Source organism: Carex rostrata, chromosome 8 (genome assembly GCF_964058835.1).
Source record: "Carex rostrata chromosome 8, lpCarRost1.2, whole genome shotgun sequence".
Lineage (NCBI taxonomy): Eukaryota > Viridiplantae > Streptophyta > Magnoliopsida > Poales > Cyperaceae > Carex > Carex rostrata.
This window is the reverse complement of record NC_135925.1, coordinates 13,286,398-13,358,059: the sequence shown is the minus strand read 5'-3', so window position 1 is coordinate 13,358,059 and position 71,662 is coordinate 13,286,398. Positions and strand designations below refer to the sequence as shown.

At 32.8% G+C, this 71,662-nt stretch overlaps 5 protein-coding genes across 7 annotated transcripts; 4 read left to right on the top strand and 1 right to left on the bottom strand.

The window, feature by feature from the left end:
* The first annotated feature begins 11,448 nt into the window (after positions 1-11,448).
* On the top strand, positions 11,449-12,994 carry LOC144557866 (zinc finger protein CONSTANS-LIKE 3-like). Its single transcript, XM_078306490.1, has 2 exons — positions 11,449-12,290; positions 12,559-12,994. The coding sequence occupies exons 1-2, from the start codon at positions 11,574-11,576 to the stop codon at positions 12,856-12,858; spliced, it is 1,017 nt and encodes a 338-aa protein (XP_078162616.1). The 5' UTR covers positions 11,449-11,573; the 3' UTR covers positions 12,859-12,994.
* Positions 12,995-16,691: 3,697 nt separating this feature from the next.
* On the top strand, positions 16,692-22,126 carry LOC144558022 (D-3-phosphoglycerate dehydrogenase 3, chloroplastic-like). Of its 2 annotated transcripts, XM_078306718.1 has the most exons (8): positions 16,692-17,158; positions 17,878-18,097; positions 18,600-18,976; positions 19,195-19,305; positions 19,631-19,726; positions 20,242-20,573; positions 21,483-21,824; positions 21,926-22,126. In XM_078306718.1, the coding sequence occupies exons 1-7, from the start codon at positions 16,787-16,789 to the stop codon at positions 21,820-21,822; spliced, it is 1,848 nt and encodes a 615-aa protein (XP_078162844.1). In that variant the 5' UTR covers positions 16,692-16,786; the 3' UTR covers positions 21,823-21,824; positions 21,926-22,126. The 2 variants fall into 2 exon arrangements, with proteins under 2 accessions (XP_078162844.1, XP_078162843.1); XM_078306717.1 differs by having other exon boundaries at positions 21,483-22,126.
* A 5,684-nt stretch (positions 22,127-27,810) lies between these two features.
* CIPK21 (CBL-interacting protein kinase 21) lies at positions 27,811-32,110 on the top strand. The gene is made up of 14 exons (XM_078306928.1): positions 27,811-28,098; positions 28,216-28,278; positions 28,367-28,438; positions 28,671-28,778; positions 29,060-29,131; positions 29,220-29,273; positions 29,373-29,498; positions 29,659-29,748; positions 30,493-30,603; positions 30,942-31,049; positions 31,350-31,457; positions 31,541-31,603; positions 31,698-31,772; positions 31,876-32,110. The coding sequence occupies exons 1-14, from the start codon at positions 27,949-27,951 to the stop codon at positions 31,933-31,935; spliced, it is 1,260 nt and encodes a 419-aa protein (XP_078163054.1). The 5' UTR covers positions 27,811-27,948; the 3' UTR covers positions 31,936-32,110.
* Positions 32,111-36,824: 4,714 nt separating this feature from the next.
* On the top strand, positions 36,825-41,852 carry LOC144558475 (26S proteasome regulatory subunit 4 homolog). Of its 2 annotated transcripts, XM_078307315.1 has the most exons (7): positions 36,825-37,471; positions 37,945-38,190; positions 39,361-39,530; positions 40,575-40,791; positions 41,213-41,353; positions 41,463-41,542; positions 41,654-41,852. In XM_078307315.1, exons 1-7 carry the CDS (start codon positions 36,986-36,988, stop codon positions 41,655-41,657), a joined length of 1,344 nt encoding a protein of 447 aa, XP_078163441.1. In that variant the 5' UTR covers positions 36,825-36,985; the 3' UTR covers positions 41,658-41,852. The 2 variants fall into 2 exon arrangements, with proteins under 2 accessions (XP_078163441.1, XP_078163442.1); XM_078307316.1 differs by lacking the exon at positions 41,654-41,852 and having other exon boundaries at positions 41,463-41,546.
* A 25,683-nt stretch (positions 41,853-67,535) lies between these two features.
* Positions 67,536-69,823, bottom strand: AFR (Galactose oxidase/kelch repeat superfamily protein). Its single transcript, XM_078307031.1, has 2 exons — positions 69,126-69,823; positions 67,536-68,442 (listed from the first exon to the last, which is right to left on the bottom strand). The coding sequence occupies exons 1-2, from the start codon at positions 69,737-69,739 to the stop codon at positions 67,977-67,979; spliced, it is 1,080 nt and encodes a 359-aa protein (XP_078163157.1). The 5' UTR covers positions 69,740-69,823; the 3' UTR covers positions 67,536-67,976.
* Positions 69,824-71,662: the final 1,839 nt, after the last annotated feature.

The window sequence follows — 71,662 nt, the reverse complement described above, 5'->3', positions numbered from 1 at the left end:
TCCCTTTCACGTTCCTTTTGGTGATCACTAGATGGTTCCTTTGGAATGAGGAGTCTTCCTAGTCCTGTTACAGGATGACAGCTGGCATTTGTCTCCATTGTAATTTTTGGACCCTCCTCAGCACGCTTAGCGAAAAATCCAGAAAAATCTGTCAGCTGATTCTGAAATGCCTGCGAAGTTTGTCGCTTGGACCCTTGCGTACCAGCGTCGTTTTTTTGAATCTCATGCACTACTTTGCTTAGACTCGGTGCATTTGCTTTGCTCGTGAACCCAACCAGAAAGCCTGTTTCCTGGGCCGCCGGAGCACCTCTTCTCGGCAGTTCCTCTGACATTACCTGGGATATAAGTGCCCTTCTTCTGGCAGGGGGAATGTAAGGTTTGACTGTGTGATTATGGATTCTACCAACTGGAGGAAACAAGGGAACATCGCCACCTTCAGGATCGGGGGGTGGTGGTTGCTCTGAGGGATGTTGCTCTGAGGGATGTTGCTCAACTAGGCGTTCAACAAGGCAGTCAGACCATCTATTGCCATGACCCACCCGAAGGATTCTAGGTATGAGCCCCAAATCGAAGCACTCAATCTTCAAACAGAGACTAGTCTTATCAGAGCCCCTAAGGCCATCCTGAGACACCCCTATTAGATTTCCCATCCCGGAGACGGCCTGTCGAAAGTAGATCGGATGCCAATAATCTAGAGGAAAATCATGGATTAAAATAAGGTGGTGGGAGCCTGGTGGAAGAGGATCCGACCTATTCTGAGTTTGCCATGGTAGAATGATTAGTCCAAATAGATCCTCCCAGTAAGGTGAATCCCCTTCTAGATTGTCCTGAGAAACCCAATCTGGCGGCTTTAATAGGTATCCATTCTTAACAGGAACAGGGGACCAATCAGCCATGGAGCCCCCATACCTAGATTGCAAGTGCTGAGAGAGTAGGGTTGGAGAAGGAGGAGTACGGCCCCTCATTGCAGTGAAGAGAATAGAATGGTTAAGGTCTACCATTATTCTTTCATGAGCCTCAGGTGGAGAGAGAAAACAATGGAGCACTTCCAGCTGCTCGGAAAAAGGATAAGGGCGTGCCATAGCATGTGGAAATTGGGATGATTTGGTGGGAGAAGAGGTGGCTATAGAGGTTTATAGTGGACGTAATGAGGGATTAAGAGAGCTAGAGAGAGTTAGAGCAAGGATTGTAAGGGGCTGTTGGGGGAGAGATCACCGGAGAAGGGGGGTTTTCACAAGAGCAAGAAAAGAGCAAGAAAACAACACCTTTTGGTAATTGATATTTACAAAAGGGAAGGAATTAAAAGGATGGAGAGCACACTGCACCCATGATTTGTACAGTCAGATGCCAACATCAACGCGAATTTGAAGCAGAGAAGCTTGAACTGCCACGTGGTGTGGCGAGGCTCTTCTCTCCCGAGTCACCATTCTCTGCGCTAAGGTATCGTTTGAGTTTGACAGTCCGATCAAAATATGGACCAATCGGCTCACATACAACAGGATCCCTTTTAAATTTATGTTAGCATCAAAAGCAAACGGATTAGATCTAAAATCAAACGGTGTACTAATGCAGAGGACTGAGGATATAACTCCCGTCTTCTCGGACGACCAATAGAAAAGGCGGCACCGCTTTTCAGCCGAAGAAGTCAGAGGCGAATTCTTTCGCCATTGTGATTTGTGAGCCCCACCACCACCACCACCACCCCAAACCACACTCGCTCCTTATCTCATTTTCGTGCCTTGCGCTTTCTACCTGGATGAGAAATAGAAAATCTTTTAAGTGCGATATTCAGTTTCAATCGAGTTATTCTTAGATCCAACCAACTAAATTAAGATAACACTGAGCACAAGAATTTCTTTCTATCTATTTGAGTCAGTACTTCTGTTTGATGGATTTGATTACCGAAGCACTGACTCAAAAGAATAGAATAAATGTTTAGTCAATGCTTCTATCTGGTGGATCTAGAATGAGTGGCACATATAGTTACTTACTTTTTATATAATAGAATAAATATTAAGTTAGGAAATAAATTTTTAGTTTTTGTGATGATGTTATTATGTATTATTTTGTGCTACTTCCTTTCTCATCTTCTTCTCTTTTTGTTTTGAGGTGACTGTCATGGACTGGTTGATTTAGTTTTCAGTATGATTTCATTCAGTGCCTTCTCGGCTGATGAGTGACTGTCTTGGTCCGGTCAATTCAGTTTCTAGTCTGGTTTGGATTCAGTACCTTCTCGACTGTGATATGCGTACAAATGAAACCATCGCTAGGCTCCTATCACTCTAATCAAGTAAGAATGATCAATTTGCATACATAGGATGGACATATCCATGTGTATTTTTATTTTGTTTAGCTGTTTTCTTTTTACAGACACTAATTGTCTGATCTTTCATAACAGCTACTTTGTAACTTCTTCCATGAATAAAATGGCCTACGGTTTTTCAACCAAAAAAAGAACCCCTCTTTCATACGTAGCCACGTGCTCCGAGATGATATTTGTCGCTTTATATTTAAAAAAGTTTCTAAAATATTTTTGTTGTCGCATATGGCTTTATTTATTGGCTCTCTTCTAAAACTATGCAATAACTTAAAATTTAAAATGCAAATGTTACAATAAATTTTTAAATATAATTTATATTATTTTGACTATAAGTATGTAAAAAATTATGATTTTTATTTTATTTTGATTAATATTAACAAATTATATAAATATATTAATGTGGATAAATTCTGAATGATGATTTTAATTTAAATTATTAATTCTTATAAAATCAAAATCAAAAGATCATAACCTTTTCTCAATGCAGAAAAAATAATATAGACCACATGACTTTTTTTATATTATGTTTATTATTACAAAATTAAAAAGTGAAGGCACAATAAAGACACAAAAAATAAAAAAACATCTAAACAATATTTTTTGACAAAATATATATAAAAGAAGAGGAGGGTTCCAATGCCTCATTCTTTTTATACCTCGTATTTATGGCAACATGACTGCTGGTTAATAAATTTCAAATGAGAAGAAGGGAAGAAGAAGGGGAATGGCATAACTGATATTTATAAATTTCAAATGAGTTTTAATAGAAAATGTAACAAAATAGTTAAATTTGTGAGTTTTTGAAATTTAGAAGGGTAAATATGATATTATAAAATTTAGAAGGAGGAATATGTAATTTTAAAGTTTTTGAGTATACATGAAATTCTCCCAAAAAAAAAAATGTTTGCGGTTGTGCCTCTCCACCCTCTGTCTCTCATGTTAGACTTTATCATAAGGCAATACAAAACATGTGTATTGTACTTGGAATATAATTTTATTTTGTTTTCAAATAAGAAAAACAACACTCTTTGTTTGTCTAAATTAGGACTCGTCAATTAAATAATTTAGTATTTTTATAGTTTAGAAAAAAGCGTAAGGCAGTATAAAACATGCGTATTGTATTTGAATATAATTTTGTTTTATTTTCAAATAAGAAAAACAACATTGTCTAAAGTAAGACTCGCCAATTAAAAAATTTAGTATTTTTACAGTTTAGGAAAAAGCGCAAGGCAATATAAAACATGTGTATTGTACTTAGAATATAATTTTGATTTGTTTTCAAATAAGAAAAATAATACTCTTTGTTTGTCTAAAGTATGACTCACCAATTAAAAAATTTAGTATTTTTACCGTTTAGAAAAAAGCGTAACGCAATATAAAGGATCATGATAACAATCCCCGCAGGTCTATCTCTGCAAAAAACCCCGCACAAACTGCCAAAAAAGTCATGGGGGGACCGCTCAAATCATTAATACTCTGCAGAAACTGTTAGTATTCAACTTGAAGCATCAAAGTATTTATCGTGGATTTGCAAAGTATTAATCCATATGCAATGATCTCTATTTATGACTGAATAAATCAATCCATTAATTGTCTCCGCACAACTGGGGACCATTAAATAAACAATCCCCTCATAAATACTTGTCAGTTTTCCCCGCACAAAATTTCATTTTTTTTGGATTGTCCCCGCACAACTGAGGACCATTAAAAAAACAATCCCCTCACCCAATGATAATTACTTCTCACACATAATGATAAATATTTTATGTTACATAGATAAAAACTTCTCAGATATAATTGCAATTTTTCAGTAAAACATCAATGATAAATACTCTATGTTACATGGATAAATACTCTATGTTACAAAGATAAATAGTTTATGTTACATAGATAAATACTTCTCAAACATAATTGCACTTACAGTAAAATATCAATGATAAATACTCTTAGACATAATGATAAATACTTTATGTTACATGGATAAATACTTTATGTTACATAGATAAATACTTTTCAAACATAATTGCAACTTACAGTAAACATCAATGATAAATACTCTCAGGCATAATGATAAATACTTTATGTTATATGGATAAATATTTTATGTTACATGGATAAATACTTCTCAGAAATAACAAATAAACATTTATTAACGGGGATTGTTATTAGATAACAGTATAATTAATGCGGGATTTGTTTTTAAAGGAATAATTAATGCGAAAATTGTTATTAGAGGAAAGCATAATTAATGCGGGGATTGGTATTAAATGACAGTCTAATTTAATGCGGGGATAAATGGAGATTTTTAGTGAAATAAGTGAGGGGATATATGGCAGTTAAGGAAGAGAGAGAGAGTGCGGGGATAAATGGGGGAACATGGGTGGAGGGATTAGTATAATTATTCTAAAACATGTATTTTGTACTTGGAATATAATTTTGTTTTGTTTTCAAATAAGAAAAACAACACTTTTTGTTTGTCTAAAGTAGGACTCGCCGATTAAAAAATTTAGTAATTCTACAGTTAAGGAAAAAGTATTATAAATCTTGTTCATATTAATTTGAGTTTAAGAAAAGGTTCGTTTAGCAGGTAATTGGCAGCCTAATTTTAGCATAAATATTCATGTTCATTTTGAATTAACCGGTGTATAACAATTTTCATTGTGACTAAACTATTTTTGTGAAAACTTTATCAATAAATGTAACATATCATTTGATATACTAAACTTTATCATGCCATTGTCACTTCCATCGTATTAAAAATAGCACCGTTGAAAAAGATAAAATTGTTAGTTATCATGGTTGTGAATTAAAGTGAGTTGGAGATTTAATTACGAACTACCATTAGGGTAAGGCTAAGGTGCTATGGGTTGCATAGAGATCTACGGTGTTAAGGTTTAATATTTGAGTTTTCAAAATCCAAATTATCGATCCGAACTATTCATCTTATTCTCCATATTAATATGTGCTTGGATACCAAATTTTACATTTTTTGAAAAAAATTTACTATTTTTTTAGATAGGGGTAAATTCTCCATATTAATATGTGTTTGGATACCAAATTTTTTACTATTTTTTTAGTGTTTCAAACCAAAAAAATAAAACACAAATTATAAATTATTCGCGAATAAAACATGAAAAAGAAAAAAAAAATTGGGTTTTTTTCTTGTGAGACCGAACTATTTTCAAATTATATCCGAATCACGAATTTTTTATCCCACCAAACCGAACTCGAATAATTCATTTGTCATTATGTTGATGATCATCGTCCTAAGTTCTGAGAAAAAACATGTACTTCTATTAAATGTTGTGAACTGCTTACTATAGAAAGACCTAATTTAATGACTTAAATAGAGTAGAACTATGGTGTTTTAAGTTCACCAAGCTTCTTGGTAAACTCAAGTCTAAAATCCGTCAAATCGGTTTCAAATGACGAATTTGAACTGTTAAAACCCTCTTATCATACGAGTGATGCGTCTACATGTAAAAATTTTAAACATTTGAATTAATTTAGGATAAAATCAAGCAGTAAAAAAAGGTTCAAAAAATCAATGTATTAAAATTAATTTATTAACCTTCTAATTTTGACCGATTAACTTTATACTAAATTAATTCAAATGTTTAAAATTTTTACATGTAGACGTATCGCTCGTAAGGTAGGCGAGTTTCAATAATTCAAATTTATCATTTGAAACTAATTTGACAGATTTTATAGACTTAAATTCACCAAAAAAAAAAAAAAAAAAAATCCGTGAACTTGAGAATACCCGAGTTGTACTCGACTTATGTATCCTTTCATCATATCCAAAAACCAGAGCCAGAGCCAGAGCCAGAGCCAGAGCCCATCTTACGCCTTGATCAATCAAACCGGCATGGGCCATGGGGGAATCTAAATTTGTCACCAACCGGCAGCCTATTAAAAAGTGACACGAAATGATGAAAGCCGTAGACCGTGGTACAACTAAAGAAAGGATAATAGCTTTTGGTGTCTTTCGTACTATGCTCTTGGTGTTTCATGGTAAATTGGTAATATAACAAAGTAGATCCAAATAGTTTAACAGAGCATTTTTACTGCATTCAGCGCACAGATTAGAGAACTGAAACAGCTACATATGGTTCGGGCGCTGCATGAAGCCATAACTACTCTGTTAAAAACATTTACCCCTAGGGTATCCGGACTCAAAATTGTAAGGGGTGCAACAGTCCAAAGTACAGCACTACAGTACCACAGTACTTGGTAAGGACAAAATTACAGCACGAAAAGAACGAATGCTTTCACATCAAGATTCGTGTTGCGCATCGGCATTAAAAAATCGCAAGGTTTTTCGGCATGTGGAGAATAAGCAGAGAGCAGTAACCATCAAAAGGAAAAATCCGTTCCGCATTTATTGCAGGATCCGTAAAAGCTGATCTGGCTAACATGGGTTGTTTTAACGTGGGTCCCACTCCCACCACACGGTTCTGTCGAAGTTTATCGCTACTTCCGTTGCTGCATGGAATCAGATGCTGGTGCCTTGGAATGATGGCGTCAGCCTACTCGTCATTTGATATCTCAATTACTGTAATGCCCTTGTGATGTGTCGCAATCGTACATGGATTGGGTTAAGATTCTTGGATCCGGACTCGCTCATGATATTAGGCACCAACTTGGAAATGGCGGTCGGCAAGTCGCTTTTTGGGCAACTGAATTTACAAAATTGCCCTTCATAGCCGCTCGTGATAGGCAGTGAGATGTCACATGTGCATTGGTGGAACTTACAAATGCATCGTGAAGATATTTACTTTACTTTACACCCTTTTCTAAATAAATTCGCTAGTTTAATTATTGTTTGTTGTTTTGATAAAAAGTTATTGTTTGTTCTCAAGTAACAGAAGTATTAAGATGCTTTAATGATCTTAGTTGGGGCAGTATCATTAATTTGAGAGTTGAACTTAATTTTGATTTGACTCTTTGAATCAACTTTGCTCCTATAACATCAAACGTTTACAAATTAAACCTATTAGTATTCAATTTACATTTTTATTTTTTATTTTGACTGCTTGATTTTATACTAAATTAATTTAGAAAACTAAAATAATTGTTTGTAAATGCATCACTCATGAAGTTAATCCGATGAATTTGGAGTTGAGCTCACCAATTTTTTTGTGAGCTTAAAAACACCCTATATCTACTCCTATTATCAATATTATTCAATTAAAATATTTATAATTATTATTAAATTACTATTATAATTGTGATAATAATTGTTATTGTTATCATTGCCACTAACGGTTATTGTTATTTAATCATTATAATTTTTTATAATTATTATAATATTATTTTACTGACATTATCATTATAATTAATGTTGTTGTTATTATTGTTATTATTATTATGAATATTATTATTATGAGTAGAACTAGGGTGTTCCTACTCTATTATTATTATTATTATTATTATTATTATTATTATTATTATTATTATTATTATTATTATTATTATTATTTTATTTAATCATTATTTACAATTTTTAGCACAATAACATAAATATTATTCCTTATTATTCTCTCACTTGTCCGCCGAATAATAATAATAATAATTTATAGTAGCGTAACATACTAACATTACATAGAAATTGTGCTTACGTAACTAAACATGATGTGTCTAAACGATAGCTAATTTAGAGTTTTAATTCTTCTTCCGACCTTAGTTAGTTAATAACGATACAAATTATATATTACATAGTAATTTTTTTTTCTTCAAATTATGAATAGTTGTACAGATTAATTAGTCAAATAATCAAATTATGAATAGTTATACATCCGTCAAACACACAGCTTCCAGTATTTTCTTGTATTGTTGAAATTAATTTTGGTCATTTGCTGTGTTTAGAAGCTTCTCGTGGTTTGAATTATATATTATATGGATTTATGTCAAAGTCGCTAATAAAATGTTTCAAAACTGTTTGATAGTCAAACTTGGACTTGGTTATGTTTTAGTGATAATTGCATTTTTCTTGGGGTAACCGTAACAATTCAATGCTTGATTGTGATGGTTGATTTTCCCCTTAATTAATTAACAGTTTAGTACTAGAAAGAGAGGTTTAGATTAATTAATCACATAACGGAACACATGACGGAATGCAATCTTGGCGAAAAGTTGTCGTTTGTCTTTTCCAGCATTAGGAAATTTAATGTGATTATGTACCCTTCCCACACGTGATTATTACATTACTATTTTCGCTTTTCTTTTCTTTTTCTTTTCTTCTTTTTTTGTGTGTGGTAGCGCATGCAATAGAACTTCTAATAAATCAAATTCAACAAGCAGGTCTGATTGGCTGATCGTATAGAAAAATAGCACTTCTTTTTTCATTAAATAATATAAAGATAAAAACCACTTCTTTGTTACTATTGTCACATTTCCGACAGTTAACGGATTATTTAACGGCGTGGAGTATCACGAGGTTGGAGCCTCCGGGCGGTCGTTTTCGCACCCGGCTCAAGTGACACCACGGCGTGCCGTGCAATCATTTCACCTTTTCACTTGCAGTAGGGGCCGGAAACCTACGCCTTCACGGATTCTATCCTCTCCATTACCAAATATTATGGATGCCTCCAGTTATCCATTTCATTATGTTTTAATTATAAGTATACTGACAAAATTATTGTTCAAAAATCTTAAGAAGAATTCTCATGTAATGGTAAGAAAAATTAAGTACAAGTTGACCTGAATATTTATTAACTACTACATAGAATGTCTTATTTTGGTTAAGTACATGATTCATTCATTAGATTATTAACTATTCATGCTCTTTGTCCATTTTCTTTGTATAAAGTATTCTAATTGCATACAGATCATAGGATCTGATGAAAATTATCAGATTCTATGATCTCTATGCAATTAGAATAGTTAAATATTTTGAAGGAAATCAAGTCCTTTTGTTATGTAGATGTTTTTTTTTGTAAACATAGAGCTAAAATAATATTTGTGTCAAGAACTTAAATTGTGAAAAAGCAAATTAGAATAGTATTCCATATCTTTAACTGTAAAGTATATTGTAATTTACATCATGAAAATCAAGTCACATTACATTTTTATTATTTAAATATAAATATTGTATTTTAATTATATTACCAAATTTTCTTATTCTACTGAATAGACTAATCTTATATTCTTATGTAATCACAAATTCACAATGCTTCTCTTGATTGTTTTTCTTGAATAGTAGACAGGCAATCTCTGTTTTGTATAAATTGGAGAGGAGACACCCTCCATTGAGGTCTCTAATTTGTGTGGGCCCCGCGACGGCACAGACCACTGTGGCAGCTATCCGCACATAATGAAGGGCCTAGTTGCAATTTCTCCCTTCTAATATTCATATTACTTCTCTCCCGTAAATCTGCATTATACTAGGCCATCAGAGCTCCACGTCTCCCTGCTCATTTCATCAAGCCAATCTCCCAGCCGATCTATTCCACAAGTTACTGCGCTTGGTCTATTGTTTAGCGTTTAGACCGTCAACCTGTGGCATAGAAAGTGTTAGACTGTGTTCCTGCTGCTTAATTTTAAGAAATAATTTTTTTGATGAAACGCTGATGTGAATATCACGTTTTCTGTACTATTTGTTCTAAATTTTCTTTTGACAATAATGATGAGCCTTCTTGAAGCACTAATTAATGTGATATACTATAGTAATAGAGAAGATGACGTTGATCAAGTACTTTTTTTTCCCTTTCAAATTGAATTGTTGATAGGAACAGGATATGGACACAAACAATAAGAATACATATTCAAGTAGAAAACAAGAAGTTAATTAATTTTATTTTTAATAAACATAAGTTAATTTATTGTAGCTCATAAAATATATATATTTATGTATGTATGTTTGGTGTTCTTGATTTTCTAAATGCAAATACAATTTCAAAAATTGGATACAAAAAACTTGTATCTAAAAAAAAATCATAAGATAAATGAGTTAAAAACTATGTAAACTTCAAATAATAATAAAAAAACATATATATTAAGCATCAAATGCTGGTGTTCAATAATTAGAAGTGGGACTAATTAAAATTAATGTTTGACATCTTTGGATTTGCAAATATTAATATATTATACAAAAAACAACAATTTTAAATAATTATTTCAAGATGACTTATCTGTAGCCTATAAGAAAATAATTTTAAGTCTTTTTTATATTAATTATTTAAATGCAAATAATATCTCTATATTTGTCTACTACTTCTAAGTTCTAACTCTTTTTTTCAGTTTGATGTGTCTTTACTTTCTATATACGACATAGCTTAAATTATGTTACAAGTTACAACTTACAAATATTAATGATAAAATTTATAACCAACTTTGATAAAAGAGAAATATACTGTTTTTCTAGATCCCACAGACTATAAGCTTCTTCAAAGATCACAATGAACAACTTCATTCTTTTTTTTTATGTAAATTATTTTTTTACAAATGTTTTCTTCCTTTTTTTTTTTCTTCCATGACTAGATCAAAACATAATTTTTTAATCTATTATCATGCTTTCTGACCTCTTCTAATTTTTTTCCTCAATTAGCCTATTAATACAACTCAGTTTATCTAAAGCCAATGATGATGCTTAAATGATGTTGTTGAAGAATTATTTAGTATGTATTATCTAAAGCCAATAATTTTATTTAATTTTTCAATGATTGCCAGTCAATCGATAAGTCTCTCTGTCTTTCACATGATTTAAACTACATCAGATCTAAATGAATTCTTTTTTCTCCCGTTCATCCGGTTTTTTCGATCTCAGTATTCGTAGTCATGTTAATTTCATTTGATACTTCGCTCAAGAGTTCGTTTCATAAAAAATACAAACCAAATGTAAATGCATAGCTTAATTATTCATTTTTATTTGTATGCTTGACGAACTTTAACAAATTTAAATGAAAAAAACATAATATTCATCATCTTATATATTGTTTTACAACTCTACTAATGAAAATTGCTACTACTAAGTACTAACAAGTTAATAATTTTTCAAAAAGATATTACTAATCTCCTAATTTAAAAAATCTTGCATGATTTGTCCACAATTTAAGTGTACACCAATTCCACGAATCTAAGTCCAGGCTCTATCACTCTCACTCCTCTCTCCCAGAAGATAGCAAACAAGTCTCCTCCTCCAACTCCCAACTATCCAATCCCATTATTCCACCTCAACGCGCAGAGACCAAATCAAGCCACAAGAAACTCTGCAAATAAACGAAGAAGCCCCTCGAAATTCTTTCTAATAATAATGGGAATAGAAAAAGCCAAGTGTTGGGGTATCGAGGCGCGCCGCTGCGACTCGTGCAAGAGCGCCGCTGCTCTTCTCTACTGCCGCGCCGACTGTGCTTTCCTATGTGGTACGTGCGACGCACGTGTACACACCGCCAACCTCCTTTCGCGACGCCACGAGCGCGTCTTACTGTGCGAGGTGTGTGAGCAAGCTCCAGCCTCTGTCACGTGCAAGGCAGACGCAGCCGCGCTCTGTACCACGTGCGACTCCGATATCCACTCTGCCAACCCGTTATCGCGTCGCCACGAGCGCGTCCCTGTCGTACCCTTCTTGGATTCACCACACTCTGGCATAGCTGCATCCGTTAATAGGCTCTTTGGCCAGGATGAAGATGGCGAGGCTATTGGAGCAGAGGAGAATGAGGCTGAGGCGGAGTCATGGATCTTACCGAACCCGAGCATGAACCCGAATCTAAACTCAAACAATAGTGCTAGCGGGTTTGGATTTAATCTGAACAAGGGACTAGTTGAGATGGAGGAATTCGGGTTTGGAGAGGCTGAGGTGGACCCGTTTGTAGATTTGGAGAGGTTACAACAGCAGATGGATAGTGTTGTGCCGGTACGAGCTGGTAACGGTACTGGCTCTGTTCCAATGGGGTCCACTGTGATGCTAGATTTTGGCGGCAACGCTAAGTCTGCTTATAGCTCTCTCCCCGCCAACTCCTTCAGTCAAAGCGTAAGATCTCTTATCCGATCTGTATTTACTATGGCCAATCCTTGAAGGAATTAGTGTGGCCATTCACTGCAGGACTTGCCGCAGTTTCTGTGCGTACAGTACACCATGTATTTCTTAAGATCACAAGTAATTAAACAAGACTTCTATTGCCATATCATACTTAAAAACATAAATTCAAATTATAACTTTATAAAACAAGAGTTCTATAGTCCATGTGATCATGTTTAGGTTTTCTAAAATAATTAATTTTCTTTTCTTCCTGCTTCAGATATCATCTTCTGAGGTTGGTGTGGTACCTGATGTAACAAAGCCGTCACATGTTAGTACGAAGGCTGAGCTGGCGATTGACAGGGAAGCAAGGCTTATGCGTTACCGGGAGAAGCGGAAGAATCGCCGGTTTGAGAAGACAATCCGCTATGCATCCCGCAAGGCATACGCAGAGACACGGCCCCGCATCAAGGGCCGTTTCGCCAAGCGAACAGACAGTACCGAGCCTGAGGCGGAGCAGTTCGATCGGGTCTTTGATTTCATGATCGATCCCGGGTACAGCGTCGTGCCGACTTTTTGAGGATTGTATTCGGGGAAAGTGTTAAGGGCGAGGGAATATTAGCCTAGCTAGGCTAGACTCTTTTTGAATTTGCCTGTATCATGTATAATATTTTGTTAAATGTTTGAAATTAGTATATCTGATCATTCTCTCATGACATGTCAATCCTTAAATTAGCTAGTGGTAATTAACCTTATGCATACATACATATTTGACTGCATCCTTGCTCTCAAGGTTAGAGTGGGAAAAATGGCACGGCAGAGTCGACTCCGTCACGGAACGACATAGCATGTGTGATTGTTTTATGCTGTGACTTGCTTGTCTCGTGACGTGATTAACTTTTGAAAATTTGACATGGCACGACACATCACGTGAAAGATCTGGTCATAACACGGTACGACATGTAATCATGCGAGTCACGTGTAATTAGAACAATTAGGTCTTAATCAAATGATGAATCTTGAATAAACTAACTTAAATTATAAAAACATAGTTAAATGTGAGAAATGTGACCAGTTACGTTTGGACACGGCACGCGAATCGCGGCGTGACTCACGTGTCGTGACCACACCTTAACATTTTGCATCAAATTTTTTCTATTATTGCACAAGAATTCACATTTGGCATTGGGGTTCCTCTTTCGAAACGCAGTAAACAAGTATGGCCGTCTTATTGATTGTTTCTAAAACAAGCATTGGATAAACACTACGAGATCGATTTCACGATGCTGCCACAGTTCGGTGTTGTCGAAATAGTAATTCGCATCGCCACTTGTGGCTCTCGAATTGCGTCTTTAAAACTCTCTTGTATATTAGTGCATACTTTTGGTGCTAAACTTATATGAACTAAATGATGTAGCGGCGAATGAAGAGTCCGCGCAAGATATGAAAGAAATGATAATTGCGAAGGAGGCCAGTTGACTTTTTAAAGACCTAAAGTAATAAATTAAATTGAAGCAACTGTCAAAGTCGGCTGGAAGTAGATCCGATGAGTCCATTTTAGACTGCAATACAGGGCCTACACGTTACTTTATAAAATCTTCGATCCCTTTTATAGAGTTAGGCTAATATGACACTAGTGTTATATCAAACTAAATAACACCACATCTTAAATTCTTAGATCTGCTTTAAGATTCGTACAAAATGAAATGCTTGAACAGTAAAAGCGGATAGTACGAATCTTAAAGCAGATCTAAGGGTTTAAGATGTGGTGTTATTTAGTTTGATATAACACTAGTGTCATATTAGCCTAACTCACTTTTATAATCTTATTATTTGTTTTCTTTTGAATGAGAAATCTTTGATTATCTTTTCCAAAGTACAGTCCTATAAAAGATCACATCACGCGTTTACTGCACGGCTGCACCAGCTATGTGATACTTTACTTGAAGCAGTAAAATTGACCGCATGCTAAGAATTTTTTTCATAAACCATAATTGAAAAATGGATTCTTAGGGAACCAATATGATTACAACTTTTTTTTCAAAAACCATAAGGACCGTGGGAACCTCACGGTCTGGAATTTTTTTTTTTTTTCCAGACCGTGTGCTTCTCACGGTCTTGCCAATTTTTTTTTTTTTTTTTTTTTTTAAAAAAAAGATTTTTTTTTCAGACCGTGGGGTTCCCACGGTCTCAATTTTTTTTTTTTTTTTTTTTTTTTTTTTTTTTATAAAACAGAATTTTTTTAATTTTTTAATTTTTTGTATTAAAATATTAGAAATGTTGAATATGTTTCTTTGAAAATAGATGAAATGCAATATAATTTGATTTATTAGAAATACTGCAATAAATAACCCGGATCAATATTTTTCAGGTCGGATTTTTCGCGGCTGTAAGAAAAATTAATATATTTATTTATGTGTTATTAGAAAAAAATAAAAATGCTTAGATTCTGAGTTATTGATCCCGGTTCAAAAGTCATTTCTAGGTAATCCAGAAAATATTGTGATCTTTCTAGTAAATTTAATTTATGAAAAGTTGTATCTATTTTTGAAAATAATAATAACTTTTAAGTTATTTAATAATTGTTATTCAAAAAGAATTCTCAAAATAGATACAACTTTTCATAAATTAAATTTACTAGAAAGATCACAATATTTTCTGGATTACCTAGAAGTGACTTTTGAACCGGGATCAATAACTCAGAATCTAAGCATTTTTATTTTTTTCTAATAACACATAAATAAATATATTAATTTTTCTTACAGCCGCGAAAAATCCGACCTGAAAAATATTGATCCGGGTTATTTATTGCAGTATTTCTAATAAATCAAATTATATTGTATTTCATCTATTTTCAAAGAAACATATTCAAATTTCTAATATTTTAATACAAAAAATTAAAAAATTAAAAAAAATTCTGTTTTATAAAAAAAAAAAAAAAAAAAAAAAAAAAATTTGAGACCGTGGGAACCCCACGGTCTGAAAAAAAAATCTGTTTTTTTTAATAAAAAAATCTGTTTTTTTAAAAAAAAAAATAAAAAAAAAATAAAAATTTTGGCAAGACCGTGAGAAGCACACGGTCTGGAAAAAAAAAATACCAGACCGTGAGGTTCCCACGGTTCTTATGGTTTTTGAAAAAAAAGTTGCAATCATATTGGTTCCCTAAAAATCCATTTTTCAATTATGGTTTATGAAAAAAATTCGCATGCTAATATGCGATCCAGCTGTTGTTGTAATCTAGTAATCTACTTAAATTCAGGATATAATTTGGTGAATTAATTTGATTAGACAGGACAATGGACATGCTTTCCTTGGTTGTTTTGTTCTTTGAAAATGTAATTTCATTGTTGTTGTTTTTGACTTTCATCACTTCTCAGTAGGGGTGAGTAAATCGCTCATAACTCGTGAGTTACTCATAACTCGCTTATTAAAAGCTCGTCTAAATTCGCTCATTTAAACTCGCTCATTAACAACTCGCTAATTTACTTAATGAGCGAGCATGAGCATGACCCAACTCGCTCATAACTCGCTCATTAAGAATTTGCCACATCTAATCCCTGCCACATTTAATCCTATGTAACTATGTATAATATCAACCTTGCCTCATTAAGATTGATAAATAGTGAGCATAGTTTCATATTTAATCCTGTGTAATATAGTGAGCACAATGTAACATTTAATAATATACTAATATTCATAGTTTCATATTCATTTTTTTGTAAATCGGCAGAACCAAAACCTCCGCCTAAAGTCCAAAACAAGTAATAGTCATAACAACTCACTCATTTAAATGAATTATGACAATTTGTTAGATTTTGTTATAATGACTTTTAACAAATTTTGTTATGCGTGGGCACACTATATAATTTTGTTATGAGTCATAAGTCATAACTCGTGAGCCGCTTATAACTCGCTCATTTACTTAATGAGCGAGCATGAGCAAATCCTAACTCGCTCATGCCTCGCTCATTAATCACCCCTACTTCTCAGTTCTCAGGAAGAAATCCAGGAATCATCCATCATCTTTTCATATTGGTGAAAAGCGAACAGCCCAAGTGACCACTGATGATGGGCCGTCGACAACCTCAATGGGAAAGAGATTGGGTTTTGTTCAAAGGTCACTGGACAAGTTATATCCAAACCCGAGTCAAACCGTCCGATTGGCATCATAACTCGTGCTAATAATTAAAACAATAAATTTAAATGGCCTCTGTCAATCTAAACCGTCCGAACGAACTTTTAAATGAATCGAACACTTTAGGTACGACTTTAAATAGATCATGTCCAAACCCTCTGGACAGAAACCAAAACGACGCTTAGAAAGTTAGAATTGTAAAGTGGTTCCTTCAATGCTTAGAATTTACGTAGTGCAGAGCAGCACAAATGCACAACCATTCTTCTCTAACGTTACAAATTTCATATTTTGTCAAGGGTTTATTTACAATTATAACATCGTATCATCCCAAAATCTCTTCCACTCATCACTCCCACCGCTACTCTCCAAAAACATGGCGCTATTACTACCTCCACCTCACTCCCTTCGACCTCTCACACTCACCACTTTAAACCCTACAACCTCTCTCTCCCTTCTCTCCGTTCTCTCTCCATTGCCCTCCTTTTCTCTTGCTTCCCTCCGCCTCTCTACTCACCACCACCTCTCCAACCGTTCTCTCCGCTTCCTTCCCTCCTCTCCTGCCGCCACATCGGCAGAGACAGCTGGCACCAAACCGACGGTTATTGTCACGGAGAAGCTAGGCGAGGCGGGGCTGTCCTTTCTGAGGGAGTTTGCGAATGTCGATTGTGCTTATAACCTTTCGCAGGAGGAGCTTTGCGCGAAAATCTCTCTCTGCGATGCCATTATTGTTCGGAGCGGCACCAAGGTTTTAGTTTTGCATGGATTTTTTTTTTTTTTTTCATGTACTCCTTGCTCTTTCTAATGTTGCAAACAGTAAATTTGAATGGGTTTGATTGAGAAGAATCATTTTAATTGTTGCATATGGCACTTGTGAGTTGTGATATATAGAACCTAGAACGCATTAGCTTGTTTTAGTTCGTTTATGGTTAAAGATTGAGATTTTGCATAATACGTGCACGCTTGATGCTGTAACTACGTACAACGTAGTGAATAGTGATGCTATTATTTAAAAACCACTATCAATTAAATATTCACTTTGGTTGGCATCTGTGACCATTGACTATTCGCTGCCTCCTGACTTTACAAATACAGGGTTCATACTGGTCTGGACCGGTTAATCTCATCATTATATCAATAAGATAATTAACATAACAATTTTGTAAATAAACTTTTTCTTATTATCAATATATTTGTTGGCGGTTTAAATCACCAACCATAAAAAAAAATTCACATAACAATAATAAAAAAACATATTTGTGGGCACTTGTTGTGTTAGTGTTGAAAACATAGGAATTAGTATCAATATTGTTGAATTGATGCATCCCAACATGCTAGCAATGTCAAATCCCTAGATGTGCTGTGAAAATCAATGATACAATACCTCGGGCATGCTTTGCAAAAATAGAACAGAATAACACAAAACAAAGAACAAGCTAGTGAATTCAAGGGTTTGTGCCTATACAGGTGACGAGAGATGTGTTTGAGGCATCAAAAGGGAGGCTGAAGGTGGTGGGGAGGGCGGGGGTGGGGATAGACAATGTTGACCTGCAAGCAGCAACAGAGAGCGGATGTCTGGTGGTGAATGCCCCCACCGCTAACACTATTGCTGCTGCTGAGCATGCCATTGCCCTCCTGACAGCCATGGCCCGCAACATCGCTCCTGCTGACGCCTCACTAAAGGCAGGTATGCTAAAATCCTCTGTTCTCAAGTGGTACCTAGGCTGGGATTGCTATTGGAGAGACTTGCATATTTAATTATAAACTATTTTGACCATCGATTTCTCGCTGTAAGAGTCGTAGAAACTCTGGGCATGTTTCTTGTTAGAAAGCTAATTTGGGATATACTTTCCTGTTACACTATAATCTGTAACTCTTACCAGTGCCAACTACTAACCAATGCTGTACAGTAGTAGGTTGTACAGACATCTATCTATATACAACTGGTTGGTACCAATTTATACCATGGGACATTTTCTAAGCAACGTAGCAGATGTTACTGTACCAGTATTGGCCAGTTTGTCATGATTTCCACAACTAAAATGAGCAAAAGAGCACCCTACTTGGCTGGTCCCATGCTATACCACACAATAGTTCTCTTAAAAGACTGCATAAATGTTTAAATTTACACTTATACCACACAATAGTTCTCATACCGCATAAATTTTTAAATTTACACCTGTCTTCAGGTAAATGGCAGCGGAGCAAGTATGTAGGAGTGTCTCTTGTTGGAAAAACCCTAGCTGTGATGGGTTTTGGCAAGGTTGGGTCTGAAGTCGCGAGACGTGCCAAGGGTTTGGGCCTGCACGTGGTGGCCCATGACCCATATTCACCTGCGGACCGAGCCCGTGCAATTGGCATTGAGCTTGTTCCTTTTGATGTGGCTATCTCAACTGCTGATTTCATTTCCCTTCACATGCCTCTGACTCCCACAACAAATAAACTTTTTAATGAAGAAACTTTCACAAAGGTCAAAAAAGGGGTCAGGATTGTGAATGTGGCAAGAGGTGGAGTTATTGATGAAGAGGCACTGGTGCAAGCTCTTGACGATGGAACTGTTGCTCAGGTGATTTTTTTTTTCCTTCTTTCCTTTTGCAGGTGGAGTTTCAGGTGCGACAGGGGCACAATATCAGAGAATGCTCTTTGCGATTAGAAATGGAGACACAACTTGAATTTGATGATTTAATCTTTTTGAGGAGCAACATCCTTAATGAGTTTTTTATTTTCAGTCTAAAAAAAATAAAACTTTTCCTAATTGCAGTTGATTTTTATTTAATAAACCAGGCTGCACTTGATGTCTTTACTGAGGAGCCACCACCAGAGGACAGCAGGCTGGTACAACATGAAAATGTCACTGTTACACCTCATCTGGGAGCTAGCACAGCAGAAGCTCAGGTTCATTTATGTAGTTCTGTCTTATTCTCAAAACGCCCTTTCAAAATTCTGAATATCAATCTTACCCGACCAAAGCAACCTTTTCTATTGAGCAACAAAGAGTCTAGTTCTTTGCACCTACAAGGTGGTTTATGCTAAAACCAGATGCCTTTTACTTTATGGCACTAGTAGGACCTGAGGGCAGTTTAGTCATTGAAGGATACTATTTGACTATCTTACTTCTGGAAGGTACCCAGAACATTGTTGCCTAGATGGGCAAACTTGATATTTGAGAGTTTTTGGAAATTTATTTTGTAAACTCACTTGAGCAAAGCTCATATCATAGGAAGGAGTAGCCATGGAGGTAGCCGAGGCAGTAGTTGGAGCACTTAAAGGAGAACTCGCTGCCACAGCTGTAAATGCCCCAATGATTCCTCCTGAGGTACCCTTTAGTTGGAACCTTTTCTTTAAATAAATGTCCCTGCTTGTTCCAGAAAATAATACATTGTTTATTGAGTGAGGCTATGGTACCATGCATAGTGCACATTCGTCCGTAGTATGGATCAATATTTCTGTTTTTATTACCCAAACAGTTGATCTGAACTGCTCAACATGATGATATTGTAATTGTCAATCAAATTTTACATTTTTTACAATTTTTTTAATGATTAGAAAAACACTTGATCTAAAAATTATAGACCATTCAAAAGTAGTGATTTTCTACTTATGTAAACAAATAGTAAAAGAATTCTAAAAAATGTAAAATTTAGTCTGCAGTGCAGGTACATATTTATATGGAGATCATGCAGATCATTTCAGATCGACTATTTGAATTTTGAAAATGAAGATATTGATCCATACTAAGAAACCAATCCGCACTATGCATAGTACCATGGCCTCATTCTGCTTTATTTATATTACTTTACCTGAAACCAAAAACTTCCCTTAACACGACAGGTGGTGACAGAGCTGTTACCTTATGTCACACTGGCTGAGAAACTTGGCCGCTTAGCTGTCCAGCTTGTGGCTGGTAACACTGGCATCAAAGGTGTAAAGGTAGTATACACTTCTTCACGGGACCCGGATGACTTAGACACGAGGCTCCTTCGTGCCATGGTAACAAAAGGCATCTTGGAGCCCATATCGAGTGTATTTGTCAACATTGTCAATGCAGATTATGTCTCTAAGCTGCGGGGGCTTCGCTTGAGCGAGGAGAGAATATTCGTTGATGGTTCGCCTGGGGTTCCTATAGATTCCATCCAGATACATCTGCCAAATGTTGAATCGAGGTAAGGTTACTATTTGACTTTTGACTGAGATGGCATGTTTGATCTTTGAGGAAATTTCATGTGTTCCTTTCTGAAAATCAAAGTTTTTTTTCATACCACCTCCAAAGCTAAGATATCTTAATTGTCTTCCTCTTATGTTCTGGCCAAATAAATGATAGAAAAGGGGAATTGTTGATTTGGTTATTTTGTTCAAATAATAGACCAAAGGGGAATACAAGTATTACTCCATTTTTATAGGCTATCAAAATCTAGGCATAAGGTACACATTAAAATTTTCCTTTTTCACTTTTCACTATTAGTACCCTAAAGTGCAGCAGTTAATTTCAATTTTCGCCGATTTTTTGTATAATACATTAACTTGTGCCTATGTTGCACGGATACAGATAAATATATTGTATCCGTTATGATATGAATACCTTCATACAACATTTTTCAAATACCTAGGACACAATTTGTGAAGTGTTAAATTATTTTTTATAATGTATGAGCACCCATAAATTATATTTCTAAACAAATAAGAAATATGTTCCAGAAGATTAGGATTAGAGCAACCAAAGAACACTTAAATTAATCATTTATCTTTTACACACAACCATACAATTTAATATAAATTGTGAGTGTACAAGGAATAATTAAGATGAATAGCATTACTTAGAGATTTAAGGAGCAAATGCAAAATTTCAGGCCTTTTTCAGAGGTTGTAGGGCCAAAATGTAATAGTTAGTTTATTCAAGTAAATATATATGCATCTCAGATTCAGTTCTGAATCCTAAGATGTGCTGGGGCGCTTTCTCTTCTAGTTCCTTACTAACAGGAGGTATCCCATCTTTTGAACTCAGGAACTCGTGCTCCAATACCTAATTAATCAACAATTTTCATGCATATTTTCAACATATATGCACTTAACAGGTTTGCAAGTGCCCTTTCTGATGCGGGCGATGTGCGGGTCGAGGGGAGAGTTAGGGATGGCATACCAAGGCTGACTATGGTCGGTTCATTCACTGTGGATGTGAGTTTGGAAGGAAATGTGATCTTGTGTCGCCAGGTGGACCAGCCTGGGATGATTGGCAGAGTTGGTTCTATCCTTGGGGCCAAAAATGTCAATGTGAGTTTCATGAGCGTGGCAAGAACAGTGCCAAGAAAGCAAGCGATAATGGCTATTGGGGTTGATGAGGAGCCCGAGAAGGAGACTCTGAAAATGATCGGTGAAATTCCAGATATCGAGGAATTTGTTTTCCTCAAGCTTTAGAGGTAATCTAGCTGAGGTTTATATAATTCTGTTGTGCTTTGTTCAGAATAGTTTCAGAGGCTGGCTGACATGTACATCCCACATTACAACGGGTTTATTGCAGGTATGCTTATCTTTAAAGCATTCCTTTCTTGATCATTGCGACTATTTTTTGGTTATTTTTAGTTTTATTATAGTTATTGATTGATTGGAGTTGGAGATTTTGGATATGTTAGTTTATGTAGATATCTAACATTGGAATTTGAAGATATAACATTGTAGTTCAATTCTTTGAATGGAAAAGAAAAAAGGAAATACATGATAATACTGTCTTATGATTATGTCACGTGTTACATGTAATTAACTGCAACATTCCAATTGCAAATGCTTTTTATTGCTTGTCCATGATTCATAACATGTGTTTATCTGCTTTATGCTGATTGTTTGTGCGGGTTCATTTTTACCTTGTTGCAATCATGTGTTTGGAATAGTCCTTAGGTGGTGTTTGGTTGAGGCCTAAACAATAGAATAAAGTGTTTAGGTCTCAATTATTTCACCAAATGCAGATTAACTAGGCCGGTTTAACTCGGCGTAACTCCAAATTAGAACCTTAAAAAAAAAAACTCCAAAATTAGGCCTCTAAATTTAAATCACCTTTCCAGGTGGCTTGAGAGTTAGCACCACTGGCAGTGACTATCCAAAATTTTCTCCCCTATTCTTTAGTAAATACTATTTTTTTTAATAGCTTAGGTCATGGTATAAATTTAGACCTTAAACCAAACATGAATAGCTTAGATCGGCCTAAGTTGAAAAAAATCAACAACAAAGCCTTTTAAGCAATCATGCTTGTACTTTCAGTATTATTCTGTTCACCAGATCTGTACTCATTAACTTTCGTATCAATTTATCATCAATGTTAAGTGTTAACAAACTAGATGGGGGAGAAGGGAGGTAGCACAATTGGCTAGGAAAAGGCCATAAAGTTGTTGTACCCAAAGATCGAGAGTTCGATTCTCCTTTGCAGCTTTGCAGCTTTTGCAAAGGTTTTAAAAAAAAAAATAGATGGGGAAGGAAATTTTAAAAATTGAGGGTTGTTTTCATTTTAGGTATGGAACTTTTAGGTCGATTTGATACACCTTTTCACTTTTAAATTTATAAAACATTAGTACACTATAATAGGTTAGTTGTAAGCATACAATCCATCTTTATAGTAAATTAGGTATCGATTTAAAGATAATGGAAAATATTATTTTTTACTAAATTAACTCTAAAATGTGTAATAAAAGTAAAAAGGGGAGTTTGTTGCAAATTTGGTATTGTTAGGTTCAATACATGATTGAGAATTTAATTGTAACAAAAGCAATTTAAACAAACAAATAAAAGAAGTTTTGTGATTCAATAAAGAGAAGTATAGGGGCTATTGACATACAATAACTCGGTCAAATTCACACTTGGTTTCTAAATTCATGATTACATTATTGGGATTTCTAAGCCTAAAATGTCATTAAGGGTCATTTTCATGAATTAATAACGTGCCTAAACAATTCGGAGTTCACGATTAAGTTCTTCACTCTAGTGGTCTAGACCATAAGCATAAGTTAGCCTAGTTTATCTCTAAATAACGATATTTCACGATTAAGTCATTCATATCAATATTTGGTTTATTCTAGAGGTCCAAATTAAATATGAGGCTTCACGATTAAGTCTTTCACCTCAATTTAACCTTTGATTCTTGTGGTTCTGGACTAAGAATTAGATTTGGTCATTTCTAATCTCAAATCCTAAGATATTCATGCAAATAATTTGGTACCATCAATTATTGATCCTACTCTACTCATGTTGTTTAGACCCAAGTGTGATACTAATTATCAAGCAACACAAATCATGCAATCACACAAATTAATAAAATCAACAAGAACAATCATACATGCAAACAATAATCATAAAGAAAATCATTTAAGTAAGATAGATTTTTACACAAGTTCATGCTTAAAGCCTAAACTTCTAGAGAGGAAATCTAGTTTTTTAAGGGTGCGCTAACATTCAAAAGAAATATAAGAGAAGATATGATAAAAACTAAGTAAAACAAGTAAGAGAATATACTACACCAATCTCCTTGCTTGATGCCTTCATCGTCATGTCGTTCCGCTCGAGCAAAGCTTCAATTGCCTTGATTCACTTAGAAAAGGGGATAGAGATGTGGAGAAGAACAAGTAAAAGTGTAAAACAAAGATGACTCAAATATGAATGAAAGATCCTTTCTCTTGCAGGTTGTCTCATGTCTTATAGCAATTTTTGCAGATGGAAGTAAATCTAACGAAGATACGGTTACGTTTTGGTAATAAATCGCATTGGTGAGACCTTCTGTGCGGCCTAGTGTGGCCACAAAAACTGAAATTTCTTTCTTTTATGCGTTTTGGATCTCACATGGAAGTTCTCTTGGATTGGAAAGCAAAGCAAGGCAATTAGGAAACGAATAAGGTAAAATCTCGTCAATATGGCAATAAATCCCAGCTGGTGCTCCTCTTAAGAAGGTTCATGCGACCTACACATTCCAAATTTTGATCTCTTTCCTTCATGAGGTTGTAGATCTTGTTTTCCTTTTTCTGTGAATCTTTTGATTCACCCAAATCTAAATTCATATGACCAAATTATAGTCAAAATATGAATGATGTGTCATTTTTGTGTGGCAGCACAAATGAATAGTGCAGCCCGCACAACTCTATAGAGTTCTTTTGCCAAATTTTCCGTTTTTTTTGTTTTTTTTTGTTTGTCTCCCCATTTTGGACACAAATAATCCGTGCGGCCCGTACAAACTGGACTTTGGCTGCACAAATCCCTTGGAAGGTGCATAACTTAGTCTAAAATTTGATAAACTTATTTCTTCAACTGTGCGGTCACACAAACACCATGTTTGCTCCTTTTCGTGCAATTTAAATATACTTTGACAGTAACTTGATTTTTGACATATTTTAACACAAAATTATATTAAAATACAAAAAAATTGGCTTAATTTTTAAAATTAAACTCTAATCAAAAGTATATATAACTGAGACTTATCAAAAATGTTAGCTGAATAATTTTTTGTTGTTGTTGTATAGGAGACATGACATTTTTCAGAGTACGAGAGGAGTTGCGAACAACATTGCTCCATACATTGATAGCACCCATTAATTTATTGTTATGGAAAAACATATAGATTTTGCTTGTCAGTAATTAAAAATTGACATCTATTAGAAAAACTATGTCATTTTAGAAAAGGGAATGTTTCCACTCTTTGCATTGGGCTTCTCATTTTGCTTGCTTAGAAAACAAATCTTGGCACTTGATAGAGAAACTTCTCATTTATAGAAAAATATGATCATAAGATTGCTATTAGCCTATTAGTGTAGCAAATTTTGTCATGTTTTCCCGCGCATAAATGAGTTTAGGGATAATAATATTAGTCTTGGACAGCCTGAGCTTAATTAAACTTTAACGGTAAGCTCATTAAGAAGGCTAAGTTTGAGTTCTTTTTTTTTTTTTAGAATAAGAATTTCGGTAACTACATCAATCATTTTATTAAATGTTTTTTTAACTAAACGTTTTTTTTTTTCTGTGAAGATATTAAATTCAATATTATATTAAACGTTTTCTTTTTTCTGTGAAGATATTAAATTCAATATTATATGTGCTAGGCCTATAGTTAAGTTTCAATATACATAATTTTTTTTTAAATTATAGAGATTGCTAAACACCGCCTTGTTTAAATTAATATAAGCAGTGTTACCACAATATTAAGGGGATGAATTTTGAAGGAGGCAGGTTTTCATTTTGAGTGATTATTTTTTCTCTCTTTAGATCTCTTCCACAAATTAGATTATAGATTTGTCTCCTTAAGAGCACCATTTTTGAACGATTCTAGTACTTCGAGATGTTGAGATAATAAATTTTTAGTAGCCATCAAATAGCTTCTAATGTTTAGCCGTTCATACTTGACAACATTAAATAAAATATCAAAATGACAATCAAATTATATGAATTTGATGCCCGACCAACTTACAAGGCCAACAAAATGTGTGTACTTTTTTTTTCTTATTTTTGCAATTTTTTTGAGATTTGATATAAAAAAGAATTTATTAAGACTATAGAGTTAATATATTTTTAATGAATTCAATTCATGCTAATTAACTAGAGGAGGGTTCAAATGCCTCCATGTTTTTGTGCCTCCATCTCTCTCCATCATTTTCAAAGTTCAAACAGTCGATCCGAACCGTTCAACTTAACCTCCATACTAAAATATGTTTGGAGACCAAATTTTATATTTTTAGGAATTTTTTTACTATTTTTTTAGATAGGTACAAAATCAGTAAATCTGAACCATCTAAAAACAATATTTTTGTACCTATCTAAAAAAATAGTAAAAAAATTTCTAAAAATATAAAATTTTGTCTCCAAACATATTTTAGTATGGAGGTTAGGTTGAGCGGTTCGGATCGACTGTTTGAACTTTGAAAATGATAGAGAGAGATGGAGGCACAAAAACATGGAGGCATTTGAACCCTCCTCAATTAACTAATATATAAATATTTGTATAGTTTAATTTGAAACATATTGAACATGCAACTTTATATATAAAAAGTTCTCTATCAACGTGATTTGTAGACATCTAAAGTAATTGAATTACAATTGAAAATCTTTTTGAGGCTTAAATTAAGTCAGAACTTCACATCTGGCCAAGTTTCTCGTGACAGGAAAATACTATTGTATGGCAATTGTATTTGTGGAGATGATATGAAATCAGGACATTAAATTAGCAACTTGAACAAACTTTCTCGTGTAATTATTTTAAGTTTTGATGGATGGCGATAGTCGATGAAGGATGTGACATCTCCTTGCAAGACACAGAATGCGTATCCTCTGCATTAATTCAAAACAAAATCTTTTGAGTTAATGAATCTGAACTGTCTAATTTTAAACATAATATATCAATCCGGTCTCTGTTTATAACAGAGAGGTCTTTTTAATATTAGTGTGGATCTAGTCTGCACGAATCTTAAGATGAAAGAAATTTCACATTTTTTTAGAAAAAAGAAAAAAAGAAAACGAAACACATTTTCATTGCAATTTTCTAAAAAAAAATAGTATATTTTTAACATGAGTTAATAATCAAAATTGTTCAACTCACCTTAGACATAGTTGCATTGAATCTTGCTTGCCAAGAGTACTAGTATTTATTCTCAACAAGTTATCTTTAGATATATTTGATACATGAGAATAAATCATTTGACAACTTTGCTAATTTTTGACGATTGTCACAAATAAAGTTAATTTCAAAATCTAATTCTGTAGGCATAATATAAATAGCACATTAGTACTACATGTATTATGCTTATTATAAACATAATCAAATTTGGTCCATGCATTACCTTTCATCAATATATCTGAACTCTTCAATGCTACAAAATTTAACAAACTATTATGGATTTACCAAAATCACAGTCTCTAGACCATAAAAAAAAGTGATTTTGTACCTATCTAAAAAAGTATTAAAACATTTCAAAAAAATTATATATATAAAATGTGATCCCCAAGAACATTTTAATATAGAAATCATGCTGATCGGTTCAGATCGACTATTTGAATTTAAAAAAAAAAAAATATATGAGACACGATGACGCACGAAAGACCTGAGACATTTAAAGTACAATATGTGTTTTTCATGAAATCTTGAGGTTTAGACTAAATCAATTGATGTAGTTATTGCTATCTGATTCCCATTTGAAGTTCTATATGAAATATGACTGGTAGGGACTAAATAATCTAAAATTGATAAACTGTTACTAGAACTGATAAAGCAAAAAGGCAACTCCCTTTTACATAAATTAAATAGGCCCACATGACACATGATTTAAACCATATTGACATTTTGGGTTCACAAAAGTAGAGGAGCTAAGTTGAAGTCAGAATTAAGTAGACGACACCTTCCATTCAAATCACGTTCCCTTCCCTCTCTAATTTCAACTACCTCTCCTCTCTTTCTTTCCCATTCCTTTCTTAAAACCATTAAAAATAGCCTCCACTTCTTTTTATAGACCATCATTTCTAATTATATATGATGAGACACAAATTAAGTCTCTTATTTGCAATCAATGTAAGCATGAGAAAATGGGTTTTGAGAAATACCATCTCGGCCAAACAATTGGGGAAGGCATGTTTGCAAAGGTTAAATTGGCAGTTAATGTCGAGACCAACAAAAAAGTCGCAATAAAGATCATCGACAAGGCCATGGTTCGTCAAAAGAACCTAATGGATCAGGTACTTGTTACTAGTTCTCATGAGATTGTCTTTCATTATTTTGTTTTTCTTTCAACTAAATAAAAATATCTCTTTCTTGATATTATCATGGTTATCTGTTTATTTGTTTTCTTTAAGGTTGTGAGAGAGATAAGTTCGATGAAGATTCTGCATCATCCTAACATCGTTCAGATTTACGAGGTTTTAATCTTGTTAGATAGAATCTAGATTTATTTATAATTCCATTTTGTTAATTGAATAATTAAATTACAAGAACAAATTCATGTAGGTTTTCGCAACGAGGACAAAGATATATCTTGTAATGGAGTATGTTTCTGGAGGGCAACTATCTGACAAGCTAGTAAGATTCAGCCATGATTTTATGATTGAAGAAGTATCATATAGCAGTAGTGCCCTTTACCAGTAAGAATAAGTACAGTCCAGAGTGATCGGTATCAATCCAAAATCATTTTCTCTGGCTGAAACACAATCTTGTTTAAGCACATAGCCCTCAACAAAGCTAGACCTCAGTTACTAAAAATTAACCAACTAAAAACTAAATATGGATTTGATTATTTTAATGCATTTTGTAGTACTATCTTGAGAAACTAAATGAGGAGGAGGCAAGGAAGTATTTTCAGCAGTTAATAGATGCCGTGGATTGCTGCCATGGTAGACAAGTTTACCATAGAGACCTCAAGGTAAATTTAATTATGAATTATAACCCTGAAGATTTATTTATTATTTATCCATAACTAAAGATGAAAATGTTGTAAACTCTAACAGGACATTCACTAATTTATGATGAGACCTCTAATTTTCATCCTGCCCTTGAAACATTGTTTCTTGAACCATTTTGTTGCCTTGCACTATATAGTTTCAAGGTCATATTTCCTGTGGAGTCTTTGATATTCTTTTTCTTCAATAATAATCTAGTTTATGGTTTTTTTTTTTTTTTTTTCCATTTTACCTATTTTAACAGCCAGAGAACCTCTTATTAGATAACAACGGCAATTTAAAGCTATCTGATTTTGGGCTAAGCATTTTACGGAAGGTTATTTTTGTACAAAAGCTATCACTTAAAAAATATAGCAAACTCAAAACCTGTACCATATTTACTCACTTTCAAATTTATTTTGTAGCCCGGTGAACTACTATCAACTTCTTGTGGTTCACCAAGTTATGTTGCGCCAGAGGTAGTATATATAATAACTGTTTAATTATTCATCTACTTGCATGTCAAATATTGTTAATAAAAAGTAAAAACCAAATGAAAATGTGATCTAATTTATTAGGTAATTATGCATAGAAGTTATGATGGAGCAGCAGCTGATATATGGTCATGTGGTGTGATCTTATTTGAAATGCTTTCTGGTTATTTGCCATTTGAAGATCGTAACCGAATTAACTTATTTAGAAAGGTAATTCTCTTCCATTTGTTTTGTGAACACAATTTAATGTCTACCCTTTACTAAAAAGAAAAGAAAAAGAAAATGTCTACCAGTAGCAAAGGCTATTAAAATAAATATAGAATCTCTTATGCTTTATTCATTAACCTTGTTTTCATATTTCATTTGAAAGATTTCAAGAGGTGAATACACATTTCCAGAATGTTTCACATCCCCTCAGAAAAGACTTATTTCAAGGATTTTAAACCCTATGCCAGCAAAGGTACATATTCTCTATATATATATGTTTGTGAAACTGTCACTGATATCTCGAGTAAATTCATAGAATGGTTTGAATTTGAACTAGTCACATTATCCTTTTGACAACAAAAGACACAGGAACACAAAAACCTTTTCAAGCACACGTAAAATAGAATTTTTTTATTTATGTGTTCGCTTGTCATACGTGGCTTAATATATGCTTTAAATATGAGCATGCATTGAGAAAACTTCCTTTTTTCGAATTCGTATCCTCTGCATTAACTCAAAAAAGAATCTTTTGATTTGATGCATCTGGACCGTCCAATCTACTTTAAGATCCGTGTGGACTAGACCGCACTAATATTGAAGGGCCTCCTAATTATAATCTGTGACCGGATTGGCTCCGTTTAAAATCACATGGCCGAGATGCGTTAACTCAAAAGATGCTCTTTTGAGTTAATGCAGACGATGTGGATTCCCTTTTTTTCAGCACCTGTAGAGTTTTATCACCGTTTGAATCATTTGATTTTAATTTGGTTTTGGGGTCCCCATCGATGCATCCTGGTACCAAAAAGATAGGTCATGTACCATCTATGACCTTAATACTTCAATTGAACAAATACACACTGATATGATAGGTTGCTGTTATAATAAGGTCACAGAAACACTGCCGCCTTTTTCAAAAATCTGTAACGGAAGACTTCAAACTTGATAACTGTCTATATATTTAGTTTTAGAAAGAAGCTTATATTTGTTATCACGATAGCGAGCTACAATAACAGAGATTCTTTCGGATAGCTGGTTTCGAGTTGATTACAAGCCCTCTTTTGGATTGGAGGATGAAACTTGCACAAACTCTGAAGAGGCTAATAACAATGTGAGTAAACTACAGCACCTTGTAAATTTTATCAGAAATTTGCTAGGTATACATGCAAACTTTACGATGCATATGCAAACATTCCTAAAATATACAAGAAACATTCCCTTCATGTATCATTCCCAAATTATAATATTACAAAATCACCCTTGTCCCTTGATCAATGGAGAAAAGAGTGAAAATAGTTCCATTGCTTTCCAAGAATTCTCACATTTTCAGAGGTCAAATGGGAAAATTCCCTGTGACTTTTCTGATATTTTACTTTTTTTCCTTTTTCTCTCCAGAGAACTAATCTAATTTAGAATAAAAAGACTGATATTCATTTGTGTCTTTGACAGTTGAGAGAAAGTTACTTAGAAAATGGAAATCCAGAGCGATTCATAAATGCTTTCCAACTGATAGCTATGTCAAGCGAACTTGATTTATCCGGGTTATTTGAAGACGAGGTAATGCATTCCTTTCAATTAAGTCTTTGTTCTAATCAACGTAAAAAGTTGTTACTACTTGAGAAAAAAATATGTGACTGAAATTATAATTGCATCTATCAGTCTTAAACATATATAATATCTAGCCTATATATACTGGTACAGACTAGTCTGCATAAATTCAATTTCCCCTGAGCACAAATTTTACTGGTAAGAAGAACAGGAACCAACAGTTTATTTAATTATTTTAATTAATTTTCTATAGCTTGTTACTTTACTTTATTTTAAACTAAATTAAAATAGAGGTATACTATTGTACAGAAGAAGACAAAGTTAGGATCAAAGCATCCAATAAATGAAACACTGGAGAAAATCAAGGTTGCGGCTCAGGGTGTCAGTCTCTCTTTCAAGAAGACCAACACTTCCACGGTACAGTTCTACATTTCTATAAATACAGATTACATGCTATGTACTTTGGTTATACTTCAGTATATTTTTCTTCATTGTTTCAGGTCAAACTCCATGATAACCCGAAATTGAGACGAAGCAGATCAAATCTAACTCTGTCAGCAGAGGTGAAGAAAATTACTGCATCAACCTAGATCATACCCTTCATCCACCTTTTATTGGTTTACTAATTAATTTTATGCTGTTGAAATGTTGTTTCAGGTGATTGAAGTGACACCGACACATTGCGTAGTGCAAATATCAAAATCCATGGGTGAATTAAGATTATATACTGAGGTATTTCAATTTATTACATTTGTCCTTTTTTTTTTCTTTTTTTTTTTTAAATTCTAAAGAGTAGTTATATATTACACTTACAATTGGTACTATTATGAACCAGTTTTGTAAAAGCTTGTCCAGCTTGCTAAATGAAGAGATGGACAGTATATCTGATTCCTAGAAGACATTGTGAAGAAAATAATTGTTATAGAGAAAACAAAAGGCAATACAAAATCGAGCTTCCTTTCTTATGGTATCAGTGATTGTATAGTGTTGATGACATAAGAAATCTCTGTTTTTGCTAATTCGGTTTGTTGAACCAGTATATTCATGTATAAATACTCTCATGCGCATGATATATTCTATGCAGAATTAGTCCTTTTTAAAATTCATTCTTACATATATTTCAAAATTAGATAAATGTTTTGGGAAGCACAGAACTTTTTAAGTAACTAAAACTTTGATATTCATCCAAATTTAGGCACTTCATTTACCAAATTTCAAGTTATTTACTGACAATTATCAGATTGTTTCTTTAAAACGATGGCTGTTGGCATGTTTTGTTTTACCTGTCTATATGACAACAATTTCTTAGTCATTTTCCTTTTGCCAGTATTTCAGTTATGAAATTTCTTAGTTATTTTTCTCATTTTAATTCATCTTCACTTGATAAGACAAAAATTTCTACCTTCACAAATTTGATTGTAAGATCACCAAAAATGACAAATAAACTCTAACAAATATATTTTACATGTGTACACACTTATCTGTGTTAAATTAAACAAATACAATGAATTTCATCCATAGAATTCTGCTATAATATATTTGCAATGTGTTTGTGTAAGTCTGTTGATGATTTTAATAAATTTAGTCCACATTAATAATAGTAGAATCATCAGAAATGACAATTAACCGCTTGTGTTTTTTTTATCTGTGCATAAATTTATTCATACTTAATCGATCAAACATATAACAAATGTATTCTGCAATAAATTTTGCTAGAATGCATATATTGTGAGTTTGTGTTGTGTAAATATTAATTCATTATTATTCAAATTTATAAATTAACATAATTTATTGTATTAGAATTCCACAATTACGTATAGGAGAAAGTAGCAACTGCAAACAAACAAAACAAAATTACACGAAAGATAACAATAAGTTTATGTATTTTTTGCAACAACCATACTCACAAATTGAGCTGAGAAATTATAGACTAATTGAACTATAAAACTTATAAATAATTTTTTTTTATAAAAACTAACATATAAAACCCATAAACACAATTCCTTAACCTTCGTTAACCTTTCCTGTTCTACTAGATCTAAAATAAATATTAATTTTATTTACTCCAATATCTTGTAAAGAACATCTTAAATTTTGAGTTGGCCAATGGCAATGTTAATTATCGATATATATCGTGAAGTTGAACACACAATAAATAAAAATATTATCCCAATCCTAACACCTCAGAAAATGAAATAATATGTTTACATGCATATATAATATAGTTGGTGGCTAACACAATTTTCCCAATAATAGTCATGTATATGTTGTGTAAAAATTAATTCATTATTTTCACATAGTTGATATGTTGAAATATAAAAGACATGTTCGGCCTTTTCGAGCGTTGTGTCAAATTTATTCTAAGATCATTCAAATTTGGTCACGATTCATGTGTCTATTTGGTTCAATTTAAGCTTAATTTTAGTGCAGTTGCATGATTGAAAATAAATCATGCAAAAAGTTTGCCATTGAAGCCCAATTGCATGATACGTATGTTATACCAAAAGTAATTGGCGCCAAGATTTTTATTAGTGCCCTAAAAAAAAAAGAATTATCAAATTTGTCCTCGCTTCAAAATTAATTTTAAAAATTCCCTGACTGTTCAAACGTGAGGCGGTCATCTACAGTAACATTTTTTATTTTTATTTTTTAGAGATCTTAATATTTTTATCTAAAAATAAGAAATGAAAAATGTTTATGCTCATTATGTTGTAATATTATTAATTAAGTTTATACAAAAACCTATGCAATAGTTTGGCCTAAGCTAAATATTTAAGTTTTATTTAGGCTTGATTTTGTATTAACTAATTATAGATAAAATAGAATAAAAAAATGTGTACATATATAGGTTGTTACTTAATTGCAAGAGAAGACACAAATGATGATATATAGGCCAGTGCCACTTAATCTTGACCAAGCTATCTGCAAATAATAACATACTCAAAATCTTATATGTAGCAGAAGCACTTGGATAAATAACGAAAAAATAAACTGCATTATATATATATATATATATATAGGAATATGCTAGCATGCTATGCATAGCATAGAGCCCCTCCATGCAATGGCTCGGATTTCGAGTTTTCAAAATCCTAACAGTCGATCCGAACTGTTCATCTTGTTCTCCATATGAATATGTGTTTGGAGACCAAATTTTACATTTTTTGAAATTTTTTTACTATTTCTTTAGATTTATTGAAAATCGCTGTTTTAAGCAAATCCGGACCATAAAAAAACAGGGATTTTCAATAAATAGTAAAAAAATTCCAAAAAAATGTAAAATTTGGTCTCCAAACACATATTAATATGCATAACAAGATGAACGGTTCGGATCGACCGTTAGAATTTTGAAAACTCGAAATCCGAACCGTTGCATGGAGGGGCTCTATGCTATGCATAGCATGCTAGCATATTCCTATATATATATATATATGAGTAGAACTAGGGTGCTCTTAAGCTCACCAAAGTTTTGGTGAGCTTAACTCTAAAACTCATAAAATCAATTTCAAATGACAAATCCGAACCGTTGAAATCCACCTACCTTACGTGTGATGCATCTACATATAAAATTTTTAAACATTCGAATTAATTTAGTATAAAGTCAAGCGGTCAAAATTAGAAGGTTAATAAATTAATTTTAGTGCATTCATTTTTGAACGTTTTTTGACCGCTTGACTTTATACTAAATTAATTCGAATGTTTAAAAATTTCACATGTAGACGCGTCACACGTAAGGTAGGCGGGTTTCAACGGTTCGGATTCGTCATTTGAAATTGATTTGATGGATTTTAGAGTCAAGCTCGCCAAACACTTTGGTGAGCTTATGAGCACCCTAGTTCTTAACAATGTTTATGCACTATTGATGCAGGAGCTATTACCGATGCACACATCACACATGCAATGTCAAAAAGCAGGTGCAGCGTTTGTCAAAATAACCAAACTATAAGATTACAGCTAATTTGTGACCAATCTGTCTGTGAATGCATTATTATTTTTTATTTTTTGTGCTTGGATTACATAGGATCGTTATAATTCAGTGCTTATAAAACAAATCTAATCTCGTCTTACAAACAAATCTCAGCACTCAAAGGGCATTTACTAGGCTGAATTGCATTATGCTTCTACGTAGAACCTTTCAAAATAACAATTGCAAGGAGCAAAAACATTAAATATTACGAAGATTATAAAACAACCAAACTATATACATGTGTGTCTATCTTTATTTTCCAAGCATCATGCGTAGCTGTGTTCTGTTTGAAACATGCATGATGTAGTGCAACAGATTACATAGGTTTTTGCATAAACTTAATCGATAATATTAGAACAGAATGAGTATAAATATTTTTCATTTTTTAATTTTAAATGAAAATATTAAGATCTCTAAAAAAAAAAGATGTTACTGTAGTTGACCGCCTCAAGATTGGGTGGTTTGATTTTTTTTTTTTTAAAAGCTGAACATCCAAACGCAGGGCAGTTTGATGTTAGAACGGTCAGAGCATTTTTAAAATTAATTTGGGGATGATAGCATATTTGATAATTTTTTTAGGGCATTAATAAAAATCTCGGTAATTGGCGCAAGTTGTACATAACTCACTCGTTGGGTCTTGAACGATTGGTGGTACTTTATATCTTTTTAGAGGAGGGTTCAAATGCACCCTATCTTTTAAATCTTTTTTTCTCCGTTTTCAAAGTCCAAATAGTTAATCCAAACCGTTAGATGCGATCTATATATTAAGATGTGCTTGGAGACCAAATTTTATATTTTTTAGAATTTTTTTACTACTTATTAAATCACTTTGAAAATCGCTGATCCAATGGTCCAGAAAATGTAAAATCAGCGATTTTCAAAGTGGCTTAATAAATAGTAAAAAAATTCCAAAAAATATAAAATTTGGTCTCCAAACACATCTTAATATATAGATCGCATCTAACGGTTCGGATTGACTATTTGGACTTTGAAAATGGTGAAAAAGGATTTGAAAAATAGAGTGCATTTGGATGCACAAAAATTTGAGTGCATTTCAACCCTCCTCGTCTTTTTATATCTAGAGAAAATTATATAAAATTAGTGCCTTTGAAAAACAACTTTTGTCTACTCTATTCATCCTCTCTCTCCACTCAACTTCTAGCTATTTACTTATCTACTAACTACACTTTTCTATATTTTAACCGAAAATATATAATTACAAACATTATTTATTATATCATATTTTTATAGATTTTATAATAACTATAATCATTGGCAATTATATATTCTCAATTAGTAGATATATAGATAATACTAGTGAAATGTCTCGTTTTGTTTCGGCAATGGTAATTCAGATAAAAGAAAATACAATGAAAATGAGCAACAAAAATAAAAATAATTAAACAAAGAAAAGGTTCAGGGGTACAATTGAACAATGCAATGATTTCAGATAAAACTTTATCAAAAGAATGTTCAAAACCAACATGACAATAATAGCGTTGTTTTCAGTACAAAAAATGTCAAATAAAGAGCTTAGAATGATTATAATTTGAATACCCCAAAAAAAAACCCTCTTTGTATGAAATATTTTTATTTTACATGCGTAGACACTTATCTGTGTTGAATTAAACAAATACAGCGAATATAATTCCATAGAATTCTGCTATAATATATTTATGATTTTAATAAATTTACCCCCACATTAATAATAGTAAGATTTGCAAAATTGGGCTGAGACGACATTAAGTCCATCTTTTTGTAACAGATTCGGATAATTGGGCTTTAAAGCCCATAAACAAAATTCCTTTTCTGCTTTCCTGTTCTATTTCCAGCACCTGTTATATTTCTAGCACCTAAACCTTTCTTGTTCCCAAAGCTTAACATCTCTTGCTTCACCTCCTTTCTCTTTCTCCTTTCCCGACATTCCCAATCTAACCCTAGGAAAACCTAGCCTTCACGTAGTTAAAACTATCCAGCCATGGGTCAAGGCACACCTGGTGGCATGGGCAAGCAAGGCCAGTCCGGTGACCGCAAGCAAGGAGGAGACGACAAGAAAGAAGGCAAAAAGTTCGAACCGCCGGTGGCGCCTTCTCGCGTCGGTCGGAAACAGCGCAAGCAGAAAGGTCCCGAGGCGGCCGCACGCCTTCCCCATGTGACGCCGCTCTCTAAGTGTCGCCTCCGTCTTCTCAAACTGGAGCGGGTCAAGGATTACCTCTTAATGGAGGAGGAGTTCGTGGCTGGTCAGGAGAGGTTGAAGCCGCATGAAGACAAGAGCGAAGAGGATCGATCTAAGGTCGATGATCTGAGAGGATCGCCGATGAGTGTGGGGAGCTTGGAGGAGATTATAGATGAGAACCATGCGATTGTATCAAGCTCTGTCGGGCCTGAGTATTATGTTGGAATTTTGTCGTTTGTTGATAAGGATCAGCTCGAGCCAGGTTGTGCCATTCTCATGCATAATAAGGTGGGATTTCTTTTGTTAGAATTTTGGATCTTGGGTTTTCAATTTTGGTAGGATAACTAGGAAGGGTTTACTTTGAGGATCTCGTTTTTTTTTCTCATATCGGTATGGTTAGCAATGAGTAATAATGCAACTCAAGGCAGCCAATTACTTAATGTTAAGTTTCCTTCTGATTTACTTTGTTTTTGTGTCAGCTTCACGGAGTTTATAATTAATTTTTTATGTGTTTCATAGATTTTATCACTTCTAGTAAGCTCATGAAGCAACATCATATTACCTTTATTTACATTGTAGCGGTGTTAATATTGATTAGTAGCTAGCAACTCCATTTGGTTAGGTAGCAACTGGTTCAGTATATTTGCATTTACATTTTCGTTTTGAATTGCTTATTATTTGCAAACTTAATTGATGACAAGCATGAAGGTAGCCCTCTGTAGATGACCATATAACATGCTTATGTGTTGATTTATTACCAGGTACTATCTGTTGTTGGTATATTACAAGATGAAGTGGACCCCATGGTGTCAGTGATGAAAGTCGAAAAAGCTCCTCTTGAATCATATGCTGACATAGGAGGTTTGGATGCTCAAATTCAAGAGATTAAAGAGGCAGTAGAGCTACCTCTGACGCATCCTGAGCTATATGAAGATATTGGTATTAAGCCTCCTAAAGGTGTTATACTCTATGGAGAGCCTGGTACTGGCAAAACACTTCTTGCCAAGGTTTGACTTATGAAATTTTTGTCTTTGCTATTGTTAAAATTCTTGTCTATAACCACTACATTATCAAAGTATAATCTTAGACCTTGCAACCTTTCTCAGTATTACTAGGACACATTTAAACTGGCCTGTTTTTCTCATTTGTTGGGAGCATTTTTTTGAAATAGGGGTACTTGTAGGAATCTTTAACCTAGGTATTGGGATTGTGTAAATAGGGGTTTTTTGTGCTCTTCAAATATCATGGAGATTATCCACTGAAAATGCTGTCCTGTATCCCCATAATTTATTGAAAACGTGCTATTTCTTATCTCCCAGGAAATTGTGTGAAGCGAATTTGTAATATAAATATTTTTTGTGGTTTTGGGGTATGTTGTTGCATGTTTTTTTAGGAAATTCCAAATTATCCACTATATGACAAAATGAAATTATCACCTTTGCTCTTATAGTTTCTCGAAGAGTAAATAGAGCCACCTTACATTCATCTTGTTTGTTGGGAGAAAAAATATACAGTCGAGGAATTTGGAAATTGATTTAAGTAGAGGCACTGCATACATTTGTTCTGCAGTGCATGTTTTATCATCATTTTCTCAAGGATACAAACCATATCAAAATATATCAGTTAAAGCTATTCCTTAACCTCTTCCCCACAAATCAATGATTCTTTTGTTTTGATGAATTGATGAAACAAAATGCTTTGAGGGGTTTACAAGGAACTGCAAAAGATATCATGCTCTTTCATGTTTTATCTAATCCTTGGATATGTATCTATATGTCACAAATCCTTCTGTGTTAGCTATGAATTAATAAAAATCTTCTAAATGCATGCCAAAGTTATTATTGTCTAATTTTACAACTAGAACATCAACTTTCAAAGGATTTACAAATGTTTTTTTTTAATCACAAATCAGTAATTGATCTGATGTTCTTTGAGGGGTTTACAAGGAACTGCAAAAGATATCATGCTCTTTCATATTTTATCTAATCCTTGGATATGTATCTATATGTCACAAATCCTTCTGTGTTAGCTATGAATTAATAAAAATCTTCTAAATGCATGCCAAAGTTATTATTGTCTAATTTTACAACTAGAACATCAACTTTCAAAGGATTTACAAATGTTTTTTTTTAATCGCAAATCAGTAATTGATCAGATGTTCTTTGTAATGCATGTAGGCAGTGGCAAACTCAACATCGGCAACATTCTTGCGTGTGGTGGGAAGTGAGCTGATACAGAAGTACCTGGGTGATGGGCCCAAGCTCGTCAGAGAGCTCTTCAGGGTCGCTGATGACCTCTCCCCCTCTATTGTCTTCATTGATGAAATTGATGCTGTTGGTACCAAGAGGTTTGTTAGCTATATCTTGTTTTCTATTCTATGACGAGCATGGAGCTTGTAAACTGGGGGGTCGACATTATTTAATTCAGTCCTTTTGTTAGGTTCAGTAGTGTTTCCTTTTTTATGCAAATAGCTTTAAGTTTGTTTTATGCTGTTCCATATATGAAGAGGATTTTTCATAAACTCAAGTGTTATTCTAGGTGAAAATTTACATGGGTCCTTTACATTATCTGGATATTTATAATGAGGGATTCAGTGCTGTTGGTTTATGGTGCCAACTTTTTTACATGTGCTTAAATTAACTAGTATATACCAGTATATCATCTCAATTACATGCATGTAAAAAGTTATGGTTTTGACTTTATTTCTGTATTCATATACAGATGGAGAAAATGACAAAAGTTGGTACTGAAATAGAGTCAGAATGATGTAATGCTTGTGTTTATACACGTAGTGTGTGATATGTATAATATATCCAATCACTTAATTTTGTTTTTTGCACTGACTTTTGTTTCAAAACCTTTCGCATTGGATACCTTTTCATTTGTATACTTCTCTTTGCAAAATGTATAATTGTTTCACATACTCCTTGAAAATGAGAAATATCTTGCCCACATCTACAAAACATGAGGATTGTGATTATATGCCTAACACAATACATGAAAATATCCTGTTCCCTCTCATCCTGTTAATGTTAGAAGAATCCACGTCTTCCTCGTACAGTATATATCTTGACATAAGTTCAAATTTATCGCAGCATAAATCAGGAGAAAAAGGAGGTTTATTTATTGGGTGTAAAAATATAATGGTATGCAGGGTATGGAAATAATTTCAGAGGTGGCTAATATTTCATGATATATTGCAATGTTTCGTAATGCATACTGGAAAGATTATTGAAGTTCATAGTTTCATTAGTGAAAGAAGCTGAATTACTCAAGTTTGTTCTGGTATTATTATTGAAGTTCATAATAACATTAGTGAAGAAGCTGAATTACTCAAGTTGGCTTCTGTTAGAAATTCTGATGATATTCTATTGACAATATTACTTTATAGATATGATGCACACTCGGGAGGTGAACGTGAGATCCAGAGAACCATGCTTGAGTTGCTGAATCAACTTGATGGTTTTGACTCAAGAGGTGATGTGAAAGTTATTCTTGCAACCAATCGAATAGATTCTCTTGATCCCGCCCTGCTCAGGCCTGGCCGTATCGATAGAAAGATTGAGTTTCCTCTTCCTGACATCAAAACTCGCCGTCGCATCTTTACGGTATACATCTTTGTGTGTCTGGGATGCTTTCTTTTTTCTTTTCCATTTTTTGACATGGTTTTGGCAAGATCATCTGGTTTTCTCTAAAATTCTTGAAAGCACAGAGCCTGGTAGATATGGTTAGATATGCCAAAGGTGCCCCTCATTCTCTCTTCCTGGATGACTAGATGATCAAGCAATAAGGATTAACTTTAGTAGTCTATTTGCAGAAGGGGATGGGTTGATTCCAACTTTTCTTGAATAAAGAATTAAGGGGATGTGCAGTTTCTGTTGTTGGGTGGAGGTTAAAAATCGAAGCAATTATAGTTCAATGAGTAATAACACAACCATGCCTGGTCTTGGCTAACTAGTTGATATACTTAGTTTTTTTTTCTTCACCTTTTTGCTCATGCTGAGACTTTTTTTGTTTGGTGGGACCCAGATACACACATCAAAGATGACACTGTCTGACGATGTCAACCTAGAGGAGTTTGTCATGACCAAGGATGAATTCTCCGGTGCTGACATCAAGGCAATTTGTACCGAGGCCGGTTTGCTTGCCTTGAGAGAGCGGCGAATGAAGGTACATAATCTCTCCTATCAGTCGTTACAGCTTGTCATAAATTCAATTGCAAACTTGTTTCTGGTGTCTGATTTTTCTCCATATATTTGATTTTTTTTCAAAATAATAGGTTACACATGTGGACTTTAAGAAAGCGAAGGAGAAGGTTATGTTCAAAAAGAAGGAAGGTGTTCCTGAGGGTCTCTACATGTAAACACAACTACCCTTCAATTCCTGTTCCTTTTGTTCACTTTGAATGTGCACGTTTTTAACTTCAGACTCCTTTGTTCACCACAATTTTTTTTTCCAAATCTATTTCAGGTGATGTGATCTTTGTGCAATTCTCTTATGGGGAATACATTTTAGTTTCAACCTGTAGTATTGTACTTTTGAAATACATGTATGGCTTATTGTCGCACCTGTAGTGGTATCTGTTTATGGCATGTTTCTTTTTGTTACACTGAATAGTGAGCCCTCCAAAACATTAGCAAGCTATTTATTTTTCTTTCTTGGGTTATAATGCGTTTCTTTATTTGGAGATTGGGTGCATTTGCGTTCAGTAATTTCGACATCCGAAGCTCACATCATCCATCATCCTGTTTTAATTTTTAACTTGGAAAACCTTTGGAGATGAGTTCTTTAGTATGATACATGGGTATTTAATCAATTTGCCTCCTATTTTGCTGGTGTCACGGTGGGCTCCAATGCCAACGCCTTGCCATTCTGTGTGGCAAAAGTCTCTAGAGATTGATTTTATCCTTGTAGTTTTGTTTCTGTGATCGTAAGGTGAAAAATGTAAACTTCAAGCCTTTTGCAGTATTTAGCGTCCATAAATAAACCATGCAGCGTTCTTTTTGGGCCATAACGTTATGTAAACAATTAAACAGCTGTGGTCGTGCGATTGTGCAGATTTAGAGATAGGCCCAAACCATTTTATTTGGAAACAAGGAGCATGCACGGGATGCATTATCTGGTCGCGGGTAGGATTTATTATGCATTAGTTGTTTCGAATCTTAAATTTGCGTTGCCGTAGTTGCTTAAAATTGTTAAATGTGCCGGCTTATTTGCAATGTTTAGAGCATCTCCAATCCAGCAATTGAAATTAATTGCCAAATTAGCAATTATAAAAATTTTAAAAATTAAGCAATCCACTCTTACATTGGTGCAATTAACCAAACAATTGAGAATTAAACATTTGACCAATAAAAATTAAACATTTGGCAAACTCATCTTTAGAAAATGATTTCTTATTAAGCAATTCTTTCCAACAATTGTTTTTTTTTTTTTTGAAAGAAGTGGCTTAGCCACCGATTTTCATAGAACGGAAAATCATACAATAACCAGTTGATACCAATCAGGCAAGAGCAAAACAAAACAAAACATCACATAGAAACCTCCTACAACTAAGCATAACCAAAACAAGTAAACATGCAATAAAGTAACAAGCTATAACAACACCACAAAACACCATAGACATGCCAATAGTCAAAAAAAGACCTTGTACGCCTAATTGACAGAGGATATGGAGGAGCTGGAATCTGACATGTCATCAATCAAAGCTATCCCTGGTCCATGCATAAGGGTTGAATCCTGTGTAACCTCCATGGAAACCGTAGTAGAACCTATCAGGTCCTTCAAATCAGAAGGTAAGATTAGATTAAGGTGAGATGTAAGTCTTTCCAACAATTGTTAAATAAGCAATAGCCATACAACCCAGCAATTACAAAAACAATTGACACATCAGCATAAGCAATCCATAAACAATCACTGTTGGAGATGCTCTTAGAGCGTAGAAGTCAATTCTCAAAAATATTGTGAGAAGTTTTTTCAACACCATAATTATAAGTTGATAACAAAAGTCCAACAATTTTTTTATACAAACAAAAAAAAAATTGATTCTAAGGGACCAAGTACGACTTGAGTTATAAAGGACTGATATTCTAAGAACCTGTTCGGCTGCCAGGTGGGAATGAGAATGAACTTAAGTTCGAATTCAATTTGAATGGCCGAAATACTATGCTTGTGGAAAAAAAAATTCACTCTGAGTGAATTTTTTTTTCCCACGAACACAATGAGAGCCGAACAAGTCCTAAAAGTTGTACATAAAGTAACTACAATTGTAAAAGTATCATAGCTGAAAGATTGCACACTCAGCACTGTCCAATGAATAGGGACATGGCATAGTGCTACTAAGATTAATTGGATGTTACAAAAAGACTATATATTGCATATTACATGTCATGTGATCGGATGACAAGCGAACTTAATTAAGAAAATATTTTCATTCTGTTTTTCTATTATTTGTATTATATTTTATAATAAATTATTACGTTGAGAATAGAGAAGTCTCTAACAACAAGCCTAAATTTGAGTCTAAAATATCATCAAGCATGACTTCCTCTTCCAAACTTTCTCAGCATTTATTAAAAAAAAAAATCGTTATTGATTGCACTTATCGATCTTTCTTTTTATTTCTCGTTGTTAGTTATTTAAACTAAAGCTATACATTTTTTTCATAAGCAAATATAATGTATATCAAATTCAATTATTCTTTTTATAAGGAAAACAAGCACCTTAATACTGTACTAGTGCCATAACCACCAAAATTTTCTTCATGATTCTCACTATCGGCCGAATGCTATTTCTTTTGATGCAGAGACCAAAAAAGGTTGAAGGAAAGTTGTTGGAAGAGCAAGATCGCCCTCTAAGTCGATCGCATAGAAGCATGCGCTATTTTTAGATCCTTAGGAAATAAATATTTCAAAAGAAGAGAGGCTATATTGTCATGATTCATATGACAATTAGATAACTCCATTATAAAAATAAATAAAAAATCTGTATTTGATAGTAAGGTAGAACGTAGGGCACTGTACAGACTATTTCCAAAAAAAAAAATCTTGGTATACCTCACCATCTTTTAGTTGTTATTTTCGAAAATTGAATGCGCGACTTGTCTGCATAGAGACATAATTCATGTCACTGTCACTGTTCTGAGTTTTTTTTTTTCTTTTTGAAAACTTAGTAGCGCCTGTTAAGGGTGTGCTCCAAAAGAGAGGAGAGAAGAGGATGGGAGGAAATAGATGACCAGATTGTTTGAATGATATGTACTTGCTCCACAAACTAAAATTTTGAAAGGAAGTCAAGCAAAAGAAAGGGGAAATAAGAAGAACCAAAACACAAAACTAAATAGAATTTCTCTCCAATCTTTTTTTTTTATTATTATAGCCCATAGGCAATATAAAATTAATTAGGGTAGAATAAGGATTAATCATCTCTCATGGAGATGCCCCTCTTTTATATTAATACGCTCTTACAAATAGATTCTTACAACATTAACTAATTAACTTACTATATCTAAATAACTCAACTCAACACACACACTTTTTCTTGCTTTTAGTAGAGTCTGAACCCACATTCTCCGGTAGAAGAGTGGGATATCCTAATCAGTTGCACTAGACATCAGTAACTCTCTCCAATCTCTACCTCCCATTTGAAGAGTAGCTCCCTCTTTTACTCCTATCGTCTTTTTTTCTCTTCCCTTCTATTTAAAGTTTCTAGAACACTCTTTTAAAGAGATTTATTTTTCAACTTTTAATACAAAAGTTAGCCCGAGTTAGTGGGCTATCTGCTCACCAACCTTAAAAAAACTCAATAAAAAAAGTTATTTATAATTATCTATTATTTTTATTATGTTTTGAATAATTTTTGTATTTAGAAGAATGAAGAGTCCAATAACAGAATCAACTCAGGTCCAAAAGAACATCAATTGTACCGAAATTTTTATAAATATCCAAATCAAATAACAAATTACGGAATATACCATGTTTTGCAATGGAATTCGAAAAATATCCAATCCAGTTATCCAATAACCAGATTTTATACAAATTTTCGGCTAACCACTGCCTGGACTCAAAAAAACAAATCCGGTTAATGGTTAACCGGATTTGTGCATTTTGCTTTTTTTTTTTTAAAACAGAAATTTTTTTTGTATTAAAATATTAGAAATGTTGAATTTATTTCTTTGAAATTAGATGGAATACAATATAATTTGATTTATTAGAAAGACTGCAACAAATAACCCGGATCAATATTTTTCAGATCGGATTTTTCGCGGCTGTAAGAAAAATTAATATATTTCTTTATGTGTTATTGGAAAAAAATAAAAATAATTAGATTCTGAGTTATTGATCCCGGTTCAAAAGTCACTTTTAGGTAATCCAGAAAATATTGTGATCCTTCTAGTACATTTAATTTATAAAAAGTTGTGTCTATTTTTGAAAAAAAATCAAAAACTTTAATTAATTTAATAATTGTTTTTTCAAAAAGAATTTTCAAAATAGATACAACTTTTTATAAATTAAATGTACTAGAAAGGTTACAATATTTTCTGGATTACCTAGAAGTGACTTTTGAATCAGGATCAATAACTCAGAATCTAATTATTTTTATTTTTTTTCCAATAACACATAAAGAAATATATTAATTTTTCTTACAGCCACGAAAAATCCGATCTGAAAAATATTGATCCGGGTTATTTGTTGCAGTCTTTCTAATAAATCAAATTATATTGTATTCCATCTATTTTCAAAGAAATATATTCAACATTTCTAATATTTTAATGCAAAAAATAAAAAAATTTCTGTTTTCAAAAAAAAAAAATGCACAAATCCGGTTAACCATTAACCGGATTTGTTTTTTTGAGTCCGAGCAGTGGTTAACCGGAAATTTGTCTCAAATCCGGTTATTGGATAATCGGATTGGGTATTTTTTGAATTTTATTGCAAAACAGACTAAATTTCGTAATTTGTTATTTGATTTGAATATTTATAAAAATTTCGGTCAATTGTATCAAGTACTGGAACATGAGTCTAACCTAGACATTTGCTAACGGGTAGGACGGGTAAAGGGGTAGGTCGGGTACGGGTAAAACCCGTAACGGGTAGACGGGTAATTGGGCCAAAACCTATATCCGGTCCGTTTATTACCCGTACCCGTTGCGGGTTGACGGGTACGGGTACCGCGGGTACGGGTCCGGGTATCCGGGTACGGGTCCGGTCCACCCGTTTTTTTTTTTTTTTTTTCTATTTTTTCCCTTTTTTTTCTGTTTTTTTCAAAAAAATTCAAATTTTTTTGAAGTGAAACGGGTCGGGTACGGGTAACGGGTACGGGTATGCGGGTAGATGGGTACGGGTAACGGGTACGGGTATGCGGGTAGATGGGTACGGGTAGGCGGGTACGGGTTGGCGGGTAGACGGGTACGAGTACAACGGGTTATTTTTTAAATCATGTTATCCGGTCCGTTTATTACCCGTATCCGTCTACCCGTCTACCCGTTTGTACCCGGGCAACGGGTACGGGTACCACGGGTAACGGGTACGGGCCGGGCAAAACGGGTTCTACCCGTTCCGGGTTTAGCAAATGCCTAGTCTAACCTGACTTGACAAGGCCTAGACTGGAGTATAACTCTTTTCACTGCCCTAGGTAGCTGTGCGTTTACTACCTTGCTTTTGGAGGATTTGTTTTTAGTTCTCTACAAAGTCTGTTTACTGTTTAGTACTTTATTTACCGAATTCCTTTTAGTTAACATTTGAAAAATAAATAAATACAAAAGTGTCATATTTTTTTCAAAAATATTATTTTTATCAGTACGCAAGTATTATATGCGCACCCTCAGAGGTAACACACATACATTATCCGCACAATCAATTGGTAAAATTTAGTACAATTTGTCATACTATTTGGTCACTCAGATAATACATGCATGTCATCCCTTCACGGTGTGCTAATAATAATTATGTATGGGATAATAATGGATTTTTTTTTTTCAAATGTATGACAGCTCTGTATTAAAATAGTAACTAGAAAAATTCAGCTTAATTACTCATCAAAAATAAAAAAAAATTCAGCTTAATTAATTAATTTAACTAATTAAGCGCATATATATTCTTTTAGGTCATATTTGGCTACTACTGAAATTTAAAGAGGATTAAGTTGATTGCTTCATCTTATTTTTTTTTAATTTCATACTTTCTTTGACAGCTTAAGTTGTGATTTAAATTAATTCATCTAAAGAAGAGAGAGATTGAAAAGTGCATCTATATCTATGACAACTGGTCCTAAATGCAAAATATGGAGTAAGTTAATATATCTAAAGAGGTAATTTAACTTATTCCATCATAATATTATTTTACTTCTCTTATTTTACATCTCGTTTAACAGCTTAGGTGAGAAATAAAAAGTTTACTCTATCTTCTGTTTTACAACAAAACATGACCTTAAGCAACTTCTTTTAGAGTGTGATCAAGCCACCCATTTCATTAATAAACTACAAGTGGAAAGACCTTTCAAGCAATTGATATCAAAAACAGTTTATTTCTATTGTTATTTTTTTTATGATTACAAGTAATTTACTTTAGGGGTAAATGCAATTTTTTTTTTTTATACAAAATTGTCAAAAATAGCCACTTTTATAGACCTCCAGCTTTCTTTTCCATCATTCTGTTTGATACAATATAGGAAGGATATGAACTTGAGCAGGACTAGAATGTTTTTCAGCACGTCAATATTTTTTTATGAGTTTAATTTTAGAACTTATTAAATTGACTGCAAATGAAGAATTCAAATGGTTCAAATTAATCTACCTTGCTATAATGTGAAAATAAAAATGAATTGGCCTTTGGCCCATGTCACTGTTTACACGGAAATTCATTTCCGATTAATAAGCGGAGATAGAGAGAGATTGAATCTAAGTTATCACCGTGAGTTTTTCTCTTCTTCTCCAAACCCACTCTATAATTTTGCTCTCTTGATTCAAATCTCATATATTAGTGTATAAAATTATAAGAGAGTGTTAGAGTGAGTGTTAATAGTTTGATTATCTCTTTGTATTTGTAAGACTCCTTGATATAGTAAATTTGCACCGTGTGCTTATGTGATTTTCTCCCAACAAAGTTTCCACGTAAAATCTTGTATATCTTTTTTATTTTTTTGTGATTGATTACTTGTTGTGTTGGCTTCTTGTTTGACTTTTATATTTCTACATTTATTGGGTATTGGTGTATGCATGCAATATGTTCTATAAAATTACTCTTTGAACGCTTCCTCTTCTAACCCCAACATACCTCACAAGTAATATTTTTACATGAAAAATTTATAAATTGACAATTAACTGAATATAATAAAATGTATTAAAATTAATTTATAATTTTTTTACAACTTAATTTTATACTAAATTAATTCACAATTATATAAAATTTACATATAAACACATATATCGGCTTCAACAAATATTTAAAGTCAAACCGAGAAATTTTAGAGTTAAACTCACAAAAGAAAGCCTCTACTGAGTTTTCCAAAATACAAAAGACTTACAGAAGAGATTTGATAAACTAAATAACAATTAATTTTACTTATTTTAACATAATAAATAAAGGCATTCTTACAAATTTTCAATAAAAAGGAAAACATAAGATTGCGGACAATTTAAGCAAATTTGGTCAATGTAATTAAAGCTCTAATAGTGACATTGTGACTAATAATTTCTTTTTCCCACCTTCTCCGATCTACTGAGAATTGCAAATATTTAAAGTTAATTTGAGAAATTTTAGAGTTAAACTCACAAAAAGAGAATATATCAGCAAATATTTTAAGTCAATTCGAGAAATTTTAGAGTTAAACTCACAAAAGAGAGCCTCTACTGAGTTTAAAAAAAAAAAAAAACTCACAGAAGAGATTTGATAAACTTAAAAACACTTAATTTTACTTATTTTAACATAATGAATAAATACATTCTTACAAATTTTCAATAAAAAGGAAAAAACAAGATTCTAGACAATTTAAGTAAATTTGGTCAATGTAATTAAAGCTCTAATAGTGACATTGTGACTAATACTTAATTGAGGAGGGTTCAAATGCACCCAAATTTTTGTGCACCCAAATGCACCCTATCTTTTAAATTATTTTTCTCCGTTTTCAAAGTTCAAATAGTCAATCCGAACCGTTAGATGCGATCTATATATTAAGATGTGCTTGGAGACCAAATTTTACATTTTTTGGAATTTTTTTACTATTTATTAAACCACTTTGAAAATCGCTGATCCAATGGTCCAGAAAATGTAAAATCAGCGATTTTTCAAAGTGGCTTAATAAATAGTAAAAAAATTTCAAAAAATGTAAAATTTGGTCTCCAAGCACATCTTAATATATAGATCGCATCTAACGGTTCGGATTGACTATTTGGACTTTGAAAACGGAGAAAAAATATTTGAAAGATAGGGTGCATTTGGGTGCACAAAAATTTGGGTGCATTTGAACCCTCTACTTAATTTTACTTATTTAACATAATGAATAAAGACATTCTACAAATTTTCAATAAAAAGGAAAACATAAGATTGCAGAGACAATTTAAGCAAATTTGGTCAATGTAATTAAAGCTCTAATAGTGACATTGTGACTAATAATTTATTTTTCCCACCTTCTCCGATCTACTGAGAATTGGAAAGCACTTCAAATGCTCAGGTCAGCAAAATTTTATGGCAAGCAATAGCGGTGTGTTACAGTAGATAGCGACCACTGACAGAAACACTTATTGCAAATAAAATGATAATATTCAGAAGAAGAAAAATGAATATTCGTCGGCATGCATTAAATTAAATGTCTTTTTCAAATTGGCTATGAACAGCTACGATTTCCTGGAACCCTATTAAATAAATTTGGAAATTAGATGTTAATTTCTTTGCCAAGAAAAGACAAAGACAACTGGCTCTTGATTCATGCTATGATCTGTGAATCTACCAACTCTATATATATCACTGACACTGATGTGATGTAGCCTCTCCCACTTGAGATCGATTCATGGTATAATTCTATTTTATCCTTCTTTTTTTCTGGGATCAAACTTTGACTACTCTAAACTTCTCTTTAGAAAATATAATATGACGAAAGTTAAAAGGAAAATAAAAACTTCACAGTATGTCCTGTTCAAATTGTGACGTGTGACTGATTAGACACTTAATTCTTTTTTAAATTAATTGAGAGAGAGAGAGAGACTTGAGACTTGAGAGTTGAGACTAAGAAAGTATAATCAGTTTAAAAATATATCCATCTTTAATTTAGGGTTGGCAACTAGCTAGTTAATTAGGGCTAAATTTAAGTGTAATCGGTTTGTAGTAGGAACTAAGATAGTTGAAATTAGGGACCGAGCTAAAATTTTAGCCTGTAATTAGTCTAAGCGTAGGTTCTCTCAAAAAAAAAAAAAAAATTAGTCTAAGCGAACGATGAGCTGAACCAAACTTGCTCGTACGTTACAGCAGTAGTTCGAAAATAATAGATGATAAAACTCAAAATACATCGTAACTTCACACAAATTCACACGAGCGAGTTGGTCTGGGACGAGCTGAATTCAGCTAAAAATTGCAAATTCTAGATCGAGCAAAGACGAACTGGTTCAAAAACAGCTAGAGTCAGCAATAATCAAGTTGTTACCGATCAAACCTCGAACTTTTTTACCTACCTTAATCTTAATCTTACATGCCTAATTCAAGAGGAAAATAATTAATAATTTGAGCGTCAGCATGTATACTAGTCCAAGGTTTTCTTTCTAGTTATATTATTTTTTAATTCATCCAAATCCCTCAGGATCATTTTAGTTACAATTAGTGTGATGCAAGCTAAATCCAACTAATTAATTAGGTAAGATTAACTTTAGAATTATACACAAATCTTTATTTTCGATCCTGTGTGTTGTCATTCAACAATGACTTGCTTATAAACCTCGCAACCGCTCTTTTGTCCTTTGTCGTTATGATATGAAATCAATCAAAATTACAAAATCACATGATAGATTTTCCCAAGCGGTTAATTAGAAATTCAAGCATATCAAGAGCTGTAATTGTACTATAAGCAAGGAATAACTTTTAAGCATCAATCAATGCATGAAATTGGCATTATTAACAAATTAGGTTATAGGTTTTTAAGAGCAAATATTCACGACTTTAATTAGATATTTATACCACTTTTGAATGGTAAAATTAAAAGTAAATATCATTTGTCTCTATTCTTTTTAAATTTAGCAAATTGAAAGGACTTAAATGTGTGATAACGTACTGTTTTATACATTAATTATTTTCACAATATTTCAAAATTCAACAATTAGTTTTGACAATTTAATGACTAGTAGTATTTAGTTTTCATAATTTATAGAGGCAAATTGTGCGTTGATGCACTTAATTAGTGCGTTACATGTGTAATGCCTTTAAAATTTCTCTCGAATTTTTCATTAGCAAAATCAAGTGATTTAGCCTTAAATTCATCATGTCTGCATATTAGCGAGTTTATTTAGTCATGTATTGAGTACTTGTTGAAACTTTAGAGCCTGTTATAGGTCAAAGTAAGTAGTAATTTTTTTTTTTTTTCTTCTTTCTAAAAGACTCATTGCAACCTATTTACTTGCTACCAGATTTTTAAACGATGAGATCAAATTATATAAAAATTTTATTGGAGAATGAGAATTAATTTTAATTTACATTTATTATAAATTATATAAAAAATTATACATAAAAAAAAATGAAAATCAATTGACCCTTATTCATTGTGCATGCATGTTTCTCTGCTTGAGAGGGACAAGTATCCTTTCAGGTATTCGATGGTGAGGCCCACAACTTTACAATTCAAATTAACTCAATTCTGTGTCAACCGGAGATAGCGCAGGGGCAATATTATTTTTATTTTGAGATTCGTGCAAACTTAAAAGAACAGCCTAGATCTACTAATTCTAAAATATTCCATTGTCCGGTATTTGGGATGATATTAATTCGCTTGAGAGTGAGACTATGTACTATGCATACTAGTATCATGCCCGTGCATTCTAACGGGAATATATTATATGATTGAATAGAATATGAAGAGATCTTTTTGTTTGACATTCACACAAAATAAAAAAATATATATTTAAATAAAAATAAAAGACACAAATGAAGAAAATGAAAATTCAAATAATAAATAACAATAAAAGAAACAACAACAAATGAAAAAAAAATCAAATATAACATGAAAAAAATTTGGTATCATTGTGATTTAATATCTAATTTTTTTCACAAGTAAGATATGTCATTAAACGATTTAGAAGATAAATGATCTGTAAAGAAACAAAATTGGAAAAGATTTAATTAAACGATTCAAATAATAATTTTCTCTACATGTATATTATTGATGGAAGTTATTTTAACATGAAATTTTTTCAACATATCATTTCTCTATACAAAAGTTCTAGATACTCTTCATTTTATCTCCAAATTAGAAAGATATGATTGTTTCCATCAGCACAAGATCTGTTATTCATCTATTCACAAAGATACAGTAGATCTAAACAAAATCCAAAAAGATATGATTGTTTATATTTTCATTTTCGAAACTATAGAGGAAGAGGAGAAATGAAACAGAAAAAATAGAGAAATAAGAAACTAATTTGATTGCAACAATCAAAGATAGTTGTAAGGAGAAATAAGAAAACAGATCGCTAGAAATTCATTCAATTTAATATGACAAACCATGTAGGTGTTAGTTTGTAATAATCTAGAAGTCAATAATACGATAAATTATCATAAAACTTTGTTCATGAATTGAATGTATATCATTTTGTTGCCTTGAGTATTATTGCATTTATGGATCATTTCGAGTTCATGACTGAAATTGTGAAACTCGATAATATAGATGATATATACTCTTAAAAGGTCACTGACCAAGGTAATTAGCAGGAACACTAATTACCGCTACAAGGTTAGTATGTGGATTAAAAGATGGTTAAGTTTTACAAACCACTTGACACGAGATGTCATTTTAATCACATAGATACATGTTCTAGGAACATGGTATTTGACAGACCCCGAATAAAACATTAAATAGAATTGTGTTCGTGTCATTAATATTTTCATTCAGTGTCAAGTTCTACAGTATGAGGTATTTATCGTTCCCACTAAGAAATATGTATGTGTGAGTGTTATCTAACGCTGTCCGTAAAAAGCAGTCATAACGGTAGCATTTCCATATGTATAGCTTAGCTGAGGAAGTGATAGTCTGCCAAGAATACTATTTGTCCCTCGTATCTCTATACGAGCTATAGCATCACTGGGCCCCTTGGTAGAGTTAGATTATCTGCATGCGGTATAATTACAAGAGTAATTATATTTGATAATCTGCTCAAGATCAAGAAAAGATACAGTTACCAAGGATGACACACATCTACCTTGAAACTGATCTGATAGCTATGAGACAGAAGAACTGACACAAGTAAATTGTTTACTGGATCGTGATATTGTATAGTACAGCATCATCTGTGTAATTGGATGGTCATAGTATATACTGCCAGATGCCTCCTATGATTATAGAAGTTAAAACAGTTTTAACTCTATTTACCAACATAACACAGATCCTATTGGGTCACACCATATAGGAGCTATTCGGAGAATCTTATTGATTAATTATAAATTGATTGTAATTAATATTAAGATAGTTATAATTAATTATACGTGTTATAATTAAATTATATTTGTCATGTTAAAAATGACAAAGCAAAAACTAATGGTTATAATTAGTTATACTTGGTATAATTAATTATAATTAATTGTACGTCATTTAGAATGGCAAACAGAAACACTGGTTAGTTTATAAACGTGTTTGACATGTTGTATAAAAATTACCAAACGAAAACCGCAGACGAATATAATTGTACATGACAATTATACATATTTGATTTGGATATTTACTATTCATAATGGGTTTGGGTTAATGGGTTTAGAATCCATTAAACTAATCTAACCAATATGAAGTTGCAAAATCAAATTTGAATGCCAAAAGGGCATTTTGGTAATTTTGGCAACTTCGGGGGTATTTCGGTCTTTTGCGAACCTCCTCAAATGTCTATAAATAGATGGGCATAGGTGAAAGAGAAATCTCACTAATTCACGTGTTAATCTGATTACTTCGTTAATTGGAATTCTCTCTTTCTCTGTTTACGGTTTTTCGGGTTGGTGAATAGTGTTTTACCGAATTTAGCGGTATTTCAGATTTTGATAATCAGTGAATCTGATTGACCGAAAGTTCGATGAATAGTGTTTTTGCATAATTCCGCAGTTTATAGTATTTATGGCAAAAGAAATAAACCGCTCTCTGGTTAGTCCTGGTGAATAACCAATAGAGGTATCACACGTGTGATACTCCGAGTCGATTCCTTCCCTGGTGTAGCTCTACTCGCTCGGTCTGCATTCCAACTGTGATTTGGAAACAAGGTATAAACATGTTATATTAATCTATTTAATTGATAAATAGATTTAATGTTTTAGAAATCAATTATGGAGTAGATCTGTAAATAGGATTAAACGGATCTTCTTGATTCATTTAATCCGTAGCTTAAGGTAGATGTAAATTTTTTTTGTTTTACTCTTTCCGCACCTTAAGCAAATAAATGGGTTTGAACCGTCAAAACCCCAACAAGCAAATCAATGGGTTTGAACCGTCAAAACCCAACAGTAGGAGTATAGGGATTGATTTAATTTTATGGAATCGAACCTTTCAATGCAGCAAAAACTTTTGACGAAGCCTATTAATACTCTTATGCAGCAAAAAGTGTATATCCATCTCAACCTTTCAATGAAGTACATACATGAATTTGCATATTGCTTCACCAAATAACGAAATCCATTATTCCGATATATAGGTCTAAAAAAATAAAAATATTTTGTCGGATTTACGTGACAAGAAGAACATTTTGCAAACAATTCACTGATATTTCTCTTTTTTTTCTTAAAAAAATATTTTATAACTCGAAACAAAAGCTTTTGCATATCTAGTCATTTGTAAAAAATACAATTTCTAAATAAAAGAGGTACATTTAGCCAACTTATATAGAATGATAAGGATTTAGATATGCATATATATACTGGCAAGCTAGGTTCTAGGAGAAACTTCCGGGGAGGTAAGCTAAATTTAAATATATGTGTATGAATTTGTGCTTTTAGTTGTAATAGCCCATAATTTATACCAAGGCGCAATTAATTTCTCCTCAATTTTTTTTGTAGAAGTGGTTTTATTCTAAGGATGACACTGATATGAAATTTTCAATAAAATACTTGCTCACAATAGGATGGAAATAATCTACTTGAAAGTTTTAGATATTTTTTATTTATTTTTCAATAAAATACTTGCTCACAATAGGATGGAAATAATCTACTCGAAAGTTTTAGATATTTTTTATTTTCTCTCCAAATCAAAAATGTATAATTGTTTCCATCAGCATAAGAATTGTTATTCATATATTCACAAAGATACAGTCTCTAAACAAAATTCGAAAATATATGATTGTTTTCATTTTCATTTTCAAAACTATAGAGGAAGAGGAGAAATGAAACGGAGAAAATGGAGAAATAAAGAAATAATTTGATTGCATTAATCAAAGATAGCTGCAAGGAGAAATAATGAAACATATTTCTTGGGATTCATTCAATTCTAATGTGACAAATTATGTAGCAGTCTGTGTGGCGACTATGTTTTTAATTAAATTTAGGCTTTTATATATAAAATAGATGTATTTAATCAAAAGATGACAACTTATGTAATTGAAGGGTTGATATTCAATTTAAAAATCTATCTTTCAATCTGAGCCTTTGACGGATCAGGACAACTACGTGCATAATATAAGAATAGAGATATAGTGCTCCTTGGTATGTACTATAGATCAATATTTTTTGTTTTGAAAGTTTTAATAGTCGATATGAACCGTTCAAAACGATCTCCTTATGAATGTGTACTCGCAGACTAAATGATTTTCTACCTATCTAAAAAATATAAAATTCAGTTTGTATATACATATTCATACGTGGAGGTGGCAATGAGCTGGCTCAGCTCGTAATCGGTTCATTTATTTACCAAGCGAGCTGGACCGAGCTGATTTTAGGGTCCAAGTTGAAATCTCAGCTTGTAATGATCATGGGCCAGCTCGATGGGTTTAGTTGCACCTTCTTTTAAAAAAGAAAATATATTCTACAAACTTTTTGAACTGAACTAGACAGCATAGAATACACACAAATTCATACCTAACCGAGCTAAGCTAGGTCTCAGCTTGAACTCATTTAATTTGAACTGAGCCACTAACGAACTGGCTCGTTAATAGCTCGGTCCAATAACGAGTGAGCCACGAGATACTGGTTTTTTTTTACCACCCCTCATACGGATATCATATAAACAGTTCGGATCAATCATTAAAACTTTCAAAATAAAAATATGAGTTCATAGTGCAGACCAATATACTATATTATACACAGTACCATAGACTCATTAATAGTAATTAAATAGGGCTATCGCGAAAGTAAACACAAGGGACAGGCATTAAGATTCTCTAAAGTAACTTAAATTTTGATACACCTGGTAGTCGCTACTCGGATATCAAAAAAAAAAAAAACTCAAATTTTGATTTAGATATGGACCGTTTGATCAAAATCCGAACCAATTCGATTTGACGTGGAATATAAAAAGTTTATTTAATATCATGCTAAAACAAATTGGACGGTTGGGATCTAAACTCGAAATTTGAGTTAACTCAGGCGATATAAGTACCAGGGAACATAGCATACATCTGTAGGCCTCCTTAGAGCTTGTGACGCGGTCCCAAATAATTTGCATGGGATAAATAGTTTAACTGAGCTGTTTTGGTTTCAACTAGTACACGAATCACATTAAGTGATGTGTTTGATTCTGTAGTACGTACGCTGCATAAAGCTAAAATTGCTCTGTAAAATCTTTACCCTTTGCAAATGCTCCTGATTTTAATAAATGATGTTATGTTCATATAGTATCGTTAACGAGCCAATAGCACCATAGCTTTTATGGTCCAAAAATACTCTAGCGACGTTATAACGCGTTATTTAGAACTCTGATTTTAATAATGCTAAACGGATTACTTTGGACCCATAAAGAAATGAGTACTCGCTAATTTTACAATAAGATGCACAATTTTGACATTGGGAAGTTTTGAAGGAATACATAAGTCCGGGGTGAGCCGTCCGATTTGAATTACGCGCGATTTATTATTTATTTTAATACCATCGGACGGTTATAAAGTGAAGGCAGCACTGTATTAGAGAGGATTTTTTTTAATACCATCGGACGGCTATGATGATGCATGATGATTTTTTAAGGGTTAATTTCTTAACTTCAATATATATTATTTACCTCTCAATTCTTTTTATTCTTTCTTATTTACGATTTACACTCAGAGTTCACATCATATGCATTAACTCAAAAAAGCATCTTTTGAGTTGATGCATCTCCGCCGTCTGATTTTAAACGAAGCCAATCTGGCCACAACTTATAATTCAAGGAGCTCTTTAATATAAGTGTGGATCTAATCTGCATGAATCTTAAATCGAAATGGACGATCCACATGCATTAACTCAAAAGATTCTTTTTTGAGTTAATGCAGAGGATATGAATTACTTAGTCAACACACTTTAATTTTAATATTTCTGATTATACCCCTCATTTATTTATTTTTCCTTCAATTAAAGCAAATAAAAGGCATGTGAGAGAGACATGATGAGCTTAGCCATTTTTTAGCTTCTCCTTCGCTTCTCTAGCGGAGTTTTTTTATTCGCAGCAATTCGTATCGAAGTGCGAGTAATAGTGCAGGTTTGGATCTCTCGGTTATTTTTTGTGCTTGGTCGGAAAAGAGTTAGGCAACTAGAGGTCTTGAAGGGTAAATGAGAGAAAAAATGTAAAGCGAACAATGCAAAAAAAATGTACTTCAGTAATCCGTTAACTCGATCATGAGTTTAGCCCAACACTCCTACTGGATTTAGAGTGGAGTGCTAAAATGCAATAACCACATGTCTCTCTTGTCTCTCTCATGCCTTTATTTGCTTGAATTGAAGGAGATGAAATAAATGAGAGGTATAATAGAAAAATATTAAAATTAAAGTTTGTAAATTAATTGTGAGAGGTGAATAAGAAATAATGAGAAGAGTTAAAAGGTAAATAGAATATATTGATGTCTTAAAGAGCAAATAAAAAAATAAGGAAGAGTTAAAAGACACACAAGAAATTAACCCATTTTTTAATACTTCGTCGTTTAAATTCCTTTAAATTTGAATATTTAAAATTTAAATTATGTCCGAGATGTTATTCATTTCTTAGAAAATATTTTATTGATTACATTTATTACGAAATATTTTTACACTCTTTGCTTTTGCGTTTTTCTGTCAAAGTGCGTGCGTAATTTTGCTAAAACTATTCATTCAAACAACTAATCACATAGGATACGTTTGAATGCACTCTAGAATAGCTACTATTTGAGGATAGTAAATGAGAATAGTAATTTTTGAAAGAGTGTGAAAATAGTGTTGATGTGGTGCTATTCGGAATAGTGAAAATATTGTTTTGATTGAACATTTAGAATAGCGATGGAGGAATTGAACATTTGAGAGAACACCAATTGTTATTCCGACTTTTTGTAGGAATAACGAAACAACGCTATTCTCACTGTTCCGAATAGCAATTGAGTATGTTTGAATGGATCAAAACAACCCTATTCTCAGTACATCTAAACATAGCCATAGCCATAACACTCATTATCACTGCACGTCACAATAAATAAATAAATAAAATACGCACCGTCACAAGACTCACAAGATCAAAGCAATACAATCATACAAGTCATTCGCATTTGGTATAAAATAAAATAGAAAACCAGAAAGGTAGAAAAGGTTTAGGCCTAAGCAGGTATAAAGCTTTCCTGGAAGCAGCCTACATAATTTCCATACATTCCTCGGCTTACTTTTCAAATGTTTTGTCGTTTTTCTCTGATATCGATCCATATATCTATTTCTATTTTTTCAACTTTAAATAGTCATTAATCAAAAAAAAAAAACTTTAAATAGTCAGTCGGAAGTTCAGAATTCTCAATCAAGTGATCTTTTATTTAACTAAAAAAACAAAATTTAATATTTTACAAATAATATAAAATTTGGATTACAAATACATTTTCATACGAAAATAATATCTCGACTGTCTAAACTTTAATACAAATATACGAGTCCATAACATAAAAGGCACTGTAATATGCATATTACCATATCCCACTTTTGTTTCTTATATATATATATATATATATATATATATATATATATATAGAGTTAGGCTGGGGTGCTATGGATAGCATAGTGGCCTCTATGTTACGGCTCAATATTCGAGTTTTCAAAATCCAAACGGTCGATCCGAACCGTTCATCTTATTCTCCATATTAATATCTGCTTGGAGACCAAATTTTATAATTTTCTGAATTTTTTTACTATTTATTAAGTCACTTTGAAAATCGCTAATCCAATGGTTTTACTGTTTTGTGCAGCCACCGTTGGATCAACAATTTTGTAAAATACTTAATAAATAGTAAACAAATTCAGAAAAATGTAAAATTTGGTCTCCAAGCAGATATTAATATGGAGAATAAGATGAACGGTTCGGATCGACCGTTTGGATTTTGAAAACTCGAATATTGAGCCGTAGCATAGAGGCCTCTATGCTATCCATAGCACCCAGCCTAACTCTATATATATATTTATTTATACGCATGTTTTTATAAAATCTTTGATATTAGAGGAGAGAGAAACAACTATTTGCATCGCCACTCTTTAATTCGTCCAAATCGGTCTTTCGCTTAGAATTTTCTCCTTTTTCTTTTCTGACTTCGACTCTTCATCGACTCCTTTCCTTCTTTGATTCTTCTTAGATAAGTGATCAAACCCTATTTTTTTTATCTATTAATTAGATTAATAATTTGATAATTGACTGAGGACTTTAAAGATTTAAATTTGATAACTTAGTCATTTGGTAATATGTTAATTTGGTTAAGGACTTTAATTTTGTAATCTAGTAATATATCTTGATTTTGAATTCTACATTTTAGACTATTAAAAATGAATAAGTATTTTAACAGGACATATAAACCTCCAGTTTTAAAATATGAAGACCCATAGAAGTATGTTTGGTTTACCATCATTGACTTAACTTGACCAGCCAGATATTACTATATTTATTATTTTTTAATATGTAAAAGAATAATATTTATTACAACTTTTAATATTTTTGATGAAATTTGTATTTTTTTTTTAATATTTTGTGTCTATTCTTAATTGAAATTCGGAATCCACCTCTGATCTAATGTCAATCATACTTTGAAGATATATGTTAATATATATTATGTGCTTTACATTTTCATATTTCTTCTTCCAATAAAATATACCCTTTTTGAACCGACATTTTTATTTTTACCCCATTAAAAAATTATTTTAATAATAATAATCAAAGTTTAGCAACAATTTTAAAAATACCCCACCCGTGGAAATTTTCCACGGGCTGGAATTTTAATTCTCATTTTTTTTTTATAAAACAGAAATTTGTTTTTTTTATTGAAATATTAGAAATGTTGGATATATTTCTTTGAAAATAGATGGAATACAATATAATTTGATTTATTAGAAAGACTGTAACAAATAACCCGGATCAATATTTTTCAGGTCGGATTTTTTGCGGCTGTAAGAAAAATTAATATATTTTTGTATGTGTTATTGGAAAAAAATAAAAATGCTTAGATTCTGAGTTATTGATCCCGGTTCAAAAGTCATTTCTATGTAATCTAGAAAATATTGTGATCCTTCTAGGACATTTAATTTATAAAAAGTTGTATCTATTTTGAGAATTCTTTTTGAATAATAATTATTAAATAACTTAAAGTTTTTATTTTTTTTTTCAAAAATAGATACAACTTTCCATAAATTAAATATCTTAGAAGGATCACAATATTTTCTATATTACATAGAAGTGACTTTTGAACCGGGATCAATAACTCAAAATCTAAGCATTTTTATTTTTTTCCAATAACACATACATAAATATATTAATTTTTCTTAGAGCCGCGAAAAATCCGACCTGAAAAATATTGATCCGGATTATTTGTTACAATCTTTCTAATAAATCAAATTATATTGTATTCCATCTATTTTCAAAGAAATATATCAAACATTTCTAATATTTCAATACAAAAAATAAAAAATAAAAACAAATTTATGTTTTATAAAAAAAAAAAAATGGGAATTAAAATTCCTTCCAGCTCGTGAAAAATTTCCACGTGTGGAGTATTTTTAAAATTGTTGCTAAACTTTGGTTATTATTATTAAAATAATTTTTTAATGAGATAAAAATAAAAATGTCGGCTTTTTGAAAGAAGTAAACAAATACGCCTCAAAGTAATTTTGGTCGTTATCAACCCATGTTGAGTGTTGAGTGTGCTGTTTATTTGGATCAATCTCTGTCATGAATTTGCACAATCATTCTTAACTAGATACACTAAAAAATATAAACAATACATATCGTCATCGATTTAAACAAAGATGAATGAATTATAATTCATCAGCAAATTTATTAGAAAAAGGCCAACTTGCACTAGGTGAAAACAACGTGGAGGCAAAAATAATTAATATTTAAAATGATGCGGTACCAATCTGCACACCTCACCTATTTGAGCTGTAATCTGCAACTAGCAGCTGCATTTTCATCTCCAGTTCTGAAAAAGGGTATGGGAAATCCATGATATTTCAATTCATAAACTGGGACCAGAAGAAGGGGTGTTCATTGGGTCCGGTTTAGTTGGTTTTGAACTGAACCGAATTAGTTTGAACTAAACGGTTCGGTTTTTTTAGTTTAATAGTTCGGTTCGGTTAAGTTTGAAAATTTTCAAAACCGAAATAACCGAACCGACCAAACTTTTATACATTATGAATTTGGCCCGGACGGTCCCGGTTTATTTCTTAATACCCTGGTTTATTTCTTAATTAATTATTTTAAATACATCGGTTTATTTCTTAATATACTTCGGTTTATTATAAATTAATTGCTTTAAATAAAAAAATTAATATATTTTGGTTTGAATCGAACAAACTAAGATAAAACTTTGGTTTTGTTCGGTTGCAATGCTAAATCAATTCAGTTCGGTTCTATTTTTGAAACCAAATTATAATTTTAGTTTGCCTAATTCAGTTCGGTTTAAATAGAACCGAACCGATAAACACCCCTAACCAGAAGGAGACCAGATTTTAATAAGAAAATCTCGATAAGTATAGATATTAGAGCTCAAGGATTATTATTGTCATAAACCTAGAAGTGCAACACTTTGCTTTCGTTTCTAACTTTAAAAAAAAAATACAATTAAACTCGCGCGTGTTGAACAGTTTAATTTTTTTTTTTAGATCCTTCAGTATTAAAATTCTGTAAAGACACCACGCTCTCAAATGATGATAAATTATAATTTAACTAATTAAATCGTTAAATAATATCTCGCTGTTAAAGACCATTAATTTTGTTTTTCAAAGCTTGATGCTTCTAATGCCTTCATTTTTGGATTAGATCAAATATTAAACAAAGTTGAAATCTCATAATCTTTTACATGTTCAATGAGAAAATGATGTAGATAATATATTACATTTTTATTTTGATACTTAAGATTTAAATTTTGAGTTATTAAAATTTTAAATATAAAAATATAACAGAGACACCAAAAATAAAATGTAGGCGTTTGAATCCTCCTAAATAAATAGGAGCAAGAAATGATAATTCTAGCACACATATTTTTCAATGTACATCAGTACATCTTGATGATTAATAATTAAATTTGAGAGTTTAATTTTTTTTTTCTTTTTATCCAGAAAAAAGAAAGAAAGAAAGATATTCTTGTTATTTAACTTGGTAGGAGATGGACAAAAGTTTTATACATTAAATGAGATTTTGGACTAGTTAGCAAGATTGTGATACATATTTTCTTACATAAAAGATCCTTGCTTTGTTACTATTAATGAAAATGACTTTTCTATCATATATATCCTATATGTGGGTCATGCTGAATTTTACATTAAAACTTGAATGTACCATTAGTCCATTACCTGAAGAAAAAAAAAAAAAGCAAATCAAACAGAGCATAATTATCCGTTGCTACTGCATAATAATATAAATTGGAGCAGTCACATGATTAAGAAAAAATATCTTAAATATAAAACAAGCTTCTAAATAGCTAGCTATAGCGGTTTTGGACCTAGAAAGCTAAGCTACAGGGTAAAACTGCGCTAATCGAGCTACGGCCGCTATAGCGTGTAGCGCGTAGCGGCAATAGCGGTCCGCTATGCTACACAGGCTTATGATTTTGCAATTTTAATGGGCGTTAATGTCCAGATAGACTTTTTTTTACTTTATCAAACTATATCAATATAATGGAACATGTGCGGGCTATACCGCTATATCAATTAAATTTTGTATTATGCTGTTAGATTTTCCAAAAATGAAAAATTAAAACAATGCCTAGGGATTTTGTCCATGAGAAATTAAACTTCAATATGAATATTATAACTTCTTAATCAATTTGGTGTTTTTTTTTCTCGATGAGACATGTTTACTATTAGTAAAAATATAAAATATAATTTTTGAAATAAGAAAACGCTATTTATGATAGCTTCCGCTATAGCTGCGCTATTCGCTAAAGTTTTTTTTTTTTGTCTCCCCGCTATGCCGCTATAAACGCTATTTAGAACCTTGATATAAAATGATTCACCCAAAAAGAAATAAAAAATAATGGGCTCGTTCATTTTTAAATTTGTAAAATGGATCTGTCAATAGATATCAATAATTAAAAAAAAAAAAAAAGGCTGCCTCCAAAAATCTTCATCCCCGAGCGTCTCCAATTAATTCAATTCCTAACTATTTATATATATATTATAGTTGGACTACGGTACTTTGTGAAGTAAAGTTAGTGTTTTACTTCATGTATATATCTTCAATTTCAAAATTTAAAATATCGATCCGAACCGTTGAAGTTGCTCTCCATATTAAACTATACTTGGAGACCAAATTTTACAATTTTTAGAAATTTTATATTTATTTTGAATTTTTTTTTAAATCACTGATTTCAGAAAATTGTGGATCATAAAAATTAGTGATTTAAAAAAATCCAAAAAAATTGTAAAATTTGGTCTCCAAGCACAATTTAATATGGAGATCAATTTGAACGGTTCGGATTGATGTTTTGAACTTTGAAATTGAAGATATAGACGTGAAGTAAAACACTCACTTTACTTCACGAAGTACCGTAACCCAACTCTGTGTGTGTGTGTGTTCTTTCACCCTTCTTTTTTTCCGCCAATTATTCTCGTTTATTTTTTCGATAATCTGTGAATTTTATAAATCTACATCTTCTACTTAATTTTCTTTTTCAAATGAGATTTACGATGAAGTACTTTTGAGTTATATTCGTGTAACTATTTTTTTTTTCGTTTTTATATGCTACGTATAAAAACCTGATATGTTAGGTTTGAAGGCTTTCACGTGTAGGCTTAAAGGCTTCATATGTTATGTATAAAGACTGCAATTTGAAGTGTTTATAAGCTTTTACTTGTAAAAAAATAATAAGTTACATGTAAAGTTTAAAGTTTGACACAAGTACTTTAAAATGTAGTAGACCTATACTTAAAGACTTGGTAAACATAATTTAATGTAGTAGACCTATACTTAAAGACTTGGTAAACATAATTTATAGTGCCTACGGGCTTTTACTGTAAAAAAAAAATGATAAGTTAAATGTAAATTATAAAGGCTTGACACAAATACTTTAAAATTGTGGACAAAGATTTAAATACTTGAGAAGTAAAATTTAAAGTGTCTACGCATTTTTACTGTTAAAAACAAAATTGATAAGTTATGTTTTGACTCGAGTACTTTAAAAGATTGTAGGCAAATATTTAAAGCCTTGAGAAGAAAATTTTTATGTGCCTACAAATTTTTATTGTAAAAAAAAATATATTTGATAAATTACATGTAAGATTTAAATGTTTGAAACAAGTATTTTAAAGAGTTGTAGACAGAAGTTTGAAACAAAATATAAAGTGTCTATGGGCTTGAGAAGCCACGTTGGAGATAACACTACTGACCTTCTAGAAGGTTGTTGTGGTCCAAAGTATCACTTGTTAAAAAAAAATCAAAATTTCATAAGTTCATAAGTTCTATTTATACCGATAATTCGAGGGCATTAGGGATGGGTTTGGTGGGCATTTAGGAGGTTTCTAAATAAATTAGGTATAAATAGATTTAAGACTTGATAAATAACAATACATACATTAAATATTTAAATATAAATAATATTACAAACTTAAAATACTGTTATAGAAAACCATAGGTTATGGCTAATAATTTTATACAAAAATTTCGCTCTCACTCTGGAATCTAGAATTCTAGATATATGCGAGTCAATGATTTATTCCTCATAATATACTAATTTAGTAAGAGGATAACTTGAATTTGTTCTTCTTTTTAGTAAATAAAGTAGCCCAAAGGCGGCGGCGGTATTTGTTGTTTTACTTTTACTTTTACCACTGTCAAGTTGTCATTGTTGTTGCGGCCATTTTTATTAATAACCCAAAAAAAATAGTTTTTTATAAATATACCCTCAAAATATGAGTTTTTTCAAATATACCCTAACCGCCCAGGACACGGGCGGTTTGCTCTTTTTTTTATTTTAGAGATCTGATTTTTTCTTAATATTTTAATTATGAATTTCAAGTATGGATTGATACAGCATGTAGAGCATTCAAAAATACACAGAATTGATATAAATTTCAACTTATTTGGATTTTTCTACAGCTAATTATGAATTTCCAAAGTTTAATTTTCAAAAAAACTTTAAACACCCATAACTTTGGCTAGGAAAGTCGAATTTATGCCGCACATCTTGATGGGTAACTTAACTTAACTTGATGGGTAACTTATATTTATCTGAACCACACATCTTGATGGGTAACTTATATTAATCTGGGCCGTCGGTTAAAGGATTTTCATTCAATTGACTTCTCTGAAAATAAATTCAATTGAATGAAAATCCTTTAACCGACGGCCCAGATTAATATAAGTTACCCATCAAGATGTGCACTAAAGCATTTGCAGAAAAATATAATAAGAGACAGTTATCACAATTGATGCATAGTGGATCGCCCGGGCTGTGGGTGGTCAGGTCTCCTAGTGGACCGCCCCACCACCTGGCGGTTCATTATAGATCTGGACCCGCCAGCATGTCTGGGTAGATATAAAAAAAATCAAAAGATTGGTTAGTTTGGTAAATTTGTTTTTTATGTTGGGTATTAAAAAAAATGACCGAGAGTTACGACACCACTTATAAATATATCAAATATTTTATTTTTTGGCAAATACCCTAAACAAAAAAAAAATTCACAAATGAAAATATTAAGAAAAAATCAGATCTCTAAAAAAAATAAAAAATAAAAAAAGAGCAAACTGCCCGTGTTCCTGGTGGTCTGCTATAGAAGCAGACCGCCCGTGTCCCGGGCGGTTAGGGTATATTTGAAAAAACTCATATTTTGAGGGTATATTTATAAAAAAAAACTATTTTTTTTGGGTTATTAATAAAAATGGCCGTTGTTGTTGTTACTGTGTAAACAAGAAAATGTGTAAAGAAGCTTTTATAGTCCAAAGGAACAGTAATACTATTCGCATGTGATAGTTCATAATAAGACAAATGGAATTCTCCAGCTGTGTACACTGGAGAAGGAATGAATTGGCAAGTGCGTGGCTGCCACCGTAAGCTTGGTTTTCATAGACCCCACCACTCATATCAAATAGATAAGCTCAAAAATCACATCAAAGAGACCTTAATATGAAACAAACTGTATATCATTCCCAACTAATCCAAAATCAAAGCAACAATTGAGGAAAATTCAACATTGTTGATTATTTCTTTTTGTTGCTGCTCCTATGAATGATATTAAGAGAATATTCAAGACCTGTGCTCCCATAAATGATGTTAAGCGAATATTCAAGGCCTGAGTATGCATTTGAATGGCTGAAGCACTGTGTGCGTGGATAAAATTAAAAAAATTTATTCACATAGTGAATTTCATTTTTTTTTCTTTTCATGAGAACAATAAATGATCGAACAGGGCCTTAAATTCTGATATGGAAATCTCCTTATTATATGTAGAAAAAACGTGGTGGATGACATATGTCAAGACTTCTTAGGTTTCATTAATTGATTAAAAAAATATATCAATTTAGCCCTTAGGAAAGACATTTATTTATCCTAAGAGCTGCCAATTAATCTTTTTGGAGCCAATAAGCACAATTACACTCATTAAAAAAAAACAAGTACAGTTACAATAAAGTAAAATATAATCAATCCCAACATTTCTCGTAAGGGGAAAAAACGAACCCTATAAATTTTTACAGTGCCAACATTTCTCTGAAAAAAAAAGGAAAAATTAATACAGATTCATTTATAGAACCACCCTCACATTTCTTCAGAATTGCCTTACAACTCCAGAAAAAACCAGTATGATGTATAAGCCAAAAAGTATCTTCCTAAGAACATAGATTCATATATAGTTGATGCTAGATTCTCTTCAAGCATCTCTTTACACATCTTGTGCCATCCATCAGGCAACTCACCATCAGCACGAATTCAACCGGTATAAGCTAGAGGCGGCGCAATCCGCAATCTGAATTTTTTCATCTGTACCAAAACTCCACCATTGACATATCAATCCTAACTAGCTATCTACAATAGCAACACTTGAGCATTACAAGGGAGGAGCTCGGTAAACGCTTGCGGTCCCTTGATCACATCCCATTCCACCTTTTCCTCCCCTATCTCTACCTTCTCGACCCGTCCAATCGCCACCTCCAATCCCTTACCGATTACATACAACCTCCCTTCATCCCCTCCACCAACCACTGCATACGGCCGTCGCACCGTCTTCGGCACCCCGCCCCCTCGCACTGGTCTCCACTCGTCCCTTGTCTTGTCGTACAATTTTAGGTTGTTGTCGCCGTATTCTGTCACTATGTAGAGAGTACCATTTATGATTGCGCTGGATCCCGTCCAGCCTTCACGCATCCCCTTTGGCATTTCTTGCCAGGTGTCATGGGCTGCATCGTACACTGCTCCGCGTGGCGGGTTGTCAAACGGCCATGCCCACCCTTCTGTTAGGTATACACGCCCGTTAATTGTTGCCGCGTCATATCTGTCATGTCAAGGAGTTTAATTAGTACTGCAAGGCTAGAATTAGTGTTATATGTGTTTTCTATATAAAAATATTAGTGTTTTAGGAATTGAGTGTGTGTGTGTGTGTATATATATATATTTTATCAAATTCTCTGAAACAATAATTTTAAGCTCTCAAGGTCACCCATACTTGTAAACAAATAAAATCTAATTTTAAATTTGTTTTGACTATTTTTATGAAGTGAACAATCTATTTGACTATGGGCACTATTAATATTATTATTATCATATTCTTTAATTGCTATTATTTATTCTGTTGAAGCAAGTCTACTTCTAAGAAAAAGAAATCAGACTCCTAATGTTGTTTGCAATCATTGCATCATTGACTCAAAATCTAAAGAAGAGTATTAAGAAATGGAAAATAAAAGAATATTTATACTCAGTTTTGACATCTTAGACACGGTGTATCCTTCTAAAGTTGGGGTTTATTAACGCCATGCTAGTTTCCAGCAACTGATAGAATGTTAATCTTTGGGCCTACTTATTTCCCAAAAAAATATTGATTTTTTGCAAAGGTATAACTGAAAAATTGCCCTCTTGTTTGTCCCACAACAGGATGCCAGCTGGGCACCCCAGGTCCCCAGCTCCACCGAGCAAACATCCATCCCATAATAGTTATTTTCACTCTTATTTAATTCTTACCGTTCAATTCCTTGAAGCATAACTGCAGCCCGGTCCCACCTGTCAGTAATTGGATCAAAAATCTCAGCTGAGAGCTCTCCACTGTTTTCGTTCACGGCCACAATTCTTCCATCCGAAACTTCACCAACAGCCAATGGTACTCCCGGTACAGTCATCGATCCCAAAACCGACCAGGTATTGGTTGTTGCCCGGTAAACCAAACAGTTGCCATCGCCACCGAGTAAGAACATCTCCCCTCGTGATGCAACCGTGCCGCAAACCAAGTAACAGGGGTGAATCGGAGTTGAGAGCGGGATTTGAGGTAAAAGAAACCACTGGTGTGAAACGGGGTCGAGGGATTGGCATTGAATTCGGAGGGTTTGTGGGTGAAAAGAGAAGACAAAGAGGCGTGGGATAGAAAGGGAAAGCTTGGATTTGGTGAGCAGGAAGGAAGGAGAGAGAAGAGCCTTGTTCCATGAAGGAGAGACGGAGCGAAGGAGAGAGGGGTAAGGGAAGGGGAGGTGAAGTAGGCAGTGTTCGGCTATGTGGTCGGGTAGACCCGGTATCACCGGCTCGTACCTGTCAGGGTTGAGTGCATCGTACCGGTTGGAGGTACAAGGAGAGGTGGTGATCATGTGGGTATCACTCCTTTAATTCTGTAGAGTGATGGTGTGGTATGAAACTATGAATGATGGATGTCTCGGTTTTGGGAGGGTATTTGGAAGAGGGCAAGACATGAACGAAGGTAGTTAGTTATATAGTGGTTCCTCACAACTTTGCAGATACACCCAAAATATTAATACTTTTTTTGTTTTCCAACCATGTTTATTATATGAAGTAAATATATGAGAAATTAGAAATTTAAGGTCAATAAAAGATACCATTAACCATAGTCTCTTATTTAAATTCATAATTAAACTAAACTAAATATATGTATTTGAGTTTTGGTCATTTTATCCTTTCATTCCAATCAAGGCGTCAGGGACAATATAATAAAATGGGGAACGAATTTATGCATTACAATTTCTATATTATCATATGGCATTTCATGCTAGTAGAAAGTTCAACTGATTGAAGTTAAAATTATCTTCTTCTTTTTTCATATACAAATTTACTACTTAGCCTTAGAACCAAGTATTAAGTTAAATCTTCTCATTTAGTTAAAAATTAATACTAAATTTTATAATCCTACAAAAACTTTAACGTCCCGGGCCAGTGAAACATTAATTTTATTTTAAACTTATTCAATTAAAAAATTTGAAATATTATTTACCAAACATTAGAATTAAAAGAAGGTTACAAATTTTCATGATCCATAAAAAATCTGTACAGCTATAATATAATATTGTTATTATAATATGGTCGTCATGAAAAATTCTGTTGTAACTACGGATTCACCTAAAAGCTTATGCAAGCTGGAGAACAGTTCCACAATATTTGTTGGATGAAAATGTAAAAATGCAGAAGCAAAATGAGGAAAATGCATGAGAGTTTGTAATGAAGCCCCTGGAGGCTGGAGTTATCTAGGATGGGAAGTTGGTGGTGGGGGCCCACCGGGCCTACATGAAAGGAAACTTCAAGCGGCCTAAATTAATGAATTGATATGGACTAGTGGAATGTGGGCTTTCGCATAATGTGGGCCCACCTGTGGCGTCTCTATTCCGCATCCGTACATGCTATGATTAGTGCACTTTGCCTATATTAAAAAGGTAATTCTAAATTCTCTGCGGCCTTATCTATGTGACCATATATACGCCGACTTTATTTTCTACTAATTACCAATTTACCATAGTGACAAATAAGTTATTCGGGTTCGGTTCGTTGTGGTCAAAAGTTCATGATTCGGAAATAATTCAGGTGTAATTTAGAAATGATTCAAAATTATATGAACTGGAGATCTTAGTCCCACAAGAAAAAGAAAAAAGTTTGAAAAAAATTCGCGAATAATTCAGTTAAAGTTCGATCAATTAAATAATTCACCGTTCGATTTACCATCAAAGAAAAACGAATTATTCGCGAATCTTATAGTTAATTACAAAACAAAAATTCAGTCTTTCAGTGCCTGAGTTACGCCATAAAAGCATAAAGAATGTTGGGATTTTAAAAGCTAGTGCCTGAGTTTTTTTTATTATCATAACAAATTTTGGGATTATAAAAAGTCAAGAAAACTGAAATAAAATAAAATAAAAATGAGAACAAAGATTCGATAAGTCATACTCAAAATAACGAAAGATTCACTTCTGTCCTATGAGATGTCTCTTCAAGCATAAAAAAAAGAAAATAAAAAATAAAGGAAAAAATAGTCACTTTGAATTTCAATCATCCAAAAAAGTAAGAGATTCACTTAACGTGTCAAGATTTAGTGGTTCAAAATTACTAATGACACGATTTGACAAGATAGAATGGACTGAAGATGAATGATTATAAGTGTAGAATTATTCCTGCAACTTAAATATTACGGAAAATTTCTACCGAAAAAAAAATTCTAGACAGTGAGATTAGACGGTAGCATAGTTGGCTATTAGAAAAAGTTTTAGAACTGTAGTGACTCTAAAGTC

Bases quoted from the DNA above. Each gene is read 5' to 3' on its own strand.
- AFR (XM_078307031.1), bottom strand. From the start codon at position 69,739: ATGATCACCACCTCTCCTTGTACCTCCAACCGGTACGATGCACTCAAC. The intron at 68,443-69,125 runs GTAAGAATTAAA...TTGACATGACAG, and splicing joins ATGCTTCAAGGAATTGAACG to ATATGACGCGGCAACAATTA.
- LOC144558022 (XM_078306718.1), top strand. From the start codon at position 16,787: ATGGCGCTATTACTACCTCCACCTCACTCCCTTCGACCTCTCACACTC. The intron at 18,977-19,194 runs GTGATTTTTTTT...TTAATAAACCAG, and splicing joins ACGATGGAACTGTTGCTCAG to GCTGCACTTGATGTCTTTAC. The intron at 20,574-21,482 runs GTAAGGTTACTA...TGCACTTAACAG, and splicing joins CTGCCAAATGTTGAATCGAG to GTTTGCAAGTGCCCTTTCTG.
- LOC144558475 (XM_078307315.1), top strand. From the start codon at position 36,986: ATGGGTCAAGGCACACCTGGTGGCATGGGCAAGCAAGGCCAGTCCGGT. The intron at 39,531-40,574 runs GTTTGTTAGCTA...ATTACTTTATAG, and splicing joins GATGCTGTTGGTACCAAGAG to ATATGATGCACACTCGGGAG. The intron at 41,354-41,462 runs GTACATAATCTC...TCAAAATAATAG, and splicing joins TGAGAGAGCGGCGAATGAAG to GTTACACATGTGGACTTTAA.
- LOC144557866 (XM_078306490.1), top strand. From the start codon at position 11,574: ATGGGAATAGAAAAAGCCAAGTGTTGGGGTATCGAGGCGCGCCGCTGC. The intron at 12,291-12,558 runs GTAAGATCTCTT...TTCCTGCTTCAG, and splicing joins CCAACTCCTTCAGTCAAAGC to ATATCATCTTCTGAGGTTGG.
- CIPK21 (XM_078306928.1), top strand. From the start codon at position 27,949: ATGGGTTTTGAGAAATACCATCTCGGCCAAACAATTGGGGAAGGCATG. The intron at 29,132-29,219 runs GTTATTTTTGTA...TTTATTTTGTAG, and splicing joins GGCTAAGCATTTTACGGAAG to CCCGGTGAACTACTATCAAC. The intron at 29,499-29,658 runs GTAATTCTCTTC...TTCATTTGAAAG, and splicing joins GAATTAACTTATTTAGAAAG to ATTTCAAGAGGTGAATACAC.